We start from the raw sequence: 71036 nt of genomic DNA on the forward strand, positions 1-71036 counted from the left end.
CGAGAAGGTCTGTGGCGGAGGGCGCACCGGCGACGGCGGGTCAGCGCGGCGGAGGCTCGCCGGCGCGAGTGTTCTGGGCGACGCCATGGGCTACGGGCTATGGAAAACGGCACAAAAGGGAGCAGGGGATCAAGGCGTGCTCACCTACGCCCGAGATTGAGCAGCGAAGGCATGCAGAGGCGTCGACGTCGGAGCTCGGCGGCGGCGATGGCGTGGTGGTCGCGGACGGGGTTGACGCGGGGGCGCTCCGGGCTCCTGGGATCCACGGGCAGCTTCGGGGAGTTCCTGCGAGGGTCTCACGGGGGGTCAGGGCGGTCGGGGAACCACTGAAGGCGGGGAATCGCTGCGGTGCAGAGGCTCACCGGCGGCGATGTCAGGTCGAAATTCCGGCGCGGGGGGCGGCGCAACCTCGGAGCTGAGGCTTCCAGGAGCGCCACGGGGTCTTGGCGATGCTGCGGCGCGGCTAGCAGTGGACCTGGGTGTGGCGGGGCGGCGAGGCCACGGCGGAGCAGGGGCTCTGCGCGGCGGAGCAAGGCGAGCAGGCGGAGCTAGGGTTCGTGCGGCGCCAGCGGGATGGGATGGCGGCGCAGGGGTGCGGCGCGGGTTAAGAAGGGCAGGGCCGGGGATTGCGGTGGGATAGGGATCCCGGCGACCTCGCCGGTGATCCCGGGCGGCCGTTGCGGAGCCGGGAAGGAAGGGGAGAGGAGGGCGCTGACGCGCGGGCCCGGCTGTGGCAGAGAGAGTAGGCGCGCGCGGGCCGAGCGGGGGAATGGCGCCGACAAGTGGGGCCGGCTGGTCAGACACGGGGGGGGGGGGACACGGAGGGAGGCTGGGCCTCAGCGCTGGGCGAGCGAGCGCGGGGGAGGCTGGCGTGTGGACCCGGGTGAGTGCGGGGTGAGGGAGGAGCGCGGTATGCTGGTGGGCGCTGGGTGCTGGCAGGCCGAGCGGGCTGGGGGAAAGGAGAGGGAGAGGGCTGGGCCGATCGCGGGGCAGGCCGGGAGGGAGCCGGGTTTGGGCTGCTGTTGGGCTGAAGGCTGATTTCTTCTTTGGGTTTTTCTTTCTAATTTCTATTCTTCTCCTTTCTAAATCTAATTCAAACAAAGTTTGAATTCAAATATGAATTTGAATTCAAACCACACTCAAATAAAAGTATGCACCAGCATGAATGCAACACAAAATTTTAAACTTAGTCAAATTTTAATTACTTTGTGAAACAACAATAAATTAAATGCAAGGCTAAACACATTAAACCTTAGAAATTTAAATAAAGCCAATTAAATTTATTATTAAAAGCTGGAATTTAAACTAGGGTGTTACAGGTGGTGACAGCCCTGTCCGTCCGGCGTAACAGCGGTGTTGCGTTTAGCGTACTCCCCGACGTTCGGATTCGGTGTAGGAGTTCATGCAAAGAGGTAACGGGACTGGATGTACTCCGGTGCGGGACCTTTGTAACACCCTAAATTTAATTTTCCTATTTAATTATAAATTTAATTGGCTTTATTTTAATTTTCTAAGGTTTACTATGTTTAGTCTTGCATTTAATCTAATTTTCGTTCCACAAGTAATTAAAATTTGTCTAAGTTTAAAATTTTGTTGTTGCATTCATGCTGGTGTATTGTTCTTTTTGTTTGAGTGCTAGGGTTGAATCCAAATGTGAATTTGAATTCAAATGGTTTTGGTTTGAGTTTGTTTGAAAATGAAGAAAGGAAAAAAAGAGAGAAACCAAAAAAACCAAACCCAACCCAAGCAGCCCAATCCCTTTCTGAGCCCAGCCCGCGCTCCCTCTCTCCCCTCTCGGCCCATCCCCTCCGCTCGGCCCAGCCTTCTTCCCGCCCGCAGCCTTTCCCACACCACGTCGCGGCCCTTTTCCTCCTCGGCCTGCTCTGCGCCCCGCTTCAGTCCGCCAGTGCGCTCCGCTCCCTGCTCAGCACCCAGGCCCAGCGTCTCCCCGCTCACACCAGCCCGGGCCCGCAAAACCAGCCGCTCCGCATGCTCACGCGCGAGCGCCGGCCTGTCCCGCAACCAACCCCAGCCGCGCTGCGCATCGCTTTCCCCTGCCACTGACAGCCCGGGCCCGCTTGTCAGCGGCCTCCCATCCTCTTCCTTTCTCCCTTCAGCGCCACACCGCGTCCGAGATCGCCGGCTAAACGGCCGGGGATCCCCTCCCTCAGGCCCGCACGCCGAGATCCCCGGCATCCCCTCTTTAAACGCCCGCGGAACCCCTGCGCCCTCCTCTCATCCGCAGCCGCCGCCCCAAACCCTAACACGCCACGCCCCGTCGTGCCGCCGGAGCAGAGCCGCTGCTCCACCGCGGCCACGCCGCCACGCTGCGTCCCAGGCTCTGCACCCCACCACCGCAGCTTCGCCTCGGGCCCAAGAACGACCCCGCGGCCACCATCTCCAACCTCAGTCCACGGCCGTGCTGGAATTTCACCGGGGCGCCATCACAGGTGAGCTCGGCCGCCGCCATGATTTCTCACCGCTGATGAACGTTGGGTGCCCCTAATCCCCGGTCCCCATTCACAGCTTGCCTGCGGACCGCCCTGTGGAGACCAGAAGCCCGGAAGACCCCCGCAGCACCCTCCTCTGCGAGCTCCACCCCATCTCCGCCGCGGAACCTCAAAGACAACCTTCCTGCGCCATTTCCCTACCCGAACCAAGTCTCTGGTGAGCTTTACCATGTTATCCTCTTGCTTCCTATACGTTCGGTGTTAAGGATCGTACTTTGGCACAGCGGGAACGTTGGCTCCGGCGAGCCCGACGTCACTGCACCGCCAAGACCTTGCTCCGGCCGCGGCTAGCCATCGCACACGAATCCGGTGCATTATACGTGTTCCGCTGGTACCGAATCACGCAAAACTTGCTCAGTAGAGCCCTAGGCTGCCGGTTTCGCCAAATCCCGGCGAGCTCGCCGCCGCGAGTCGACGCCGGTGACCCGCGCCATCACGAACCCAGTCAAACCACCCGGCCCCACTGACCAGTCATAGCTCGCCCTCCTACTTGGCCTGGGCCCGCAGACCAACGGCGCAGAGCCCCCTTCCGTAGTGTGTCGGCCCACGCGTCGGCGCCCCAATTTCTGAGTGGGCACGCCCCCGCAGCCCAGCACGCGCACGCTTTTTCCCCCAGCTGCTCGGCCCGTTACCGCTGCTCGGCCCGCGTCGCGCTCCTCGCTCTCGCCCGCGTTCTGAGCCGTCCAATCTACATCCCACGGTTCAGGTCTAGCCAGCCCGAAGTCAAAAGAACCCTAGAAAACGGTCAGTGCCGTCCTTTTTGCAAAAGAGTCCCTGCTGTCTTTCAAAATCAACCCGCGGTCCACCTTTATTCAAAAATAATTCCAGTTTGGCCCAGAATCTTGCACAAACCCCCCCCCCCCAAGCTTTCTAGAAATGGAACCCGCAGTCCAGAGCCGGCGGTTTTGCATGTTAGCCCGTGGATCTAAGGTTTAATTACATTTAGGTCCTCGGTTTTTGCAGAAAACCCCTGGAAACTCAGTTTTTCTTGCAGATAAGCCCCTAGATCTTGTTTTAGCTCTAGTTTTCGCGTTCTAGCTCCGTTTTAGGCGTTCTTTATGTCCACGCGATCGTTGTAACGCATAGAATAGTTTTAGACTAGTTTAGTGTGCTGTTTTTATGTATTGTTGTACTGTTTCTTAGTTTTTTCTCTTGTTTGCATGTATGTGTATATGTGGACTTGTTTTGGCGTTGCGATCGTGAGTAGACGTTGATCCTTCGGAGGAGTACCAGTACCCGGAGCAGACACCATCTTCAGAGCAGTTTGAGCAGCAAGAACAGTTTGAGGAAGGCAAGTATAACATGAACAACACCTATCACTTTAAATACATTTTCATACTGCATTTTAATAATGTATGCCTATAAGGACTTTCCTAGCCACTTTATATCCTTTATATATATCCTTGGGTTACATTTTGGTTAGTTGTGCTAGGTGCCGCGCTATAACACACTTGGTCCTTTTTAATTAATTTGATTAATGGTTTATGCAACTTAATTCTGAGAGTGGCCCGTTTGAGGGGCTCACGTCTCGTTAAAATTTGGTTTTTGTTAGAAACATAGTTTAGGGGGCCAGCACGGTGCTTACTGCCTGGTTGGCCACTCTCCATAAGGACCGGTTCATAGAGCGACAACCTGGGACAACAGCGCTACCACAAGACTGGAATGGGACGGTCTTGGCTTACTAATTAGGTCATTTTGGTTCGGGAGTAACTTACCGACGGGGCAGGAGGGGTGGTGAGCTTCAATGGTGCCCAGGCTACGAGGCTTGGTCTGCGTACCCCTCGAGGTGGGTACCATCGTTGCGGAGCCTGATTCCTTAGCGGTTACACCTTACCAAAGTGTCCTTTGTAACGGCCTCGTAGTGAGTTTGCTAGTCATCTCACCTAAGGAAGTGTGATGAACAACTAGCGTAGCTCACAACTTGTGGGTAAAGATGTGCAACCTCTGCAGAGTGTAAAACTGGTATACTAGCCGTACTCACGGTCATGAGCGGCCCAGATCCTCCTTTTGATTAGTGGGGTTATCTCCTTCCGACGAGGGGGGTGCCTCTCGGGGTTTTGGTATGGTTGTGGTTTGGTTCTCAGTAGTTCATGGTTAATATTGATTAATTACTATGTAACTGGGTTTTTGGTAATTCATCAACTTGTAGTAATTAGCTTTAATAAAATTTTGCCCAGACATAAAAGCTAATGCAGTTGAGTCAGCCAACCTTAGAGCCTCATAGTTTGTGTTATACTTGTTGAGTACAAGTTGTATACTCACTCTTGCCTACTCTACTCTTTTTCCTCTTGGGGATACTCTACTGCTGCTCAGTTCCTGCCGATGCGAGGGAGTTCACCCGGAGCTACCAGGAGTACGAGGACTTCTAGGCGTTTCATCTCCTAGTCGACGTCCCTGTGGCGCCCTGCTTCCGAGAGTTTCTCGTATATGTTCTACGCTTCCGCATACTCTGTATCAGACATTTTGTCATTAATATAATAAATAACATTCGTACTCGTTTTATTATGTCTTTTTATGTGATATGTGCTGTGATATACAGTTCATTCTGTTGTATATACGTGTGACTTGATCCTGGCACGTATATGATTGCTCGGTTTATGTCCTTTTATAAACCGGGTGTTACAACCTTCTCTCCGCTATCCTATTTTCCTGGCACCTACAGTCCTAACCATGATCTAACATGACCCCAGCTTTAGATAGAAGCACTAGGACACCTAACCTAGCCTAAGCTCCAGCTGACTTGACGTAGGATAGAGTAGTTCTTTGTTTTATAGTTTCTCTCCTTTATTCCTTCCTCTTGGAGTGTGGATGTGTGCTGTGTCGCATTACCCTTGCTTATTCTTTATCTGTACTTACCCCTGTTAGAGTATTGCCTATTTCTTGAGGCACAATGTCATGGTTAATGTTGAGTACAATACCTTTGCCACTGCCGTCCTTTGGGACACAAATAAATGATGATACCCTTACTCTCCGGGTGAAATGCTACAACGGTATATCCGTGCGCTTGCGGATCCATCTGTAATCGTATTGATTATACCATGAGAGTGGCACCCCTTGGGTGCATTTGCTAGGATGGTTCGGCGCCCTCATTTTTAGTGATTGCACTAAGGACTGCCAACAGGCATTTCTGGCGCTGTTGCTAAGGATTAACCATTCCTAGTGATTGTGTAAGAAATGTCAACAAGCATTTCTGGCGCTGTTGCCGGGGACGACATGTGAACAAAGATATTGTGTTGATATTAACTTAGACCTTGTACTTAGGATATAGTCTTTACTCTTTCAGGCTAATATCACTTTATGTCTTCTTTTATTTTTTTATTTAAAAAAAGACAGGGGTAGTGTATGACCGGTTTCTCCCTGCCGGAAAACTACACAGACAATCCAGAGAGGCTCGTGAGAAGGGCACGACCTCGCGTCGTTCCTCCTCTCGCTATCCTCCCGGCACAGAAACCCATTTCGGAAGCACCACTCGTTCTTGAGCTATGGCTAAAAAGACTCTCCGCAAGTTCTCCGTCCCCTCCACCGACAATGTGGCCACTGGCCCCAACATCAATGTTGGGGACGTGAACTTCGAGCTAAAATCAAGCCTCATCAATATGATGCAGACTAGCCCATTCTGTGGCAAGCCAAACAAGGACGCAAATGCACATTTACAGAATTTTCTGGAGCTCTGCGACACCATTGTTATACGGGGTGTCGCTGCTGACGTTGTCAAGCTTCGTCTGTTTCCCTTTTCCCTCCTAGGGAAGGCAAAACAGTGGTTTTATAAAGAAAAGGACATCGACACTGGGCCAAATGCTCCAAGGCGTTCCTCGCAAAATTCTTCCCGCTGGGCAAAACAAATGCCCTGCGCGGGAGAATTTCAAGTTTCCAGCAGACAGTGATGGAATCCATCCCAGAAGCTTGGGAGAGGCTGCAGGAATACATCCTGGCCTGTCCTCATCATGGCATGGACGAGTGGTTCGTCCTGCAAAGCTTCTACAATGGGCTCACAGTGACATCTCGAGCCAACATTGATGCTGCTGCTGGAGGAGCCTTCCTCGACCTGACTATAGCCAAAGCAAAAGAATTGGTCGAGAAGATGGTCTCCAATCAGGGATGGAGTGATGAACGACTCCAAATCCACACCAAGGGCACGCATACCATCAAGGAGACGGATATGATTGCCACGAAGCTGGACCTCCTAATCTAGAAGATGGAGGAAGGGAGCAAACAACCGATTCAGGCTCCCGTCTATGCCATGGGTTCGCACTTCACATGCGAAGTCTGTGGCAATGATGGACACTCGGGGAACGACTGCTCCGAGACCCATGAAGATTGCGCCTACCTCAACAACAACAACAACGGGTATCGTCCACCACAAGGAGTCCAGGGGTGGAACCAGCCACGTCCACCATTTCAGGGAGGTAATAATTACAACTCTTCTTTCAATTCAAACCAACCTCCCTTGAGAGAACTTGTTCTTGGCCAAGTTAAAATCAACGAAAATATAAATAAAAAGCTTTTGGCCAATGACAAATCCCTGGAAAGTTTAAATGTTAAGCTTGAAGCTTTGTCTTCTACACTTAAAAACCAGATAAGTTTCAACAAAATGATCGAAACCCAGCTTGCACAAATTGCTGCTTCATTACCTGCTGTTGAGAGCGGGAAGATCCCGGGGCAACCCGAGTCTCCCGTTGAAAATGTCAGCATAGTGTCTACCGGACAGGATAACTCGTCCCGGAGGCCACCACGCAATAACCATGTAGGTAGGTACTATCCCCCAAGGAATGACGTTTAGGATGGCATGGTGGCAGTGGTGCAAGAGGATCCAGGGGTCCATATGATCATACAGCCTATGCGATATGGGGGCAAACGTGAATATAATGCCCAAGGTAATATATGAAGCACTTGAATATCTTGCTCTTTCCCCAACAACTATGCTCGTACAGCTTGCAGATTCAACCATTCGGTATCCCGAAGGGATAGCCGAACACGTTTTCGTATGAGTACGAGATTCCTTCATCCTTGCCAACTTTGTGGTAATGGATATGGAGGGCGACCTCGGAGTCGACCTCGTACTTGGGCAACCTTTTCTAATGTCTGCCAATGCAAGGATCGATGTCTGAAAGGGAGAAATCTGTTTCCATGTCGGAAGGGAGGATATGTTTTTCAGGTTCAAGAAGAAGGAAGTTCAGTGCTTCATGATCCAACAATACAGTGAAGGGCAAGCACTCTGGGGTGCACCAGAACCCTAGCCAGAACAATGACCCTCCACACCTAAAAGAAAGAAGAAGGAAAAGAAGGTGTGGCGGAAGGTCGAGAGTTCGGCCTCGTCCAGTTCTCCAGGACGAGCCGACGGATGATAAGAACGATGGAGAAAAGTCGTGCACGTCAGACTTTAAACGACGCGCCCTTGCCAAAGGTAAATTGGTATTTATCTCATGTTTGTTTCATCTGCTTTTCAATATTTTCTTTGCACCTTATTTGTTTCCCTCCACTGCATGTTTGAAATTTTCAAAATAGTTTTCTGCATGCTGGAATTTTTCTAGCATTTTTCCCTTTTTACAAAAAGATGAAAAATATTTTCTGAGTTTTAAAATCCTTTGGGAAAAATAATTTGGACTTCTTTTCAAGCAAACTTTTGGCCGTGCACCATATTTCCAAAGTTCATAACCGTTGAGGAAGCATCTGGACAAAGGGGGGCACCAGGAGGCCCACCCTGGTGCCGGCCGACCCCACAGGTCGGCCGACCCAGGACCAACGGCTCCTGGGCCCCACCTTCTCCAACGGCTACCTGACCATTGTGCTTGGCTATTCCTCGGGTGCACTCGCCCAAATTCCTTTAAATAGAGGCCGAGAGAGGGGTGATGAACTCTCATGCTCACTCTCTCCACTCTCACTCCCTCTCACACATTCTTGCTCGGGTTTCCTTTGGATTTTGACTCAAGTTTGATTGCAAGAACACTCTCTCTCTCTCTCATTTTTTTTGCTGCAAGATTGATCACATATTTGGAGGAACAATTTTTGGGTAAGAGTTTCATTTTCATTTCACTAATGTAACCCGAATCTAGTTGTTCTCGTTCGTTCTTGTTCGTTCTTTTTGCAAGCAAGAGAGGTGCAGGGCCGAAAATTTCCGGAGCTCTCAAGAGGATGACGAGGTTGGGCTCGTCTCGTTCGCAGGGCGAGTCGAGCTTTCATCATTCCCCCGAACCTGCACCAACACCGACTACAATGGATTATGAGCAAGATGAAAAAGAAGAACAGTTCGAGGAGCAAGCTGCAAAACCGCAAGCCGAGGACATGGAGATAGATGAAGATGATGCACCATACCTCGACTTGCAAGATGACCGCGAGCGTCAAGCCTACGCCATGATCAAGAATCGAAGCTTTGGTCATACCAGAGCCTTCGATCCAGACCTTCTCGAAAAAATAGGTATGGACGTTGACTTCACTCGTGTTTGGCATGCGGTTGTATGGGATGGTTTTGTGCCCGTTGAGGAGAATGGTTCTCGTGTACTCACCATCCAGTTTCTTTGCACTCTTTGGGAGGTGGACGATGGTGTTTCTTTCCGACTTTTTGGAGTTGAACACTATTTTAATTGGAGAAATTTCAGTCACCTCCTTGGTTTTAGCGCGCGCTTGCCAGTTTCCCTTAAAAAAGCTTGCCTCAGTTTTGATCGATATGAGTTTTAGGGTTTGATTTCGGGTCAAGTTGTTCATGGCAAGTTTGCACCTCAGTGCAATGACATTCAAAATCCGACTCTTCGTTTGATGCACATGTGGGTGGCTATCACTCTCTTTCCAAGAGATGATCCATGACCAGTGCGGAATGATGAGTTGATGATATTATATGCCATGGTCAACAAAATCCGAATCTCCCCCACACAAGCAATGGTTAAGCAATGGCTCACAAATTTTCGAATGACGGGTCCTATTGAATGCACTTCTTTGGTTACCCGCATCACATCAAACATGGGAATCTTAGACGGGAACCCCGTTCCCTTCATTTAGGAGCCCCGTGTTATGATCGATGAGGCGTACTTGGTTCAAGGCCACACGCTCAAGAAAGGCCCGGATGACTCCTTGATTTTCTTTTCGCTTGGTTATACAAATGAAATCCCGTTGCCAAATGCGGGGTATCATTTGTATAACTACCATTCGCTAACCATCCCTCTTGTTCCACAAGAGGAGAGCCGCAGGCATAGTGTTTCTGGTCTTCCTAGCAGGGTTACAAGAAGCAGGGCCAGAAGGGAGGAATTCATGCAGCAGTAACCTCAACTCAGCCTCAACCACAGCAATATGAGGCTGGAGGTTCGTCATGGCAGAGTGCCAGCTCCACCAAGTGGGCACGGCAGGCCTCAGGGCACCGGTCCACCAGTTCTAGCTCCAGCGGACCCCCGCGACGTACAGCTTCGTCCAGAGGTTTTGCCACTCTGACTCGGCAGATGGGCGAGCTGAACATGCGCACCACCAACATCAACGAGTCGCTGGGCCAGCACATCGAGTCAACTCAAAACTGGCAGCGATACACAGGAGAGAGGATCCGCAACCTGGAGCAGCAACAGCAGCAATCCCAAGAGGGGTGGAGGGCCTACTGCCATTGGGCTGGGTTTAATCCCAACCAGCAGCAGTGAGCCTGAAGCTAGCTTGGGGGAGGACCCCCATGAGAGGTACCTTGTATCAAACTCTACATTTACCGCTTTCCAAAACCTTACATGAAACCAAACAAAAATTTGCAAAATTCTGAAAATCCATAAATATTTGCAAAACTAAAATCAAATAAAATTAGTAAAACCCATAAAACCTAAAAATATTTACTTGCTTTCCAATATGTGTAGTAAGCATGTGTAGTTTTTCCTTATTGAGATGATGAATAGTTGCTCTGTTAGTTCCTTTCATATGCCTAGTTACAACCTTGTGATCTGCCTAAATTTTGAGTTTGGTGGCTAAATTGTTCAAACCTTAAGCTTGAAACTTGTGGGTAGCGAAAAAGCAGAATTCGAATCTAGGATGTTGTGGGTTATGATATGGCTGAAAAGAGTTGCTATGATCTTCTCCTACGTGATGCTTGATATCCGTAGTATTTCTTTTCAAAAATACAAAAATAAAATATAGTTCCTCGGTGATATGCAATTCCTATCTAGAGCCATATGAGTTACAAATTTGAAAAGCATTTTCTACATATGCAACTTGTCTTCTCGTTGAGCTTTGTCAAATTGTTGTGACCCTTTGTGAGAATCACTTCATACGCCCATGATCAAGATCACGTACACGTCCACTCACATGCTATACTTCTACACCTGGAAGATAGCAAGTACATCCCCCATCCATCCACAAATAAAACTCCAAGATGTGTCATGTTTATCTCTCTCCAAAGTTATCATCATAATGTATGGGCTATACAAAAAGAAATAAAAGATGCATACCCAAAGAAGGTATGCCACATGCCCACAAGGCATGTCAAAAAAAAGAGAGAAAAGATGCATAGCCAAAGAAGGTATGCCACACACCCACAAGGTGTGTCAAAAAAAAGAGAGAAAAAAAATATAGCCCATAACATTACAAGGGAAAGAGAATTCATATAAAGGAGTTCTCATCCATCATCCACCAAAAATATCCACACACTTGCACATCTTGATCAAGGCTTATGACTTGTTTCTCCTTTGGATCCGGTCTTTGACTTCGCAAAATATGAGAAGCAAGGTTGCCATCATATCCTCCATACCTACAAATCCACCAAAAAGAAGCCATTAGAAGTAGGGTGGAAAAAGAAAGGCGCATAAAAAAAGGCCTTGGTAAGGAATGAATCACATTTGAGCGATCCGAGAGATCACCCGAGGAACTTACAAATTTCTTTTCAAAAACTTTATAAAACCTCCGGATTGACGGTTGAACAAAGGAGTGGTAAGTGGTACTCTACAAGTCGTTCTGACCCTCAACCGCCAAAGATGAGGATGATGCTATAAGCCCCACAGGAGTAAAGTAAAAGGTGCGAACAAGGCCAACTTATTCAAAATAAAAGTAAGAACACTCGGTTGTGCCTTTGGCATAAGTCAAGAATGCGACATTGTAGCAACTCCTGATCAACAACCTAAGTATAAAACTTTCCTCAAGACGAGCAAAGGGCTAGCTTGGGGGAGTTGTTGATGGTGCTTAAGTGCCATTTTCACCCGTCAACTATACTCAATAATAAAGGAAAACTGCATGCCTTATTTGCATATTTGTATCACTAACCTTGTTCCATAGTTGTTTTTGAGTTTTGTACATTTCAGATAAGTAGGAGCAGAATAAGACGAAAACACGCAGCAGACACCATACAACTACGCAGAATATCACGTCCGGCGTCACCCACTTACAAGGAGGGCCCATCTGGCAGAGCAAACGGGCGCGCCACGCATAATGCATACAAGGAAAGATATCAGGGCCCACATGTCAGCCTGCCAGAGAAGGATAAGGATGAGAGGCGGCCAGGTGGGGCCGGCCGACCCCCTGGGTCAGCCGAACCTGGCCGGCCTCCCGTCCAGGTGCATTTCGAGGAGGAGTCAGCCCCAAGTCTCCTGATTACCTTCCATACGTGCATTTGGCGGGAGCCGACCTCCACAAGTATAAATAGGGTCCCCTCTCACCCCTCACACACACACACTTCATTCCATTCTCTCCAAGAAGGCTCTCCTCTCTCTTGTTCTCTTAACTAGGTAGTGGACCTAGGCTAGTTCTCTTTAGCGAGCAAGTCGTCCTCGGGGTCGTTGAGCAATCCTCGGCTCCTGGTATGGCTTTGTATCCGACTTGTCAGACTTCTATTCATAATATAGAGTTTTGCCATGGTTGCTTTACTATCTTGATAGTTTATCAATCCATGCTTAGATCGTTCATAAGTTATGCTACGGTCTTGGTTAGGCCAGATGATCCAGGTACGGATAGAGGTTCATTGTGCTTTCGGGCTTGCTCTAGTGTTTTACTCGTCCATCCGAAGGGTGGAAGACCTGGGGGCCCTAGAGTAGTGACTTCATACATGAGCGTGGTGCTCGGGTATGCGGGATCCTTCGGATATGACCGTGCTCCACGGTGTGACTGGGGTAGACGGCAGGTGGTGACAGCCCTGTCCGTCCGGCGTAACAGCGGTGTTGTGTTTAGCGTACTCCCCGATGTTCGGGTTCGGTGTAGGAGTTCATGCAAAGAGGTAACAGGACTGGATGTACTCCGGTGCGGGACCTTCTCCCCGCTATCCCATTTTCTTGGCACCTGCAGTCCTAACCATGATCTAACATGACCCCAGCTTTGGATAGAAGCAGGACGCCTAACCTAGCCTAAGCTCCAGCTAACTTGACGTAGGATAGAGTAGTTCTTTGTTTTATAGTTTCTCTCCTTTATTCCTTCCTCTTGGAGTGTGGAAGTGTGCTGTGTCGCATTACCCTTGCTTATTTTTTATCTGTACTTACCCCTGTTAGAGTATTGCCTATTGCTTGAGGCACAATGTCATGGTTAATGTTGAGTACAATACCTTTGCCGCTGCCGTCCTTTGGGACACAAATAAATGACGATACCCTTACTCTCCGGGTGAAATGCTACAATGGTATATCCGTGCGCTTGCAAATCCATCTGTAATTGTATTGATTATACCACGAGAGTGGTACCCCTTGGGTGCAGTTGCTAGGATGGGTTCGGCGCCCTCATTTCTAGTGATTGCACTAAGGACTGGCAACAGGCATTTCTGGCGCTGTTGCTAAGGATTAACCATTCCTAGTGATTGCGCTAAGAAATGTCAACAACGGGTAAAAGCCCCATCGACATAACCCCACTGGTCACCCGTGTGGCAAGGTATGTCAAAGTGATGGATGGCGCCAAAGTCACCTTCTTGCCCGAGACGGAGGCGTACAGATACGAGGTCGGTCTTGAGCATTTTGTGCAAGGGCAGATGATGCGAGAAGGCCTAGGAAACTCTCTCTTTATGTGTAACCCCGGGTACGATAGGGAGATCGAGCTTCCATGCCCGAGACTCTCTCTCTTCTCGATGAAAAGACTAACATTGCAGATGGAGAAAAGAGAACCCGCACGACGGAGTGTTGCAGGTCCACAAACAAGGAGCAGGACCCGGCGCGAGCAGGCCGGAGCAGGTCCATCACGACGGACACCCCCGGTTCATGCCTCGGCACAACCGGGGCCGTCCACACAGAACATGAGCTTCGAGGAGGCGTACGGGCATTACAACTATGACCCGTATCAGGCTGACTGTAGCGGATTCGCCGGTTGGCAAGGACCGTACTACCCCGCAGGTATGCATCCGTCTTATGGTCCACAGGTGGGCCCCTCATCGTCAGCACGCTTCAACTATGAGGACCCGATTCTCCGGAGCATCACGGATCTTTCGAACCACATCAGCACTCTTGGTACACAGCAGCAGCAGCAGATGCAGGACACGATGGCACACAACACCCAGCTCACTCAGGAGAGCTGGGGGTTGACCTCCGCTTTGCAGTATGACGTCTCGAACATCTTCATTCACCTTGGGCTGGACTATCAGTAGTCCCAGCCATACCAGCTGTACCAGCCACCCGAACAGCAGAACAACGACGACGAGGAGGAGAACAACGATGACGAGGAGGAGAACAACGACAACAACGAGGAAGATAAGAATGATGAGGAGGAGGACCCCGACGAAGGAGAGCAGGACTCCGATGAGGAGGACTGAGCTTCATCAAAGCTTGGGGGGTCACACTGCCAGGTAAGTCATCACACCCGTTCTTCCTATTCAGTAGCCATGCTAAAAAAATAATACTAGTAGTAATAAATAAATAATCTCATAACAAAAATCCCAAAAATATTTCCATGCTTTAAATAAAATTTATATGAGTGCAAATCCGTGTAAGCTCTTACTTTGGAAATGATGAATAGTTGCTCTGTTTAAACTTTATGTGCCTCGTTTACAGCTTTTTACTCTCCTAGTACCTGAACTAGTTGGCACATATTAGTTCCACTGAAAAATCTGGCTGCATGAAGGCAAGAGTTTAAATTGTAAAGTCTAAGTTGTTGCGGGATTCAAGATAGCCCAAACCGGAATTTAAACTGCTTGCTCTAGTAGGGAGAACCCTTGGAATTCTTTTAAAAGTTAAAACTTTGATAAAGGTTTCCAATGGTTAAAATGACCTATCCAGAGCCTTATATTTCATAAACCGTTTGAGCTATCTGAAGTTACTTTGAGCTATGTCGAATGGTGCATCCACTTCGGGAATGGTACTTGCAATCTACAGGTCTTCATCCCTCATAAATTCACCATTTGCTAGACCAAGCATATCTGGCTTGTCAGTCACCCATTCCGGGTACTGACATCCACTTTTGCCAGCTATACTCCCCCGCAATCACAGTCCCAATACCTCCGTTCATTCCACGAGAACTTCCCAATCAAAACTCCCAAAAATTCAAGTTATATCAGCAAAAGAGAGTAGAGCTGTCTTCTTTAAGAGAGAGAGAGAGAGAGAGAGAGAGAGAGAGAGAGAGAGAGAAAGAAAGAGAAGTCCACTCTCCATTCCAAAGAGTTGCAGATTATGGAGTTCAAAATAAATTCAAATAGGAAGCCATCCACTTCATTCCTTCGTACCCTCCAAATATTCCATGTTCCATGAGACCTAAATTTGGCTAAGTACCAACCCCGGCATGGATCACCCTTCGGCTGAGAAATACAAATAACCAAGGTATGCAAACATCTTCCTACCCATAAACTCCACATATCAACTTTAGAGATAGGAAGAACATGGTCGGATATCTCGACCATAGGTGAGGATCATACACTTTGAGTGACTCGAGAGTACCATTGGGAAACCTGAACCTCTTTTGAAAATCTCTTACAAAAATCCGAGCTGGGAACCTAAACAGGTAGCAGGGAACATTCCGGTGAAGGTTGTTCAGTCCAACAACCGCCCAAGACCGAGGGATGAAAAACGAATACGCCCCATCTTCCAGAACCTTAGGTATGAGCCAACTTTTCATAAGTACAGACATGAAGAGTAATATGCTGTGCACAAGGTACCTGCAAGGGCATAAACATTGACGCAACTCCTGATCCACCGAGCCTCAGTTTAAGCTTTGCTCGAGGACGAGCAAAAGTTTAAGCTTGGGGGGGTGTTGACGACCGTAAATTCACATTCTAGCCGTCAACATCTCGGGAATAACATGAGCTTTACACTATGTTCCATTCATATTTTATTTATTTCTAACGAGTTCCACGAGTTTTGGATGAGTTTTGATTTCAGGAGCAGGTGTACCAAAAATGAGCAAATTTGGGCAAAAACCCAGGCCGACCGGCCTCTCCTAGGCCGGCCGGCCTGGCACCCCTGAGGACGCAGTCCCGGCTATGATCCAGTGGCAATGTGGCACAACCATGATGCCCTGAGTCGAGGATTGGGTCTCAGTTTGATTGGATGGATCGGAAGGCTTGCACAAAGAACAAAAGGCCCACAACTCAGTACCAACTAAGGTCCAGGGCAGCGATCCACCACTGAGGCAAATCACCAGAACGTAGAGGGAACATCGGCGCAACGGAGGGCCAAGTTGGGCCAGAGGAAGGCTGGCCGGCCTCCCCTAGGCCGGCCGACCTACAACCTCAAGTGTTCATGCAATGCAACGACTACAGACCTCAGGAAGCAATCCAAGATGTCCGTGCAAAGGCGGTGACCAGATGGCCGCAACCCCAGGCTAGCCGGCCTAGGGGAGGCTGGCCGGCCCCACTTTGCGGTGTCTCGCGCCCCGGCTTCACGTGGAAGACAAGCACACCGACCTTACCTGCTTACAACTGACGCTATGGGGATTAACTACCCAGAACCGACCCTGGAAGGCCATAAATAGAAGCACCATACATCACTTCAACACACACCATTGGAGCTCTTCTCTCTTCACTTGTACTTTCAAGAGTAGGTTAGTAGCTTGGGAGTTAGAGTCGAGTCGAGCTTGCTCGGGATTCCGGAGTCGTCGGAAGTCTGGTATAGCTCTTGTATCTTTCTTTTGACATTATCAATATAAGTTATCTTTTTTATTTATTTGAGTCAGCTTTACTTTACGTTGTCTTTTATTTACTCGAGTCTGAGTGTTCAGCTTGAGCGCGGAAGTTTTCCTTTAGCTTAGACTAAGTTATGTTTCTTAGTGATCGGGATCTTATCTTACAGGTTTTCTCGCCCGAACTAGAGTATCTCAAGTTAGTGCTCTAGGTTGAGGGGGATTTCTCTCGAAGGCCTCGAGAGAAATCCTAACACTGAGTGCAAATGTGGTGTCTGACCTTAGTGTTAGCTAGAAAGTGTATTCCACCCCACGGAACCGTTGTGGTAGTCTGTAGGTGATGACAGCCCTATCCGTCCTTTGTAGTCCACCACGTTCAGGTGTTTTTATAGCAGTAGTGCAGGTTGTTATTGGGCTCTGCTCTCATCCCTTTCTGAAGTCCTTCCTCTTCCAGCCGCCGAAGTAAGCTCTGCTTTCCCGAGAACTAGTTAGGTGTTTAGTCTGATCGAGAGAGGCTAGCTCGATAGTTCAGAAGTGTATCAGGTGTCTTATCTCGCTCGTTGTCCTCCCAGCTGTTACCTCTCTAAGGAGTTGAACCTCCGTGTGTCACTCGGTCATCGTCTGGCCATTTATCTCATTTATCTATCTAGCTTACCCCCGTCTAGTTAGTCGAATGAGTAAGCTAGTACAGTTATCATTTGATTTACGATACTCTTTACCATATTGCTTCCCTGAGGAAAAATATGATACCCTAGAATACTCCAAGGTGATGTGCTACAGTGGTGATTCTGTGCGCTTGCAGAATATCTATTCTATCAGGCATAAGAAACACCAACATTGGGTCCTGACGACCCCAGTACTCGAAGGCCGGGTGGACCCTCTCCTGGATCGGCTGCGTGAGCCGCTTGCAGAAGGAGAGGGCCACCACGGCCCCTGTCAGTCCTCGCGCCGACAAGTCGGCGATCTCCTCGAGGAGATGCTCCACCTGCACCATCTCCTCGGTGGTCGGCGGCTCCTCCCAGCACGCCTTGTACTCCGGCGCGCGGCCGCTGCGCGTCGGGAAGCAGGAAGCCGGGTTCGACACCACGAACCATTCCCGCGCCCACCCTTTGTTGGTGTCGCAGAGCTCGAAGTCGGGGTAGACACACCCCTGGCGCAGCGAGAAGGCGGCACCACCCACAACGTTCCGGCGAACGTTGGACGGGTGCCCCTTGAGGCGGTACAGAGCCCGCCACAATTTGAAGTGGGGAGCGATCCCCAAGTACCCCTCGCAGAGGTGAATGAAGATGGCGATCTGGGCAATTGAGTTGGGCTTGAATTGAGTTACCTCGAGCCCGTAGAAATGAAGAAGCCCGCGGAAGAAGGCCCCCGCGGGAAGCACGAAGCCCTTCTCATAGAAGGACTTGAACACGACCGTCTGGTCCGTGTCCTCCGACGGGAATTCCTCCCCGTAGCAGCACCACCACTCGGAGATCTGCTTCTCTGGGAGGACGCCCCGCTCCACCATGTCCTGGATGTCGCTCTCTTGGAGCATGCACTTCTACCAGGACGATGAGGCCAGCGGAGCCTCCCCGGCGCTCCCCGAGGTCGAAGATGACAATGCGGCGGGTGTGGCGGCCATGGCGATGGTGGCGAGGCTCAAGTGAGGGGAGGAAGTCGTGAGGAAGAAGAAAGCTGAGAGCTCTGGAAACTCGCCGAGTTGGCAAGGCGGCGGAAAAATTCTGGAGTGCTCGGGGAAAGGGTGGCCGCTCCGCGCCGCCTTCCCCTGTTTAAATATCGGAGGCCCACAACAGGCAGATCCAAAATCAACAGCCGGATCGGATCGGGCCAGGAATCTTATGGCGGACGGAGCGGCATAAACGGTAACTTTCTTTTTACCGTTGTCCCTAACAGCCCCGCTCCTCTGTCAGGCGCGTCAGATCCGCGCGGAGAAATAACGGTTGGATTTTTACCATAATTCGAATATGCTCCGAATATTCCGGAAGCCACCCGGTGTGTCTCCGTGACCCAGCCAGGGCCTCAGGGCCCGGACGCCGTGACTACTCAGCGCGTCTCTGTGACTCCGCCAGCGACCCTGCTCGGGGGCCGGGTGCCACCTACGACCCGGCGTGTTTCCGTGACCCAGCCAGAGCCTCAGGGCCCGGATGCCGTGACTACTCGGCACGTCTCCGTGACTCCGCCAGCAACCCTGCTCGGGGGCTGGGCGCCACCTACGACCTGGCATGTCTCCGTGACCCAGCCAGGGCCTCAGGGCCCGGACGCCATGACCACTCGGTGCGTCTCCGTGACTCCGCCAGTGACCCTGCTCGGGGGCTGGGCGCCCCTTACGACCCGGCGTGTCTCCGTGACCCAGCCAGGGCCTCAGGGCCCGGACGCCGTGACTACTCAGCGCATCTCCGTGACTCCGCCAGCGACCCTGCTCGGGGGCTAGGTGCCACTTACGACCCGGCATGTTCCCGTGACCCAGCCAGGGCCTTAGGGCCCAGACGCCGTGACTACTCGGCGCGTCTTCGTGACTCCGCCAGCAACCCTGCTCGGGGGCTGGGCGCCACTTACGACCTGGTGAGTCTCCGTGACCCAGCCAGGGCCTCAGGGCCTGGACGCCGGAACCATTCGGAAAGTCTCAGTGACTCAAACCATGGCTTCAGGGTCAGGGAACCAAGTTGGATTCACATGTTATGGCTATCTCGAGGTAGCTAAGGGCCAGTACTCTCAGGGGATCGGAGTGACAAAAACATTTGCTGAGTGCTCAAGCATTCGGATTGGTAAGAGTTAAAGATTAGTTCTTTGACCCTCGAAATGCTTCTCCGAAACCTTCCGAGGCTCAGGGGCTACACCCAACGGGTGCGCTTGGGGGCGCATCCCGTTCTAGATCTACAACAACGACAGACATTTATAATGAGCACCGAAGGACTTCGTTTGGTACGACAAGTTCAACTCGGCCCTCCGGCGCTCGGGGGTTTGACGGAGGTAGATCTATGTACCTCCCTGCCGAGTGGGGTCCCCGAACCCGGGAGACTACCCTGCTCGGTGACTCGGCTACGACTACTCGGCGTGCAGGACTCGGCTGTGCGCGGAAAGGATCTTCAGTGGATCAGGATGAAAGGCTCCAGCTAGAAGCCCGGATATCTAGGGATCTTAACCGACCTCCTTCCTTGTAAAATAACCCGAGCATGCCTTCCTTGTACCCCTACGACTCCTAGTCTATATAAAGGAGGCGTAGGAAGACCCATAGAGAGTACTTCCTTTTCGCAGCATTCCGCAAACCCTAATACAACTCTAAACACAGGACGTAGGGTATTACACTCATCGCGGCCCGAACCTGTCTAAGTCCCTGCGTCTTCGTGTTACCATCGAGCTCTTGGTCCTGAGATCCACATCCTGAAACTCTACCGCCGGGTACACCCCTGGTGGACTGGCCGGAATAGCAATCCAACAGTAACAAAATGTTACCAACGAGTTATATGTAAAAATTATGTACATAAGTTAGCATATTTTAAAAATAGAAAGTTGCGGGAATAAAAAATTTCCAGAAATGTAAAGTTTGCTGTGGTCGGGAATCGCTCGCTCGCGGGGCTTCTGGCGAGCGACCGCTAATTAGCAGGCCCCTTTTTATCTCAGTTTTACTATATTTAGATAGCCAACTTATTTTAGAGAAGTTTCTGAAGTTGCTCTAGGCACTAGCCAAACAGATGAACTGAACTGGTCGTAGTATTGATGATATGATAACCAGTTGTCATGATCAACCAGTTGTAAATGCTAATAAACTTGAACAATTCGCCAATGTTATGACACCATCCTACCAGTGTCCCCTCTACTTGTGACATGGGGCAGCATTATTACCACCTCGCCAGGCCACCACTGCAAGGTCGCCTTCCACAGCGATCTTCCTCCAACTCCATTGATCTCCAACCAAAACATCACTCTCAATGCAAGATTACAAATCCCTATACCTCCAACCTTTTGGAACCCTCATTAGTGTCGAGGAAGGTTGCCACAACAATGATTCCCTCCAAATCAATGACTTGCTGCACGGATCCGACGATGATACCACAACACCAAATTATTAGCAGCCCACATCAGTCTGTAAAATTCCGACATTTGATGAACAATCAATAGGTAAAAGCTTCTCAACATGCGGTTAGTCGATGATTATTCTTATCTTACGGAGCAATCACCGATTGGTAACATATTTATATTTACTAACTAACAATTATTCAGTGATTTTATTTGCTAAATCGAATCGTCTGTAGATACATAATCGAGTATTTCTTAGTCACTTTATAGTTTCTCTCAAATTTAAGAATAGCAAAACTAAACTGTAATTTAGTATGTTTGTTTATAAACATAATTAATATTAGTTTTGGTGCAATAATATATCTTTTCAAGAATTTGGATGTATTTCACCTATTTATCAGAATTACTTCGTGTTTGAGCTTGAGCCAGTCACAGACTGGAAGCTGAAAATTTGTGTTGGGGGAGCACTGAACCCGAGCGTCGGGCTAGATTTTTCCACAAAACTTTGGAATCTCGGGAGCAAATGTTCAAATGACCACGTGAAAAATTACAGGTATCCATCCTAAAGCTAGCAACTCGCGTGCATCAAGGAATATCCAGCGCGCGCACGCAGTCTGGTCTTATCCTGGATTCCTGGTATCAATACCCGGTCCTAATTTGCCGGCCCCACCTCACAGTATAGCACACTGACTTGACCCAGCACTAGCTAGCAATATTCCACGATAAACGACACTCTAATTCACACAAGCTCCTGATGAATCCTGATCTGCGACAGCATGCAGCGGACCTCCTTGGCGCTGGGCCGCTCCTTGGGGTCGTCGGCGGTGCAGAACACGGCGATGCGCAGCACCAGCACGATCTGCTCCTCGTTCTCGGCGCCGGCGATGGCCGGGTCGATGGCCTCGGCGTGCTTCCCGGCCAGCATCACGCGGCGGAGCCACTTGACCAGCCCGACCACCTCGTCCGTCTGCGTGAAGAACGGGTCCGACGGCTCCTTCCCCGTCGCCAGCACCGCCAGGATCACCCCGAAGCTGTACACGTCGCACCTGGCCGTGAACTTGAACGTCTGGTGGTACTCCGGCGCGATGTACCCCAGCGTGCCGGCGACGTGGGACGCCGTCACGTGCGTCTGCGCGTCGGGCATCGCCTTGGCCAGCCCGAAGTCGGCGATGCGCGGCTCCAGGTCGTCGTCGAGGAGGATGTTGGCCGGCTTCAGGTCGCGGTGGATGATCTGCGGGTGGTGGGAGACGTGCAGGTACTCCAGCCCCGCCGCCACGCCCACCGCCACGCGGAGGCGCGCCGGCCACGACAGCCCCGCGACGCCGCTGCCGGCGCCGCCGCCCTGGAGCGCGTGGTGCAGGCTGCCGTTCTTCATGTACTCGTAAACCAGGTAGTGGCAGTCGGGGCGGGGCACGTGCGCCGCCAGCGGCAGGAGGTTCCGGTGGCGGATGTGGCCGACGGTACGGATCTCCGACTGGATCTGCCGCGACCACTTGTCCAGCTGCCGGCTCTCCTCGTCGCTCAGGTTGTTGGGCGTGTCGGCGCTCTGCTTCTTGATCTTCTTGATGGCGATGTACCGGGGCTCCACGCCCTCACGCTCCGCGGGGAGCTGCGCCTTGTACACCTCGCCGCACCCGCCGCGGCCGATCACCGCCAGTGACGCCAGCCCGTCGTCTTTCTCCAGGAACGCCAGGTGCTCGGCGCGCCTGATCAGCTTCGGGGTGAAGATCGTGACGCCGGACCGCGAACCGTACCGCCCGCGGACGCAGTTGAGGAACAGACGGAACAGCACGGACAGGACTAGCCCCGAGATGACGCCGGCGAGGGAGCCCACCACGAAGCCAATGATCCAGTTGCGGACGCGGTGCCTGTGGCTGCGGTGGCGCTTGCTCGGCTCGGCCGGAGGCGCCGGCTTCGGCGAGGTGGCGTTGTTTGACGCTGCCGGGGAGCTGCGGTTCTTGGCGCTGCCGCCGCCGGTCGCGTTTCTCATCTCCGCGAGGACGTACCGGTGCGGCGGCGTCGCGGTGTGGCGGTGGCGCACGTGCCGCGTGCCCATCCCAATGCGGGAGCGGCGCGCCACGGCCGAGCGCGCTGCGGCAGCACGGCGGCCGTCGTAGCACTCCACGGCGGAGACGAGGACGAGGACCACCGTGACGACGGAGACGAGGACGAGGAGAGACCTGCCCGGCGTTGACGCCATGTCCGTCAACTCTCAGCTCAGGCCTCAGGGGCGGCTCGATTTCAGGCCACGGACATACGGTGGTGGGAGCGGAGAGGTTTAATAATGGCGGGGGATGGTAGAACGCCGCGTGGAACGCATCGACGGCTCCGGTGCATTTGATGACCGGATGGACGGGGACAGATTCGTGAGCGGGACAGGCGTGGGGTAGCCTGCTCGCTGCTGGCTGCCCTGGTCCATCCGGCGGGAGACGACTTGACTGGACGGCCGGCAAGTCAAGAGCCGGCGTGTACGGCGAGTGTGGAAAAATGGAGGGGACGGCGATGCCTTGGAGACTCTGCCCCGACGACTTGCTTCCACACAATTTTCCCCAGCAAAATCAGTGTGATCACGCTATAAAATACAAGTTAATACTCAATCAAATCTCAAATTATAGGTTGTTTGAGCGTTTGTAGGTACATAATTTTGTTATCCATCTTTGAATACATAGTAAAACTTATATATCTACAAAACCAAAGCAACCTACAATTTGGAAAAGAAGAAGTACACAACATTAGAGATTCTTACATTCTTGTATAGCTAGACGTTGGTTATAGTAGGAACTAGGAAGTGCCGTCGGCCACTGGCATCCGCCAGTACTCTGGGCAATGTAAAAATGTGCAAATAAAGGAAATGGAAGATATGAACTTTTCCATACTAGCTACAACTTGACATAATGAGAAGAAAATAATATGCTTATAAGGCCCCGTAAACGCTTCCAAAAAAATTCACACAGTATTCGTCGTATCAAATCTTCAGACACATGTATGAAACATTAAATGCAGTTGAAAAAATAACTAATTATACAGTCTAACTAATTATCACGAGATGAATCTTTCAAGCCTAATTAGTCCATGATTTGACATTATTTGTCAAATAACAACAAAATATGCTATAGTGCCAAAACCCAAACTTTTTCATCAACTAAACACACCTAAGGGGTCATAACATTTGCTCTAAATGAAACGACCCATCGCGTGAGGTTCCTTGCGACTGGTGACTCCCGACGACTCCGTGTGTCGCGCTATGTCGTCTCTTCCCTATGATGCAATTATACATTGATTAGCAGCCGCATCAGAGATTACACAATCTACATCCATATGCCCTACTAGAGGCTCCACACCTCTAGTGCTCCATGCAAGAACGATGCCGCCAACGACGCCACAACTTCACGACGGTGCTGTGCCTGGCCTGTGAGTGACTCCCTCTAGCACCTGCACGCTAAAGAGCTCCCTATCTCTCTTTTCCATCTTTATTTTTTTAGAAAAAAAAGGAAAAAACCCTCTCCAATAGTGTCCTATTCTAACTTCCCATCTTCTAACAATTGTCATATTAATCATCTTTGTGCGTAAAAATATGCACGCCTCCGGACTCCCGATTTCTCTCTGGCGGCGGATTTTTCTTCCGCGCCCTGCTCTGCACTGCTCCTGGCGCATGCATCTGCCGCCATGCCTGGCCGCCCTGTTCTCCTCTGCTCCTGCCGCCATGCGCCTAGCGCCCTACTACCTCTCTGTCTCAAAATATAAGCATTTGTTGACTTCTGCTGATCATATTTGATCATTCGTTTTATTCAAAAAAATTGTGAAAATATTATTTATTTTGTTATGACATGTTTTATCATCGTGTATATTTGAAGTATATCTTAATTGTTTTTATTTTTTAATTTTTTGAATAAAATAAATTGTCAAATATGATCAGCAAAAATTAATAAATACTTATATTTTGAGACGGAGATAGTACATGCTCTGGCCTACTCCTACCTCCATGCGCCTAGCGCCCTGCATGCATCTGCCGTGCCTGTGTGCCTCCATGCGCCTAGCGCCCCTGCATGCATCTGCCTGCGCCTAGGGTCCTGCCATGGTAGGCCTGCTGGGGAGCAGAACTTCCTTTGATAATTTTTGAAAATTTATTCCTCAATATACTGTAAAGAAAAACATTGTATTAGTGATGAGAATTTTATTTTATCAATACAACAGAATTATTGGAGTAAAAATAGGAAATTATTGGAGTAAAAATAGGAAACTATTGGAGATGAACTTTTTTTATCTCCTCATACCTATTTAGGGTGTTGGCAAACAACAAGTTTGGGGAATAAAATATAAGAAACTCTTGAAGATAATGTCTCATGAATGCTTTGGTAGCCAGCATCATAACGACTCTTGAATACAGGAAGCCAGGCAACTCTCGAACACTCTCGCATGTACTAGCTTTCAAGTTTCAATTGCTATTTGTTTTTGAATTTTCAAGCTTCAAAAAAATATGGATAATATTGATTTATACCTTTGTTAATGACTTTGCATATAGAATTGCCTGAGCATATTTTTACAATAAATATCATATAATACTAAAATCTACAAAAAAATTTACATAAATCTGTTTTGGATGTATCTAATTTATTGGCAAAATGTATACATATAATTATTATCGCTATATTATAGCTATTCTTTGGAATGTCCAACTCTAATCCTCTCGTCCTGAGCCCCCAAATTCTTAAGGACCGGCCCTGCCTATACCGCCGCGACTCGGCAGCCTGGCAAGCCTTCAGGTGCTCGCGCTCGCCGGCAACCAGCTCACGGGCGCGATACCGCCAGAGCTAAGGGGGCTCACGGGGCTCCTGAAGCTGAACCTGAAACTGGGTAACAATTCGCTGGTGGGCGTCCATGCGGAACGGGACGAGCTTGTCTGCGGGAAGATGAAGTGGGACGACTTCGAGGAGCCCAATATCTTGCAGAAGGTGCGGCCTCTTTCTTCCCCTAATCGAATTGCTCGCAATAGTGCTATCACAACTCAGAATCAAAAATTGCTGCCGACTGAAATTGCTTCTCACTAGCAAATTAACCCAAAATCGCACGCGGTGAGCAGCCGCGACGCGCCACCGCCCAACGCCCATGGCATCCGGTGCTCCGGGTCCGTCTGACCGTCTCCTGCAAGGGGAGGGCTGCGTGTCGTGCTTGATGGGCACACGGACCGCCGAAGTGGGCCGCTCGTCGCCTGCCATTATTAATTCTAAAGATAAAAATTCGAAGAGCCCAAATAGTGTAGGTACACTTCTTTTTGTATATTTTGCCCACCCATGCCCAACCTCTTAGAAATTTGCCCGAGGTATTTTACAACAGCAGCGGTTCCCCTTGTCCCCTATTGCCATTTATCAGCAACCATTTCATAAAAATCTCCTGTTATCAACCAGCCCCTTATTCTGATTAGAAATACTACAGCATGCCAGCATGGGAAAATATTAGCAGCGCAAAAGTTATGGACTAATGGCACGAGCATATTTTGACTGCTGACAGTTCATATCCAATTAGAATCTAGATCCAACTAACAAGAAGAACTAGTTTTAGCATATCTAGTTTCCAAAACTTGATCCATACACATTGAGGCATTGAGCTGCCGAACCGCTTCATGGGATGATTCAGCTGCCATGCTGATATTTGCAGTCATGGTTTTATTGGCAGCCCCTTAAAATAGGAATTAGGTGTCATTATTTGTATTTGTAACAGTGTTATAGGTAGAAATTACTGTTCACACCGTGAACAGTAATAGAGTCTGAGGTATTAGGGAAGATTAGATTAGATTGGTTTGTTATTTCCTTAAATTTCGAGATTGGTTTCTTAAGAGTCAAGTCAGCCCATCTATATAAGGATGAGATTGTATCTCTTTTAACAAAGCAATGAAGAAAGAATAAATAATCCAAATTCCCCAAATATTCGAGTCTCCCCCCACGCCGACTTTGCCCGGCCATCTTCCTGACAATGGTTATCCTCCCTATCCCCCAAATGAACTAAGGTCCATAGCATTTGGTATCAGTTAGCTTCGGTTTCGATCTGATTCCTTGGCTTCTGCTGCCGGTAATCCATCAACATCGTTGGCAGATTTGTGTGCCAACATACTGGAAGATTGCGCACAGATCCAAACCATACTGGAAGATTTCGCACAGATAGATTGATCACTAGGCTATAATACAAAAACAAGATCCACCAGTATTTTCCGCAAGGACAACCTACTACTCCATTATGAAACCAACAGAATTTCATTTCATCTTATTTACAGTGCCACCTAGTTCCTCTAGGTTGCTCAGGTATTTATTTATTAGAGCCTAGCTCAGCTTGTGGGATGTGTGGATGTAAACCCGTGACACCTAGATTTGTGTCCCCTAGGACTCAAATTTGAGTGCCTGTTTCTTCCTATCTTCCTATTTACATAGCACTTAGTTGCTCAAATGTTCGACTCCTCTCTGTTTCAAACTTGAGTGCACATTTCTTTTTATTTACAATGCCACTTAGTTCATTTAGGTTAATTGAGTTTCTATGAGAGCACAGGTTACTTTGAAACAATAGTCAGCATTTGTACCATTGACAATGCAATATTCAAATTTACTGAAAACTGATAGAAAAAAACAGCAAACCTCAGGTCATCTCAGTTGATGATTACACAAACTTGTAGGCCTCTCGTTCTCAACATGATAACTTGAGAGTTTATAGGTGCACTGCTGTGTTGTTGCCTTGTTGGCACATCATCCATGAAAGCCAGGTCAGGATTATGAACTGTCAACTTAATCATCAGGAAGGGATTCCGTTGCTACAGCTGCTACGTTGGATCCTTCAATGCCTCCCAAATCATTGTGTCCTTGGTTCTTTGACACTAGCAATAAAGGATGGTTTGGGTGTGCATCTACTTCCACTCTAAGCAAATCAAAGTTTGCCACATCACCATCATCTTGAACTGCAATGGTCTTAAGCCTTGGAAGACGATTGGTACCAAAAATCCCTGATTTCAACCTGCAACCATAGATGTCAATACTTCTCATCTGGGGTGCAACGCCCTCCTCAACTCATCTCTCTCAACTGCTTCAGGAAGTAAATATCAATTTCCTTGAGATTTGGGAATGCCTCCCTTCTGAATATCAATTTCTCCCCGACATAAGCATTCCGATAAAGACGAAGGAGCATGAGATTGGGCAATGCCCCAAGAATCTCCATCGTGTTACCTTCCTTCAGCCTACTCCTCGATAAGTGCATCTTCACCAGCTGTGTGAGGTTACCAAACCAATTAGGCAGATCCCAAAGAGATCCATTCAACTTTAGACTCCTTAAGATCGGTGGAGGAGAGCAAACGGAGTCCAGCCACTCCAGTGTTCCAACATCTGAGGATCCCTCAGCATCCACAGAGAGAGATTGGAGTGCAGGAAGCTTTTCAATAGCCGCACAAAATACCTTGTATTTGTTCTCAGTGGCACCTTTTGATGTCACACTTAATTTTCTTAGCTGACTGAGTTCTCCAAGCTCCTCAATCACTTTCTTACTAGTTCCTTTGATGTCTACAACCTCTAATATCTGTAAGTTTTTGAGGTAGTTGATCCCTGTTGGCACCTTTAGTCCTTTACACCTTTTGTATCAGACCAACAGGTAGAACAATTCATCCGTACCTCGGCAATTAAGTTGGCCCGGTCACTGAAATTAACTAGAGTTCTGAATATCATGGGAAAGCACATCATGATAGTCAGGCATCCTTTTGGATTGTCTATTAAATTAAAGCAACCATAATCCAACCTTTTGCTGCAACGGAGACTTCGGAGATTTCTAAGTTCAGTAATCGCAGTTGTTAGTGCGGCAATATTTGCTTCCCTCATGTCCAAGGTTTGTAGGCATCGCAGTTTCCCTATGGATCTCAGAAGTGCAAAATTATAGGAACCTCCTGCAATGTTCAGATACTTCATGTGGTGCAATAACCCTATGTTCTTCACATCTTTTTGTGTTAGTCTAAATTTTACATCTTCCAGATTCAAGACCCTCAACATTCTCAACTGTGGTGAACAAAATGAAAATGCTGGCTCCATGGGCCTGTCGCCAAATACAGATATTGAACGGACACTGCTCCAGTCCAAGCATATTTCTGAGAACTTGTTCCCATGGAATGCAATATGACGGATGTGCTCCTCTTCTACAGTAGCAATGTTATCCTTAATCAAGAGTACAAAATTTTGCTCTCTAGAAACTCAAACCATGATATCACGCATGATATCGTGGATTCTACATTTTTTAACCAATCCTTCTACATTAACCCCTGATGGTTGAATCATACCTCGGTTGACAAGATCATTGAAGTAACTATTTCCAACATCCTCAACGTTTACCACATCCCTGGCTTTAACAAACCCCTCTCCCTCTGCTATCCACCGATGTACCAGGCGCCTCCTTTGAATTTCAAAATCCTCAGGGAAGATGCTTAGGTATAGAAAGCATGGCTTAAGATGAGATGGCAAGTGGTTGTAGCTTAGGGTAACTATCCTCCTCATTGCTTCAAGGCTTGGATTGCTTTCAAGTTCTGAAGGAAGTTCTTCATAAAACTTCCCCCACTCTGCTATCTTTTTAGTCGCAAGAATGCCTCCTACAGTGAGTATAGCAAGTGGTAAACAACCACACCCTTTTACTAGTTTTGTAACTATGTTATTCATGTTCTCACTGGTTTCCTTCACTTGTCCTTTGCTTGTCTTTCTCAGTAGCAAATGTACAGCATCATCTATTTGAAGGGGTTGAAGGTGGTAAATAAGTGATTCAGAAGTACACCTCTTAGCTAAGCCAGCATCTCGCGTTGTTACTAATATGCGACTACCTCTGTTGTTACTCTTTGGAAAAGCAATATCATTAATCCAATTCCATGCATCTATGCTCCATAGGTCATCAAGTACAACAAAGTACCTTTTATACTTTAAACCATGTACCAAGCAATCAGCAAGATGCTGCACTTGAACCAGCAGTTTCCCCTGGAGCTCTTTTAAGAGTTTGTCCAATGAATCAGCACCCAAAAGTTGCCTGTTCATATCTTTTAGAATCTCCTTCCTGTCAAATGACTGGGATACTGTGACCCAAGCATAGCAAGAGAAGTGGCTTGGGATATCTTCCTTGCTTTCGTAGGTCTTCCTTGCCAGAGTAGTCTTACCTAAACCACCCATACCAACAACACAGATTACCTTAGTAGGACCAACATCAGAGACGACATCTATCAGCCTAAGCAACTCCTTTTTAGGAGTAGCAAAGCCCACGAGCTCTGACTCATCTATGTTGTTAGCTGATTGGTTCCGAATGTCTTCCATGTAGGAATCCCTCTCATCTGTACTGCTAGAGGAAATGGTCTTTATTAGGCTGTACCGTGTGTTCCTGTTGCTCACTTCTTTAACTCTTGATTTGAGGCTGCGAATCCGGACAGTGATTCGATGGCGATCACCAAGCTTCAACAGTTGGCCAGACAGGCTTTGGCTCTTCACATGAACTTTTAACTCGTCTAGACAATCTTCAATGTCATATGACATATCTTGTACTTGCTCTGCCCATACCTTCAATAACTCATCTTTCTTCTTCTCTACTTCGGCAGCTCTTAGGAATGCCTGAATTGTTTTTAACTCGTCCTTGATGTACCTACCATACATTGTTTCATAGAAAATTAGAGCGGCCTTTTAACGCATGTCTAAAATCTATTCAGAAGTGCCTTTGAGAAACCCACAATCAGTGGCACAAGAATTAGATTTCAATGCCATAAAGAATAAAGTAAATGAGTACATTTTATAACCAAAAAAGTTTTATAATAGCATTCATTTTATCTATTTATACAGATATATTATAACGGTACTTAATTTTACACTGGTGTCAAATCAAAATACAACTCTTTTGTGTAGGCTCACCATTACATATTTTCAGGAACTAGTGCCAATGGTTCACGCTTCACAATATTGTAATGGGGCAGCCAAGCTCATCTAACAAGAAGCATCAGTAGCGGGCACAGATCCTCTGCCCTTGCTATAGTTATGACATCAGTGTGTCTTAGTGAACTTCAAGTGCTACTTTTCATGAATGAACATAATTAATTTGGACAATACCACTTAACTCTTCTCCTTCCTAAGTCTGCGTAAACATACTTTCTTTCCGTATTTACTGCCTACAGATGCAGGAATATGAAATACACTATTATTAGTTGATTTGTCCAAAGGATTGGTGCTTGGTCTCAGAACGGCCCTCGCCCTTTAACTCAAAAAATTACTCGTAATTAATATCATAGCTATGTAGGAACCCGAGTTAATCTCTCAGAAACTGAACCAGTAAATGAACATTATGTGTCCTCGAGTTCATTGGTAAACTGTGCCAAGCATACGAGGTTGTCAGTTGTGGTCTCTTAACAACAATAACTGTGAAACAGTTGTGCTAGCTGTGCATCACACTGAGATAGCATGATCACCTTGGCCATGATAATCAAACAAAGCAATGATAATTTTTAGGTGCCAAAGATCATGATCTATGAGATTGTGGAATTGCTAAGCAGGAGCTAAATCCCTGGCAATTTTGTTATATTCAAGTGGAAGAGTCACGGACCAGAAGAATCTTTGGAATGCTGAGGTCTCAGCTAAATTATTAGTTCCATTCATTCAAAACAAGCGGTTTAATGGCAGTACAGCACTAAGGCATGCTGGTATTGTTACTACTAAAATGGCAGAGGAATAAAATTCCATCAGCAACCTACTAGTTATGTGAAAATAATGTCAGCACATGTATGCTACAAATCTTTTTTTTAGGAAACAGGAGGGGTGTGATCCACTAGTTATATATTAAATAAAAAGAAAATTATTTACAAAGCAAACTAAACAAAAATTATAAAAACATAATATTAGTAAATGTAATATGATCGGTACCTGGGTGTGTGTTGCGTCTCTGTATGACTCTCTTTTCTACTATTAATACAATGGTACGTAGCTCTCCTGCGTGTTTGAGAAAAAAAAATTGGTACATGTAACTAGAATAAGCACAAATTTTGGTCAGAGCAGTAAGGCAATTAAGAACGAGAAAAGAGTAAGGATTTGGTGCGGCCACAAATCGTGTTAACACAGAAGTGTTGAAATTTAACTTGCACTCTTTGCAGTGAAGTAAACACTGTGAGCACTGTGAACACAACCATGGAAAAGTAGGGGTTTTGATATTTCATACTGAATATGACTTTTGAGTCATGAACAATGCATACAGAGTTAGTAGAAATTTTGCGATGGGACAGATCCCAAGCTATTTAAAGGTATTAGAGCATCTCCAGCAAGATTCCTAAATAGAGACCCTATTCACATTTTAGGAAGGGTTTTTTGTCTACTGGACACTCCAAAAATGCTGTTTTGTGCACTGCACACTTTACTTGTTGAAATAGTCTGCAGACCACCGTGAGTTGTAAATTTTGTGCGCTGCACATTGGTCCTATTAAACTACTCATTTGCAATCTGGAAGGTGAGAGAAGATGCTCTAAAAAAGACTAAAATGCCACTGGCTGTCTAAAAGAGCATTCCGACTTGTTGAAATAGTCTTGCCCGAGGCACTCGCACCCACCACAGGATCGGAGACCAGCCAACTTTTATGATTCGTTGCTGACGTAGCACGCGCACGTCACACACTGAGACTAGCATGATCCAAGACGCACGGGAAGGAGACGTGCGAACACGAAGCTCCTTTTTGCAGCTTCGCGGCACGCACCCACCGGCGGCGAGGAAGCAACCAGGCTGGGAAGTGGAAACTTTGGCAGAGAAAGGAAAGGCAATTACAGAGAGGCTAGACTCTTCGGAGGACATTTCGCTTGAGGAAACGTACATTCGATCACGGACGCAAGCACGCTGCCTGCTATTTACACGCGCGCCAGCCGGAAGAAGCGGAGGAAGGAAGCTGACAACATTCGAACAACCAAGGTGGGGTGGGATCGCCCGATTGCGAAGGGGAAGACGTCACTCCGCAACGACCGCCGCCGACGACCTCACGCGGAGGCTTGGGCTCCGCGGCTGCCGCAGCATCTCGATCAGCGATTCCGTCTGATGAAATTGGAAAACGGATTAGTTTGGCCATCTCGATCACGAGGACAGGGATGCCGCCCTCCTCGACGGCGGCGACGCAGCCCTCGCTGGAGCCCACGAGGGAGTGGAGCACGTACGCGGCCTTGTCCACCATGCCGGACTCCGGGTTGGCCATGAGGTCGAGCAGCGGCCGCACGGCGCCGGCCTCGACGGCGCGCCCCGCCGCAGAGTGCGTAGAGCGCGGTGGCGGCGTCCTTCCTCCCGTGCGCGCCGCCGGCCTCGAGGAGCAGGCGCAGGTGGGCGCAGGCGGACGACAGTGCAGTCGCGGCCTCCTTGTGGTACTGTCGCGGACTGGCGGGTGGAGGGGTCGCGGACTCACGGGAGTAGGGCCGGAGGCTCCGCGCGACGGCGGCGAGCTCGCGGCCTCCTCACGGATGGACGAGCGGGCGGCCGTGGGCGGTGCAGTCGCAGCCTCCTCGCGGGCGAACGGACGGCCGTGGGCGACGCGGTCGCGGGCGGACGGCGGCGCGGTCGCGGGCGGCGCCGTCGCGTACGCGCGCGGCGCCGTCGCGGACGCGCGCGAGCTCCGCGCGAAGGCCGGCGCCGTGGCAGACGCGCGCGGAGGCTGGCCGCCGGCGCCGTGGGGCGGCGCAGTCGCCAGCGAACGCGCGCATGCTGGCCCCCAGGTCAAGGGCGGCGGCGGCCGTTCCTACGAAAGGATAAGGCCTCCAAGGAGTCCCAGCGGAGGAGCTAACTGAGTCATTGAAGCCAGGGCATTTTAGTCTTTTTAGGTCTCATTCTCTCACCTCCAATACTGCAAATGAGTTGTTTAATGGATCCAATGTGTAGCGTACAAAATTTATAACCCAAGGTGTCCTACAGACTATATCAAGGAATAGAGTGTGCAGCGCACAAATCAACGTTTTGATAGTGTCATGTACACAAAAAAAACCCTTTTAGGAACCAAAGCTAAAAAACCAGGTCCAGCAGGGGTTCTATCCTGGCTCCTAAATCTTAGCCTCCCCAGCTCCCATTGTGAGGGGCCATAGCCCACAGCCCCTATCCCCATTAATCCCCTCCCGCCCTTATCTTTCCTGCGCGCGCTCCTTCCCGCTCTTCTGTCCGGCGCCCTCCTCCGTGACGCCTCTCCTTCACGGCGCCGCCACGCCTTATCCACGGCGGTACCCCTCCGCCTCTCCTCCACCGCCGTCTCCCCGGTCGCCGGGCCCGCCTCCCCGGTCGCCGGCCCCGCCTCCCAAGCCGCCGCCGCTACCTAACCTCCTCCTCCACAGCGGAGCCCGCCTCCCAGGCCCTCCTCCGCGACGCCTCTGCTCCACGTCAGCGCCCCTTCACCTTTCCTCCGCCACCGCCGCCTCTCTGATCGCCAGACCCGACGCCAGCCCTGCCTCCCAAGCCGCCACCGCCTACCCTCCTCCTCCCCGGCAGAACCCGCCTGCAAGGTCCTCCCCTGCGACGCCTCCATCGGACCCGACGTCTCGGGTGCCGTCCCAGGCGCCATCCCGGCCTCCTAGACCGCCTTCGCCTGCCCTCCTCCATGGCCAGACACCGCCTCCCACCTCTCCTCCTCTACCGGCCAAAGGTACTTTTTTTTCCTTTTCTCTTTTGCATTTCTCAATGAATATATGTGGAATTTGACAATAGCAGTAGAACTCATGGTACCATGTCAATTAAACAATTGCAGTTATGCAAATTGTAGTTTGATAATACAAATTTATTATGTTTCCTTTATGAATTGTAGTTTCAAATGGCAAATGAAGGTGAATCTTTTTTGAACATGATGTCAAAGGATAATGATGTAGAAGCTTTTTCATTATCAATGCCAGTTGAAAACCGTAGTATTCCAACTGCTGCTCCAAAAGGAGGTTCAGGCCGAAAAAAAAATCATATTCCCACCAAGAGGACATTCAACTTTGTATGTCATGGGACAACATTAGCTATTTAAAGGTATGCGTGTGCATGGCAGTCAAGAACTGTGACTAAACCTGCATCAGGCCTTATTTGAATTGGGGGGGGGGGGGGGGGTTAGGCAATCCCTTCCAATCCATACGTACGTATTGAGGGATGGATCGAAGGTGGAAACCAATTCAGTTTGCACTCCAATTCGTATGTTCTGGGAAGGAACGGTGCTATGCAAACAAGCCAGGCCAAGTTCGGGTGAAGCCAGTAACGAAGACTCGGCGGCGAGTCAAATCGCAATTGTTCTCTTGATTTGTTCATCGCAATTTCTCTAAATTGTTTCCAGGCGTGGGCTCTGCGCACCGGTCGTATTCCACTAGATCGTATGCTCCAATCCACAGTGGGGGTGGCGACTGGGGAGTCACGCTGTGCGGGAGGAACAAGATGGCGGGGCGCACGTACCAGATCTCCTTCTGGACGCCGAGCAGCTGGCTCGCCTCGTCGGCGGCGGAGGCCGCCTTGCTGACGGCGCTGGCCACCAGCGTCCGCGCCATGCTAACCACCGTCAACGCCATCGGTCGGTCGATGCCCGGCCGCGGTCGCGACCCGAGCTGTCGACCTCGGAAAATCGGAAGCACGCGCCAGAAGAGTGCACTGCACCAAGCAAATATCTTGCTTCGTGTGAGCGCGTGACACAGTCAAAGAGTGGGAGAAGAACCCGGAACGGCGGAAGGAAAAAGTTTATTTTAATTCAATTTGCTCCTTATTAAACTACTATTGTTTAGTTCAACTTATTCTTTCGTATAATTTTTTTTCATACATAATTTTAATTTTTTTTCTATAATTTGCTCTGTCGTAAGTCGCTCTTTTCTTGTACAATGAATTTGGATCACAATATAACACTGCTCAATCGTATACTTAGTTTAACATAATTTTTCATAATTTTGATCACATAACCTATTCTCGTGTTCTAGATATTTGAATTCAACCTAAAAACCTAGCCGGCATGCCAGCTTGACTCTCCTCTTGTTCATCGAGAGATTTTATATATGAGTAAAGTCCATCACCGGTCCCTAAACTTGTGTCGTTGTGTCATCCCGGTTTCTAAACTCACAAATCGACCGTTCGGATCGTCAAACTTGTCCATCTGTGTCATCTCGGTCCATAAACTTGTTTCACTATATCATTCCGGTCCCTAAACTAGAAAATCAAACATTTATGTCCTCAAATTTGTTCAATCATGTCATTCCGGCTCCTAAACTTGATTTTGAGTCTCATGGGTCATAACAAGGCGATCTAAAATCTATATATCATGAAGTAATTCATAATTTTTTCATATAAACTTGAATGAAGATAAACTTTATATCAAAATGGTAGCCCTCGACGTAATCTACAATTTTATAGTTGAAATATTTTTGAATTAAAAATGTTTAGGGTCTCAAGATATTGTTGTAAGTTTATAGATTTTGAGATTTAAAAGCTAAAATTAAATTTTGGGACTCCAAACAATTTTAATTCAAAAATTTTTCAACTGCAAAGTTGTAGATCACGACGAGAGATACAATTTTGATATAAAGTTTATCTTAATTCGATTTCATATGAAAAAGTTATAAATTACTTTTTGATATAGAGATTTTAGATCGTCCGGTTTGGACTTAGATGAGACTCAAAACCAAATTTAAGGACTGGAATGATACGATTGGCCAAGTTTAGAGATGTAAACGATCGATTTACGAGTTTAGGGACCGGGATGACACAGTCGAACAAGTTTAGGAACCGGTGACGCACTTTACTCTTTATATATTAAGAGATTATTTAAATATATTATCATGCTTTCAGTTATTTACCCTTTGTACTAAATTGGTTGGCAAATTTTTTTTATTATATTGTTCACTGTATCTTACCAAATATTGAAGTACTGATCCGGCGTACCTAAACCAAAATTCTAATCCGCCACTGTGGGGTGGCTGCCGGTGAAGAATGGAACTTGCTTGAAGGCAAGCTCACGCATTACACGGATGAAGTCGCCGGCGTACATGGGTGGAACTTGCTTGAAGACAAACGTGGGTGGAGCCAAGCTGCCACCGGTCAGTGCCTCACATTGGTCCGTTCCCTTCGTTAGTGCAATATAAAGATTGGATTATTCTATATAGTACCTTTTATTCAACATAATCCAATCTTATTACATCCAGAATAAATAGATGTCCATATCCAGCTAGATCCAAATCCAATAGAGTTAAAATACCAAAGTTCAATTGGATTTGGATTATACCTAATCAATTCCCAGAGTACGATATCTGGAGTTTTTCCGTGACGGAACGAAAATTTTAGACTTCACTTGAGCAAAGCAAGGCCCACGAATGCTGATGGCCCAGAAGAACGTACCAGCGCGGCCGATCACGAGATGCTCTTGTTTGGCAATTTCTCGGGGATAGCATATCTGACTTCTAGAGAGTTTATAATCAATTTAGATCAATTTGCAACTGCAGGGGCGCACCACTGCACAGCACTTACTCTTTTTTTTTTCTGAACCGCAATGACTGGCTTTCTTTGATGCCCTTGCCTGTCATAGATATGAGAGATTAGTTAATCACTACGCGCCCCCAGAGTGAAATGTAAAAATAACTCCCAAACAGGATTGGATGAATGCGTCTAATAGTAGAACCAACGCTCCCGACTGCCTACTGCCTTGCTACCGTCATATCCTAGGGCAAAGTCAGCAGCCATAGCAGTAGAAGAGCACCATCCATCACTCAGGCAGTCAGCCTCAGGCAGCGAGACCAACAAATATAAGACAGACGGTGACTACAATTACAATCAGAACTCAGAAGTCCACTTTTCAAATTTGTGCCGACAACCCTCACACACACATACATACACGCACTCCAGAGTTTTACGAGGTACCCATCCTGGAGCCCGGAGAGCGCTGGGCACCTCTACACTGTCTTATGGATAGTATGTATGGAAAAATTAAAGGGGCAGTATTCCCGCGAGCGGGTGAGATCGTCTTCCTCAGGATTGTGTGGGGCTGGCTGTCACACAGCAAAACCATTTCTTCTGCAAATGCAAAGAATACCATTAATGACAACTGTAAAGATCATGAGCGTGCAAGCGTTGTCATCAGGTGGAGTTCAAACAAGACCACTGATCCAAGTCATGAAGAAACATACCGAGTTCGGCTTGGCAGCGTAAGATTCCACCCTCTCGGTCCTGGTGTCCTTGGAAGGAGAATCAGTCTCCTGTCCATTGCCACCCTTCTTCTCATCTCTGGCTTTGTTGAATATCACTGTGAATCCATCAGCGGAAGCTGGGTCGTTCACGTCCCATTCACCGAACTTAGGCAAGGGGCGACCTGATTCCTCCTGGAAACAACACCATTACCCATGGTAAAAGGGTGAATCAACTCGTAATTTTGTACTGAGACGAGAATAAGGGTGAAAAACTGCAATATGTTGCTGGTGCCCAAGCACAAGCAACAGCTGTTATCAAAAATCAAAAATGCAAAGCTCGCAGCAGCACGCAAAATATATATACTGAGTGTGACTGTGCGACTGTGTTATCTACTAATAATAAAGTAAATACAGGCTTTAGCAAGCAGCAGCTTGCCGTCATGGTAGATGGTACAAAGGAGACCATTGAGGAAAAAACAGAAACATAAATCAAATGTATCATAAAAGACTTTGGTAGTTGGGTTCCACTAATTATGCTGGTATCCTATTGCAGGGCAGATGCATCTAATAATGGCTGTGCTACATCATATCCAGGCATCTTGATGATGGGAATGATGATGCAAACAAAACAAAATATTCAGGAACAGGCAGAGAATAGTCTTGCAGCAATCATGAGTTATATATGTATTCTGATTACAAACATAACATGCCACCATCACCATGGGAGAATATTAGCGGCTCAAAGCAGTGTTACATGGACACGGGTGCGGGTGTCAGTGTCCGACTCGGGTGCGGGTGTCCGATTCGTTAGAATTTTTGGGGACACGGCAAATAACACTTGGAATCCGACACGGGTGTCGGAATCCGACACGGGTGCGGGGTATCCGACTCGGCAAAAAAATTAAGACACGGGTGTCCGGGTAACACAGGCTCAAAGTTCATTAGCACCAAAGACATTGTCTACAAAGTTATGGACTTATTATGGCGCAAGCATATCTTGAAAGTTGACGGTTCATATCCATCAGAAAGAGAGATCCAACTGACAACAATAAAGACTTGGCCAAATTTGATCTGGTAAGATTGAGATGTTGAACAGCTTCATGGGAAGATTCAAGATTCAGCTGTCGTGCTGAAATTTACAGGCATGATTCTTTCGGCAGCCTTTTAAAATAGGAATTAGGTTCATCCTTTATATGAAGGACAGGCTGCAGAGTCACTATTTGTATTTGCAACAGATTAATTGATCACTGAGTTATACTACAAAAACAAGATCCACCAGTATCTTCCTTAAGGACAACCAACTACTCCATTATGAAACCAATAATCAAGTGCAGCGTCACTATTTGCATTTGCAACAGATAAATTGATCATTGAGCTAATATAATATACAAACGAGATCCATCAGGACCTTCCTTTGGGACAGACTATTGTTCCATTATGGAACCAATAATCCAGTTTCATAATGCTGCAAACCACACTTGCCAAGCATGCTATTCAGAAGAATAAGGAGCATCAATGTAATTTTACTTACTAAACTACTACCTCCATTTCAAATTATATGTCATTTTGGCTTTTCTAGGTAAATAGAGTTTGCTATGCACCTAGATATAGACTAGTCTAAATACATAGTAAAAAATTATGTATCTAGAAAAGCCAAAACCACCTATGATTTCAAACGGAGGGAGTAGCTTTTATTTGAACTAGTAAGGCATCAGGCCTCTTGAACGATAATTACCCCTAATTCTGCAAGGTTCAGCATGTGGGAATAAAAGGTCTATCTCTGCACACATTCAGTGAACAGAAGCTCCTTCCAAAATCATGCACCCATCTCCGTCAATTCCAATTTACATCTCAGCATCTGCATTTTCAATGCAAACCTCAAATAATTTTAACATGTTGATCTAATCTTCGATCAATAAAACTCCCAGCCCAAGGTACTAACCACAACTGTAGCAAACAAAGAATTCAAACCTCTCATGCTGAATTTCTAATTCTGCGTATACGCGCCAGCAGGTAAATTTTAATCCTGGACCACGAAATGTTTTTTTTTTCAGTTACAGCAAAACCTTGCACTATTCCGTATGAAGCGCTCTCATCCCAAGCAAAAAAAAAAGGAAGAACGCCCACCAATCCGGCGGAACGGGACGCCTCCCTACACAGGTCCCCCCAAGACTTCGAAGGAGTAATGGATCATCTGAACCCCAGCACAACTACACAAGAAAAAAGATATCATCCCACCAGCAAATCCTATTGCATCCTGCGCAAGAGCGTTCCCCCATCCCCTACTCCATCACTCGAGCTGCATATACCAACAAACAGAAGAAACAAATCTCTGCTCCAAACTATCTGCACCGAAATTCATCGCAAGGAGCGCCTCACCTCGATCCAGAGAACAAACACGAACTTCACAAGGTAGCATCACCGGGAGCGGTGATAAAAAAAAAAGAAAAGAAAAGACACCCACACCGGCAAAGCCAGTCGAGAGCAGCAGCACTTACCGCCATGGATGGACCGCGCCGAGCAGAGGTCCCGATCCGCCGGGAAAGTGGCGCGCTCGCGGGTGGGAGGCGACGACGGCGGCGGCGGAGACGAAGAGGAAAGGCAGGGGCGCCGCGGGGGATAAGAGCGGAGACGAATCGAGGTGGAAAGGAAGGGAGAGAACTTGTACTACCCCCGAGTGGAGGGAGTATTTCTCTCCTCCCCGTAAAAAAGGGGGAAATAAAATAAATTACTAAAAAGAAAAGGAAAAGGGCGCCGGAAAAATGGGCTTCTACCCGGCTGTTCTCGGGGCCCGGGCGGCGCGCGCTCTCCTATATGTGAGCCACGCGGCCGGCTGGGCCCGCGCGTCGGCGGGAGAGGCCCGGGGCGGTGGGTCCGGCAGGCAGTGAGCGCGGGTGGGGTTTGACGGGGTGTCTATTCATTGCTCGATTTTCTCAGATCCAATTGCAGAAGGATTGTTTGTCTTCTCCATCCCGCTCCGCGTCCTCCGCCCCCGCCCCTTCGTCCGCCCCGGCCACCAACCACTCACCGCCGGTGCATCCTCGCCCTCCCCTAACCTCTCCGGCGCCACACCCCCGCCCGGGACCTGGCCTGGCCGCCGGCACCCACCACCCCGGCCGGTGGCGGTCCGCCGTGCCGCCTCGCCACCCGCCCACGCACCACCGCCGGTCGATTCCTTCCCCCCCACCTTCTCTTCTAGGTCTGGTGGCCTTGGACTCCTCCGTCGCCGCCGCCACCACCTCCAGCAACCCCGAACCATAAGGTCCACCGCCGCCCTCCACCACTCCGGCCACCGGCGACCTCGCCGGCAGCCGCTCCCCCCACCAACCACCCCTCGCCGCCCACCCCCTCTCCCTCATGTAGCTCGCAACCGCCGCCGCCCAAGCCCCTACCCCGAAGTCCGGCCGCCGCGCTCGCCGGGGAAGAAGCACAGTAGCAGTGGCGCTTTCTGCGACAACACGCATCGCACCTGCGTGCGATAAATAGACGCCCCGAGTTTGACCGGTCGGAGTGGGGGAGCGGCCGGCGACAAGGACAGGGTGGAAACGCGAGGGCGGGGGCGCACGCAGGGTTTACCTAACCGGTGGGAACCGGTCCGGCCCAAATTCAAAATTTAAATTTAAATTCAAAAAAATGAAAAAATTCCTAAAAATACTTCAAGGTGCGACGAATTTAATGGTGTCAAATTTTCTCAAAAATTCGTTCATTTAGTATAGTTTGCGGGGATTTGAAGTTAAACAAAAAAACGTGCATACAAAAGCATACAAATATAATGTAAAAGTAGTACAAAAGAGACTTGGAGGGTTCATTTAGACTAAAATATATTATACAAACATTTATTTAGTATACTTTGCGGGCATTTGAATTTAAACAAAAAAAGAAAAAAAATTGAATTTGACCGGTTACCAATCAAACCGACCGGTTACCAGTCAAACCGGTCGGTATACCGGTTAGAACTGTTTCAACGGGGGAATTTGAATTCAAATTTGCGTTTGTCCAGTTCCGATCGGTAACCGGACTAACCGGTCCGGTTACCCGGAACCGAACTAACCGGTCCGGTTAGCCGGAACCAAACCCCGGCGGTTTTGGGCGACCGGTCGGAAAATTTAACTCTGGGCGCACGTCGGTGGTGGTGGTGGCTACTACAAGCGCGCCTCGCTGGCGCTCGGAATCTGTAGGCTGTGTAGGGAGGTTGTTTACTCCTACTTGGGGAGGGACACGCAAAAAAGGAAAAAAAAATCAGCTTGGTTATTTTTCTCCTTCAGGTTTGGTTGTGCGTTCGTGTTCGTGCCGAGGCTCTGAGTTTGCTACTACGTTCGTGCTAGTAATGTTTTCCCCCATTTGATTCCGTTTTTTTTCCCTCTCGCTAAAAAAAATGATTCCATTGCCGCGGGTGCCCAGCTAGCCAGGTCGGCGTGGCGTGCGGCCATTCTCGGCGGTTGTGACCGTGTGCCCCTCTGGACCGTCGGATCCGAGCTGGCTGACCCCCTCTCTCTATCTGGGGCTCCTGCTGCCCCATGCGCTGATCCGTGGAATGTCAACCGTGTGCCGTGTTTCTCCGAGGATATGACAGCTCCAAATAAAAGTTAGAACCGGACAAAGCTCCGCCGTGATTAATTAATAAGAAAAAAAAACTCCCCGCTACTCGAGGACTCAACGGGGCCGAAGAAAGAGCACGTCCGTCCACCGTCGTGCGTCCACACTGTCCCGTTCACACCCGTTGCTGTCAATCAATCACTTGCCAACTTGCCTCGATCCACGCCTTTTTTTTTACTTATATTTTTTGATACTCTCGCGCGGCTCCATCAGTTGCCAACTTGGCCCCCGTCGAGGCGTGGTGTGCATGGAGTAAAGCGGACGGCACGTCGCGCGGGGTGCGCTTTGTGTGGTGTTGATCACCCGAGTGTTAGCTGAGGCCTGACCGGCCTGAGGGAGGTGACCGTAACAAAAGCTCTCTCTCTCGAGCGCATCGCGTGTGTCCGCGGCTAGCTAGCTTTGACGGTTGACTGACTTGTTCCCTCTGGGTTGGCGTGCAGGGCTCGGCAGCGCCCACGAGTACACGACCAAGTCGTCGTCTCGTCCCGTCGTCCGTCGATCGATCCGGGCAGACGGTCCAGGAGTAGCTGGACACAGCTGGCGCTGCCTGCCTTCTAGGATGGCAACGGGTATATACCCGTCGGGTAGTGGCCACCCATACCCGTACCCGTTAAGATTAAATTTACCTGTCGGGTTACCTGTACTCGCATACGGGTAAGAAAATGATTCCATACCCGTACCCGTCGGGTAATTTTTATCCGTCGGGTAACCCACACCCGAAATCATACCCGAGTATTACATATAAATATTAGACATTCACATGAAAAATAAATCATTACAAGCTTCATTTCAACAAGTTAATGGCTCATATGGGTTAACATGAGTCAGAGAGGGTTCAACAATATATATACTAGGAGGGTTTAATTGGATTTGAGCTAAATTCATAGGTCATATGGGCTAAAATGAGTTAGATACTTAGGCTTATTTGTTTTTCCTGCGGGTATTTCTTACCCACGGGTAGGCGGGTATGGGTAGTATAAACCCACACCCGTACCCGCCATACCCAATGGGTATAGGATTTTGTCCAATAATATAACCACGGGTAGAAAAATCATTCCATACCCGCCTTCTTATCGGGTAAAACCCGTCGGGTACTCGGATTTCGGGTATCCATTGCCATCCCTACTGCCTTCCCCTCCTGCCGTTGTGCTCAGCTCAGCAGCCGCAGCAGCAGCGACCCGATCCAGCTTGGCGTTCCGTTCCAGCTGCCACGTGCGCGCGATCCTCGCTCACGCCAGCAGCATGGACGCGAGAACGGTAACGATCCACCGAACCAACGAACAAATTGCAGTCATCGTTCGGTTCGGCCCGGTCGGTCGGCATGTCAAGCTTTCTCTGGGCTCTCGCTCGCCTCGTCAGTTGGGTCAGGCTGCAGATGGTTCGTGATTGTACTGTCCGTCTCTTCAACTTTCTGGTGACTGGCTTCGTGAAATCGTGAGAGTGAGGTGACGAGCTAGCAGTAGGCAATGGATGAAGAGTCGGGGGGTTAGTTGCTGAAAAAGTTTGGATTCGGCTACTGTAACACATTTCGTTGTTATTTGATAATTAATATTTAATTATAAATTAATTAATATCATTAGATTCATCTCGTAGAAATCAGTTAGACTATGTAATTAATTATTTTTTCAACTGCATTTCATGATCTATGTATGTGTCCAAAAATTTAATGTGATAGATACTGCGCAAACTTTTTTGAGAACTAAATGCAACCTCCGGATGACAAGCGCCGTCCCGAGCATGCCTTCAAGGTTGGTGACGACTGATGACTCCGATCACTTATGTGCAGGCTTGTCTCAGTGCCAAGGTTGCACATTGTTTCGTGTCAACTTGTCAAGGCACCGTTTAGCTCCTAAAATTTTTTTTACAGTACTCGTCACATCAAATTTTCGAACACATATATGGAGCATTAAATGTAGTCGAAAAAAATAACTAATTATATAGTCTAACTAATTCCTACGAGATGAATCTAATAATATTAATTAATCCATAATTAGACATTAATTATCAAATAACAACGAAACGTGCTACAGTACCCAAATTCAAACTTTTTCACCAACTAAACTGTAGCACAACCGCCTAAATTAAACCGGCTTAAGTGCGCTAACTGTCATCTTAAGTGTTAATCAAGTCACCGCGCACTTAAAACGGTGTAATCCGGCAGACTGTAGGGTTAAGGATTGAAAAACACTAGAAGTTTCGCACAAAGACGAGCACAGATGATTATAAGCAGACAAAAGTTCTCAAAGTTAATTTACAATGCGGAGTTTTACAAACAAGTTTTCGTAAAATATCAGAGTTCAAAATGCAGCGGAAATTAAATAGAAGTTTAGTTTAGAAAAACAACAATAACTATGGTGACGTGAGGACGTCACATCGAGCCCAACGATGTGAATTCTGATTAGCTCCAGCCAGCAGTAGTTACTTGAAAACAGTGTGACAACAAACCCTGAGTATACTAATACTCAGCAAGACTTACCCGACATGGGTATACTTAGCCCACTTCTAGACATGCGAGCTTTTTGGCTCTGGAGTTTATTTTGCGGAAAAGCTACTAATAGTGGATCCTTACTTTCAATGTTTTAGCTCAAATTTAATTTCACAAGTACCAACTAGATTTGCCTGAATATCTAAAGCAAGCATGGTTGATCACATTATATTTTCTAAGAGTATCATAAACATATCTCATCACATTGCCATTCTCGTTCCACTTGTTTACTATGATGTGACAGAGAGATCAATGCTCTCATAACCGCGAGTCACGGCGAATCGATCCGATTTAACCTTGCAAGGTGGACCTAACTCACACGACACATGCAAACCACACCGGGCCACACGCGTCAGCTGTTCCCATCATTACCACGACATCTGAACTACGACTGCTAAAACCCAGGTGAAGGGCCCCTCATGGTGAACTCCCGGACAACCCGGAGGCGGCATCCAATCTGACACCCGCCATCATCCCATGCCCAGTGTAGCAGGACGGAATTCAAAGTATCGTCGTAGAGCGGTACACAGTTTACCGGTTTCGACTACCTCCTACTTCCGGTATGTGGTCAGTACTGTTCAATCCTTGATCAATAGTGCCAACAACGGTACGGTCCTCAATTGACACAGGCGGAGGCTTACTTTCCATCCATTTCATATCCAGAACCAATTCATCTCCGCCCGGTCTTCATTTCTCTTTCCTCCTTGATTCATTCTCAAACCACATTGCCACAAGTAACAAGATCTTAAATCTCGTGAGTGACAGGAATCACTCGACTTCTATCGAGATCCTACTTAGCAGAGCATTTCTATCGACACCTGCATACTAGTATAGACCCTCAGGTACATAGGGGGAGAACATACATACTAGGTTTCCATACAACTCCTAGAACGTAAATGCACAAATACTTAGATAAACATTAATATACTGAAATTAGGGGTTATACTCCGGGACTTGCCTAGGATTTGACACAAAGTCAGTTAGTTAGCTTTCACCGGCTGGACATCATCTCTAGTCCGAGCATGCACTTCCGACAGTCCTTCCATCTTCTGGATGCGTTCACCATTCACCATCTTGGGGTTCGATTCCGCCATCACGTGCTTCATGCCCACACGTTGTCCATCTAGCGTATCTAAATGAGATGCATCGATGCAGATGTATGAATGCAAAGTTCCGAGTTGCTCAGCAACTTAGGTGTTATTATTTTTCCTACAACAACTAGGAACCAAAGTAAAGGTACTGCAAAAATTTCAACTCATGAAACACAGTATAACAACTTGGAGAAATAAAACCATTTAACTTAGGCATTAATCAAGATCTATTTCAAAACCTAAGTTAGGAGTGAGGACTGACCATCAAATTTTTATACAAGACTACTCTACTAGCATATAGATTACTGGCCAAAAATCAGAACCAGCACATGCATACAACTTGAGATACAATAAAAGATACCTATTCCTTGTATTTTAAATAGAGCAAAAACTGTTAAGAAAAAGAAAAAGTGCATGTAACAAAAGTGGTAGATCTAGTTACAAGGAATCCAAAACATTGGAATTTGCATTTTTCTGATTTTTTTATGAATTGTTGTGAATTTTCAGAGTTCGTAGCAAAAATTTAGAAAAAACCTAACTAAACCTCACAACGGGATCCCTGGTTTCTTGCATAAATGCCCCGGAATCTTTTAATTCCTTGCATCCAGGCCCTTGGCCGGACTGGGAAACAGGGGAGGGCGACAGGGGGGGGGGCGCCGTTTCCCGGCGAGGGAGCTCGCCGGCGAGGGCCCGGGGCGGAGAAGCTAGGATGACTGGAGGCGGCAGCTCCACGAGCTCCGGTGGCCGGCGGCGGGCCTGTGCCGCGGCGGCGGCTCTCCGGTGGCTCCGGGTAGGGGTTTTGGGCCGATGAGGTTCAACGTGAGGTGGGAAAGCTCATGGACTACTCGATTTGGCTCGGGGAAGGCTGGAAGAGGGGCCTCCACGGGAGCAGGGGCGGCGGCGGCAATGGGGTGCGGCGGCGGTGGCAGGCCGATGGCCCTGGTGGCGGCATCGGGGCTCAGGAGCTTCGCTGGAAGACGGGGATCCGTTCCCGAGGTCGGTTGGGGCAGATGGAGGCCGGAGGGTGGCACTCCGTGGTGAGGTAAGGGCGGCGGCGGTCATGGAGGCCGGCGGCGCCTCTGGGCGCGCGAGCAGGGGGCCGGGGAGCTCGGCTCGGGGTGAGGGCGAGAGGGAAGAGGCGAAAACAAACTTGGCGACCGCCACGACAACGACGGGGTTAAGCGGCGGTGGTGGTCGTCGGTGCGCGATGCGTGTTTGGGCACCGACGACGAGACGGCGATGGCGTTGGCGCCGTGTCGAGCAGAGCACTCGCGGGGGCGCGTGGCGAGCGCGGGAGAAGCCAGGGCGAGCGGTTTTGGGCGATACCGGGGGCGCGCGAGGTGGATTTGGCCGGGGCGCAGCGTGTGGCCGACCAATGGCCGGTGCCGGTGGTGAACGGCGTCGTCACAGCGAGAAACAGAGAGGGAGGAGAGAGGGAGATGGTGGTGAGGGTAGTTCTGTAAATAATTCGAAGTTCAAAATTCAATTTGTAAAATCAATTTTTCTCCTTCTTGGCTTCAAATGAAAAACTTTTGAATACCAAACTTGCTTAAAATTTCGAGATCTACAACTTTCGTTTTAGGCACAAGTTCATTTGAGCAACGATTTAATTTTTTTTTTAAAACCTGTTTGTTTCAATTCGAAAGATATTTTAAACATTTAAAAACTTTGATTCGAAGAACTCGTCATTTCATGTGTTAAAGGGTTAGCAAAATTTAATCAAATAATTTTTATGCATGCACGATTAATGCTAATGATGATGTTAAACACATGATTACTCCTAATTACTAGTAATTAACACCTGGGGTGTTACATAAACACCCCCACAAGTCTGTAGTCCGTACAGTGAACAAGTTTGCCAATGGCACAGTTCAATCTGCAGAATTCCCCCTTGTTTAGATGTAAAATTCAAAATTCCAAAACTATCATATCGAATAGGAATCTTATATGTATGGAGTATTAAATCTAGACGAAATAAAAAAATATTTGCATAGTTTTCTTGTAAATTACGAGACGAATCTAATGAGCCTAATTAGACAATGATTAGACATTAAATTATTACAGTAATTACTACAATAAACATATGCTAATGATGGATTAATTAGGCTCATTAGATTCGTCTCGCGATTTACGGACGAAATATGCAATTAATTTTGTAATTAGTCTATATTTAATACTTTAAATTTGAAAATATTCCCTTTCGAAAAACTTACGAGCTGCATCTAAACTTACTGTACTAGCACAATTTGTTTTTTTTCACTTGCCCCTTGTTTAGATGCATAAAGTTTTGAATGTAAAATACTGCAGCATTTTCGTTTGTATTTAGTAATTATTGTCCCACCATGGGTTAACTAAGCTTAAAAAATTTGTCTCGCAAATTACAGACAAACTGTGTAATTAGTTATTTTATTTAGCTATATTTAATACTATATGCATGTATTCAAAGATTCGATGTGACGGAGAATTTTGTAAAGCTTTAGAATTTTGAAGGTAACTAAACAAAAACTTGGCATCAAACTTGTCCTACGTCCCTGTTCATGGACAGGGACGCAGACATGACCTCCTGCTTTGCTCCTGTGTTCCTCATCCCCTCGATGAGGTGTAGCACTAGGGGTCGACCCAAGCGCCCCCAATGAACAAGTCAGCTTCGGCGGCCGTCATGGAATTGGCAAGAGGAACGGCTCGTGCTGGCCTCGTACGCGGCCGTCATGGACAGGTTGCCGCTTTGACGCGTGAAGTAGAAGCTCCAGCCAGGGTAGTAAAGTTCACTGGTTCAGGGTCAACGATGATTGTTTCGTTCCTGCGACAACAAGAGGAATCGTGTTTCTGTTGATGCAATTCACGGCCAACACACTGAAGTACTCGAAGGTACAGCGAGCATAGGCGCACGGTGCAACGCCGTCGCACAGACCGGTCAGACCAGTCTCAAGGATCAGTCAGACCGGTCGCCGCCAGCAAGAACAGTGACGAAATCTTCGAATGCTAGCCCGGAAAGACCGGTCGGGGCAGGCGCACGCAGGGGTGTTCTAGGGTCGGCAGGCCACCTAGAACGTCTTCAATTGCCGTAGAGACGAAGGAAGAACAACAAGTAATAGATTGGAAAAGTTAGGGCAAGAGAAAATAAAAAGATAAAAGTTGTATTGATTGATCGATTGGATACCCTCAATCGGCCGTAACCCTTTATATTTATAGGGTGGGGTAGACATATCCCACAAGAAATCCTATTATAGATCTAAATCTACAAAGAGTCATAGTTGTACCCGAATTCCAAGTAGACCGGTCGGTGTTGCCAGACCGGCTACACGGTCTAGACCGGTCAGATCTCTCGCAGGCACCGGTCAGACCGGTCTGTTCGATCTGTGCCAATTTTGATCGTAAACATGTGCCCCCTGTTTTTTGGTGATGATAGCATGCCAAAAAACAAGTCTATGAACCAAAAATGTCTAAGGACAATGATAAACATGCATCGGTCATATTTTGTTCTAAGGGCGATAAATTCTATCGGCCGTATCTTGTTTCTTCTTCAAGCTGATGACGAAACAACTTACTTAGGCCTCCATACCTGCTTTATGGTCACCAACCTTGTTGGTACAACCTCCGCTTGTTGTTCCATGGACTCCTTCTTGCGCATTCGCTGCAGCCTTCTCTTTTGGGTGTGAGACAAGCCTGAGGGACACCACCTCGGCTGTAAATATTGGTTATCTTGCTTCACATCCTTCTCTCCATCTTGACTACATTTAGGTCTTCTTTTGACCAGATTATTGCTAGCAACAATCGGTCTTTGAGAAGCACCATAACTTGGATATATAGAAGAATATTGAATAAAGTAGGGATGCATATGCATTCTACTATAATCCATAGGCATGTAATAGTAAGGATACGACCAGAACCATGGAGCAACCGGCTCACCAAATAAGTATGGTGCAAAAGTGTTATTACCTTGTTGCAAAGGAGAAGTCGATTGCTCACGAGGCTCCGATGATGAATTTGTATCTTTAGCTTGATCTGGTCGCTTCTTCTGTTTCTGAGTAGCTCATTTCTCCTCATACTTGACCAAGAGTTGCTTGAAACTCGGCCTTTTCTTTTTGTTGTTTCTGGAATTTTTTCCAGAGCTCTCAGAATGACTGTGCAGACCCGTCCTTTTTCGCTGCTCGTGCCCCCTCCCGAGCACTGAACCTCCAGAGGGATCGGTTAGACCAGTCACCATACCGATCTATATAGACCTAGCGCCCTTCTTCTGATCTTGCCCCCCCCCCCTGAGTGTTGAACTTTTTATGAAGTTTCGAGGAATTTCTTCTTCTGTTCAGATCTTGGTTCGCCAGTGACCACATTCTTCTCCTTTGTATTAAAATCTTAGGATTCTGTATTTCAACAGCATGCACAGGGAAATGATTGTTATCAATTTGCATTTGTGGAACAACCAATCGTCCTTCATTAACGGCCGATTGAATTTGCCTTCTAAACACATTGCAATCATTGGTTGCATGAGAAAATGAATTGTGCCACTTGCAATAAGCACGCCGCTTTAATTCCTCAAGTGGCGGAATAACATGAGACAATTTGATGTGTCCTAATTTATTTAACTCATCAAATATGCGATCATATTTGGATACATCAAAAGTAAACTTAATATTATCTTGCCGATTTTTCTGAATCGGCTTGAGAGAACCGCAAGTGCAAGATTTATTATTAGAAGGCCAAGCAAATTCAGCAGCATAAATATTATTGTCTTCATCGTCTGAACAATTTGATTCACAACCAAGATAATAAACAGGACGATTAGACTTTCCATTGGATTTTTGCAAAGCTTTTTTAGCTCGGCTTTCATTAGTCAGAGCCTTTTGCAGAACTTGACTAATATCTAGAAATTCTTGTCCATCTAGCTTTTCTTTATGAAAATCGAGTAAACCAGCAAAAACTAGATCAGCCAAGTCTCTATCAGAAATTGTCAAACTATAGCATCGGTTTCTAATGTCTCTAAATCTTCTAATATATTCAGCGACACCTTCCTATATCTTTTGCTTGACCGATGTAAGATGTGACAATTTTAATCCAGTTTCACCATTAAAGAAATAATTATGAAATTTCTGCTCTAAATCGGCACATGTGTGAACTGAATTGGGTGGCAATGAAATAAACCAGGTAAATGCAGCACCCGATAGAGATAAAGGAATTAACCTCAATTTATAAATATCACTAGTGCTAGCTTCACCACATTGTATAATAAATTGACCAATATGCTCTAATGTAGTTCTACTATCATCACCAGTGAATTTAACAAATTCAGGAATTTTAAAACCATGTGGAAATGCAACATGCTCATATTCTTCAGGGTATGGTCTTTTATAGGATCGGCATCTCCCTTTTGGATCTATATCAAAAGTTTGTCTAAAGATTTTAATTACTTCATCTTTAATACTGCCAGATCCAAAATCATCGGCCTTATGCCGATTTGGTATACCATGATATTGAGCAAAGTTCGGCGGCGTAGAATGCTGCAACGAATTTGCTGCCCCATGTGGTACATTTACATGAGGTGCTGAATTATAATTAATTCAGTTACGCTAGTTAGCCGAATTAATTACTAAAGCATTAGTTGGAGTTTTACAATTAGCCGAATGATTCATTGCCTTATCGGTATTAGATGTAGATGCATTATTATCACTATTGATAGGCTTCATACCAAGATGTGATTCTATTCGGTTAAAGCGATCATTAAATATATTATGAATATTTTGATCAATACATTCCAACTTATTATTAACATGAGAAGAAACATCATCATCTATAGCATTAGCTATTTCTGAAGTAAGAGCAGGTTGTTCGTTCTCATCGAATTGTACCTCAAACTGTGAAGCATCGAAGGCGGCATCCGGTGTGACCTTCCCTTGACGGTCGATGGAGAAGTGCGAGATGTACTGCTTCATAGCTTCTTCCTCCAGCTTCTGGATCTCCTTCTCCATCTCCTCTCTGATCTTCTTCTGGATGTCGTCAAGAGCCTTCTGATGTTCGGCCGAAAGTTGTTGAACAGTCGGCCTTTTGATGTTGGCGGCATCAACATCACTAGGTTTAGGAATTTTACCGGCCATGGCAGCCGATTGATTCTTTCCCAGCGCAGTTGCCAAAATGTGTGTTGATGCAAATCACGGCCAACACTCTGAAGCACTCGAACGTGCAGCGAGCAGAGACGTGCGGTGCAGCGCCACCGCACAGACCGGTCAGATCGGTCTCAAGGAGCGGTCAGACCGGTCGCCGCCAACAGAAACAGTGACGAAACCTTCGAATGCTAGCCCGGGAAGACCCGTCGGGGCAGGCGCACGCAGGGGTGTTCTAAGGTCGGCAGGCCACCTAGAACGCCTTCAATCGCCGTAGAGACGAAGGAAGAGCAGCAAGTAATAGATTGGAAAAGCTAGCGTAAGAGAAAATAAAAAGATAAAAGTTGTATTGATTGATCGATTGGATAACCTCAATCGGTCGTAACCCTTTATATTTATAGGGTGGGGTGGACTTATCCCGCAAGAAATCCTATTACAAATCTAAATCTATAAAAGTCCTAGTTGTACCCGGATTCCTGGTAGACCGGTCAGACCCACCAGTCACCGGCTACACGGCCCAGACCGGTCAGATCGCTCGCAGGCACAGGTCAGATCGGTCTGTTCGATCTGTGCCAATTTTGATCGTCAACAGTTTTATTACAGATGATTCCACCATGTCATGTTGTAATGCCACACTGAAGCTACTGAAGAAACCACTGCAACTCTGCAGGACTTGGGTTCACTGCATTTCAGTGGAGAGCCAGATGCTCCAGAGGCTTGGGAGTCGTCTGCGGGAGGAGGCGGCCGCCGGCCGGCCAACGTACTTGCCGAAGGCGACCACTGCCGTTTCGCAGGCCTTTGCCGCCCATCCTTGGTGCATTTTACATTTCTACTCATGTGTGCAATCCACCATCTTGTATCCTTTCTATGTTGATGTCTGATTAAGCTGCATTTACCTCTGTTGTTGGCTGCATGTATTTTCAGGGCGCTCCCCCACAGCACAAACAGGTGTTACTGAAACAACAAGGCAACAGTGATGAGAGCAGACTGAGAAACTTCCCAGTACAATGAGAGACCATGGTGTCAGTCAAGACTATTATTATTCAAAGAAAAAAAAGGTCATTACACTGAAAATGATACCTAGGCACACCCGTAGCCACATCTGCTTGGGGTGATAGGCTTATAGCTCTCTTTCACTCTCACAACACCATTTGCCAAAGAAGCGCGCATTGCTTCGCACGAGCTCGAAAGGTCACTTCTAGCAATCTGGAGATGTCTCCAGGAAGAAGTAACAGGACCAGCTGAATCGTGAGCACCTGATCAGAAGAGAAATCTTGAATGCTCAGAGTTTAAATTTTTATTTATTTTTCTCTATACTAATGTAGATGTACGTGCCACATGCATATATTTAATTTTTCTTCCATCAAACAAGTATTTTCCTTCTAAAAATAATACATGTCTTTCTTTTTCTTCCATAAAACAATGATATCAATTATTATCCTTCCAAAATAAATAATGACGCGAATTATGGATGAATGCAAGTGCAAAGAAAAGAAAAGTGTGTGCCAAAGAAAAGTAATACGCGGGTACAAGGGGTGTGTATAGGAAATTACTGGTGTAAAAAATATTAGCATTTTGGTGGAATCATTTTTCTTCTATCAGAAAATGGGTCACCACCACCTTTCGTCAAACCTCTGAATCTGACAAGTGGGATCTTTACGAGGGATACAGTGGGCCTAGACTTAATGAGAAAGGATTTCAATTATTTCAACTTTTATAATAAATTAGCATAGTGCTCATGCGTTGCTATGGGTAATATAATAAATCTATGTAATATTATCAATAAAATAATATCATCAACTTTGTGCTCGTTCTCCGTGTACGAGCCACGTTGTGATCATGCGAGACATTAATTGTTAGGAATCTGATTGGAATACCAATTGATTTATCTGGGATCCGATTATGATTCTGATTGATTTGTCCAGATACCAATTAGGATTTCGATTGATGAAAGGCTAGTCTGTTGGTGTTTACTGCCAAGCTTGCTCAGGGATACCCTTAGCAGTAAGGTTTGTAGTTAGGAATCGACTGCTCTGGAACTCGATGGTGCAAGGAACACAAAGATTTAGACATATTCGGGCCGTGAGTTGTGTAATACCCTACGTCATGTGTGGTGGTTTGTATTGCCTTAGGTGTTGATGTGTTTTGAGGGGGTCCCTGCTCGCTCTTATATATCGGGGGGCCAGGGTTACATGGAAAGTCTTAACCGAGTACAGTTGGAGTCCTACTACAACACAATCGGGTAGTTTCCTTTGTACTGCAGCTAGTTCTACGCCTATTCGGGTAGTTACAAGAGAGGTAAGGTACATCCATGAGCTATCCCTTACTCTAGAAGATTCTATGCCTATAAGCAGTCCCGCTGCCCCAGGTCTGACAAGCTCCCGAGCTCTTCGTAGCCGAGTTCTGCAGGCGTCGAGTACTTGGCTAGGCGTCGTCGAGTACTTCAAGTATTCAGAATGTCCTTCTGGTTGCTTCTGAGTCTTCCTTCAGATACGTCGAGTAGTCCTCCAAGTACTTTCGGTTGCTTCGAGGCTGTGAGGTGCTCAAGCACCGAAATTTTGATCATATATGGTGCGCGAAGTACTCGCGCTCCATATGGAGTAGCCTCCGAGTCTTAGGTTGAATCGCAGAATCAGGCTGAGGGTCACATCAGTCTTTTCTCCTTCATTATTTTTTTAAAAAATTAAAAAATTAATCTTTGATGCACATATCCCGCAGCCCCCGAGTCTTGAATTTAAATGTCTCAATTTAGATTTAAGAATCAAAAACTCGTGACAAAATTTGTGACGAAACTTTCCCGTGAAGGAAACAATCCGTTGATCTTCCAGGTATTCACAAAATTGCCATCAGAGACCTTATAAACCCGTTCGGTAACTCCTAGGGTTTTTATCATCTTCCCAACTGTAGGATACCTGGCCGCCGTCAAATTCTGATTTACACTTCCCAACTGCCTGTGACATCCATTATCCCCTCTCGTAGCCCCCGAGCCGAAACTCGTGACATTGAAATGGCTCCCAAGAAAAACAAGTCCAAAGTTGAAGATGAAGCAGTTGCAAATCTTTCAACAGGCTGGCGTAAGAGCAAAATGTCTCAAGCAGCAGTGCAAGAACTAGAAAATATGGGTCTTCTCCAAAGTCAAGCTGTGATCCAATGGCGCGCAGGCGAAGGAGAAGAATATCCCTTCGAAGGTACCCTTGAAACCGTTATATTCCATGATTTCGTGGAACGTGGCCTTGCCGTTTCTGTTTCTGAATTCTTCCATGCTCTTCTGCAATTTTGGGGAATCCAGTTGGATCATCTAAATCCACAATCCATCTTGCACCTTTCAATTTTTACTCATTTTTGTGAAGCATTCCTTGGTATCCTTCCCCACTTCTATTTGTTCCAACATTTCTTCACCCTTGTATCCGTTCCGAATGCCGCCAAACCCGCTGTCGTCGGCGGATGTGAACTAGTGCTTCGTCCTGAGACCCGAGACGAGTACTTGACTTATGATCCAGCGGGTAAAGGAGCCGAGTGGAAAAGTTTCTGGTTTCATATCGGGAACTTTGAATCTCCACTTCCAGAAAGAGGTGCTGGTGCCCCCAAGTCCAAGCAAACTAGTTAAGTGTGGGACCTGGTGGCAAACAAGTCGAGTGCATTCTTCGTGCTATTGCCAATTTCAAGAACAAAGGAGTCACTGGTGATCATATGGTCTTCTCCTTTGTGACTCGTCGGATCCAACCTCTTCAACATCGAAAATATCCTGCCTTCAGATATGAAGGTACAAAGGATCCCACCAGGCTCTCGCCAGAAGCAATGGCTTATTCCGAAGCAATCAAGAAATGTTGTAAATTACTCGAAAACTTTGACAAGTCTCCAGAACTACCAATACTCTTTTCAGCAGTTAATCCTTCCGAGAATACCTAGGTAAGTTTTGAGTCACACTATCGAGTTCTTGTAGACAAGGGTTTGATCTTCTGACAAATCCTTGCTTTTGCAGAAAAATTATAAGACATGGCACTGCATGCCTCCAACCTCAGAAGATGCTGCTCCTTCTGATGATTGCAGGAAACAGAAGGCAGCTCCTGGAGCTTTGTTACAGAGGAAAATTCACCGTCCCGACAGTGGTTAGTAAGAATCTGACATTCTTTGATTAGATCCTATTTACCTCAGCTTTCTTATTTCGAATCTTGCTTGGCTAGGATCCAACATCTCCCAGCGCATGAAAAGGATCAGATCCAGGATTTCCGTAACTGGGTGCAGAGTGGTTTAGAAACAACTACTCGATCAACCCCCTAGTCACCAGTAATTGGGTTGATCGAGAACTCAACTGTCAACTTGCCAAGTACAGACACACCGGGAAAATCGAATGAGCCAAATCCTGAAGCACCCAAGATTACTCCTGCGGTGACTGAAGGTACCTCAAGTGCTGCTGGAACTAACAGTGGTAGAGCTGAAGGATCAAGAGATCCTGCTGTTTGAGTAGTACCTGTGACATCTTCGAGTTTTAAAATGCTAAGCAAGAAATATTAAATGTGGTTTCATGCTTAATAAACAAGAGAAAGTCAAATTATGCATTTCTTTTTGGAAAATAACATATGTGTATATATGTGTATGTGTGTATGTGTATGTGTGGATTTAAATTTTGTTCCTTTAATATTTGTAAACTTTCACGCTCAACTTGTCATGACAATTGTAGCATAACTCACACTTATAGTTTTGTGCTATACAAGTTTACGTAAAAGACCACTTTCAAATTCAAAAATTTAATTAACTAAGCGTTCAAATTCTAGTGGTGAGAAATTTCAAATAACTTTCACACCAATGCAAATAGGCATATGAAAATGAATAGACATGTTCACCCTGAAAAGATTAGTAAATGTCTAGTTGAACTCTAGGGGTACAAGTGACAAAAATCACATGAAATGATAAGTTATTTGAATTATAGTTTTCGGAAATTTAAAATAACTTTTAAACCATTGCTCGAATAAATTTTTTCCTGAAATAAAAGTTGTAGGTTTTTAAATTCTCTACAACTTTCTTATTCAAAGTTTACCTTGTTTCAAAAGAAATTTTTGAGAAAAATTCGAATTTGAACCAGTCAAATCTCTCTCTACTCTCTCTCTCTCTTCTTTCTCTCCCTCCCCTGTTCTGCGCTGGCCGGCCGAGCCGCCGGCCACGCGCCGCCTCCCCGGCCAGGACCGCCTCCCCATCACCGGGTTCACCCAAACCGGTCCCCACTCCGCTCGGCCTCGCCACGCATCGTCGTCCCCTGCGCGCACGCCGAGGATGGCCGCCGAAGCTCCACGGCGACGCCGTGACGACCCGGCCGACCGCGCCTCGCCTCACCTCTTCTTGCGTCTTTGACCGCCCATACCCTTCCCGTGAGCTCCGAGACGTCCCCATCCTTCTCTCTTTCCTTCCTGAGCTCGAGCGCCAAGCTCCGCGTGCCCCCTCTGCCGGAAACGGCCGCCGCCGCCCACCATGGCCGCCGCCACCTCCTAGGCCGCCACGGAGCTCACCCCTCCGGCCTTCCCCCGCCCCGAACGACACCCCAGCTAGCTCCCCCACGCTCCGCTGGTGCTCCCCGACCCGCTCGACGTCGCCCAGGCCCGCCGGACCGCCGCCGCCAACCGCCGCCGCCGGAGCCCCTGCTCCGCGGAGGAGCCGCCTCCGGCCGTCCCGCGCTCAACCAAGGCCACCCCGAGGTTGCTCTCGCCGCCCTCTTGCTCCTCCCCCTATTCCCCCTCGCCGCCGGCCGCCACAGGTGTCGAATTACGGCCGCCCGCCACCTCCCCTGTTTCCAAGTCCGGCCAGGGGCTTATCTGCGATGAAATTTCTTCTTCCAGGGGCCCCTGCGCAAAAAGAGATCTTTTTTCCTTTTTAGTTTCCAAAGCAGTGAACTTGTAAAATCGATATAAATTTGTAGAAAAATCGGAAAAATCCAAATTCAATTGATCTGAGTTCCTTGTTACTAGATCTACAACTTTCATTACATGCACATATTTAATTTCTATCTATATTTTAATCTAGGAAAAAGATTAGATTACCTAGGCTATAATTATTCTAGGAGTTCTACTCAGCATCTGTGGGAGATTTTTGGCTGGTAAGTACTACATGGCATGTTTAGCTTTGTGTAAAAATCTGAGAACTAGTTAAAATGTATAACTAGATGAAACCCTAGTCTTGGCTAGATCTAGTAGAATAACTTACTTTTTATTTCTGGAGGTTCTGTTATATATGTGCATGAAACTTTTTCTGTGTACTTAAAATACTAGATTAACACCACTGTCCAAGTTTCATTATTTTTAGATTTGTGTAGCTAGCTTTGTGGTTTAATCTTTAAAAATGGTGCTAAATTGTTATAAATAGTTGTTGCATCTGGAAAAATCTGAAAATTTTACCATGGCTTAGTCTTCAGAAGATAAGCTAGCACACAAACTTTGAGAGCCAAAAACACTTTGTAACTCTCTTTACTAATTAGTCTTGTTAAATGTGAGTTAAATTTGTCAATTTTATTACTCCTGTTTTATGTCTAGAAAAATTCTGATAAATTTAAAGTGTGTTTAGAATCATTTGTAGACTCCTCTGTAAAAATTTGAGATTCAAAAGTATTGTGGTTTAATCTGTGTAAATTCATCTTGATCCTAGCATGAGTTGTTTTTGAGTATGCTTCATGCATCCATGCTTTACTGGTTTTGCCTGAAATTTTTACTGCAAGTTTCTGATCTGATGTACTACCTTGTGTAAAGGTTGTAGTTGCTGAAAGTATTTCTAACTTATGAAGTGTTGAAATTCAACCATAGATTCTTTTATAAACTAAAACATACTAGAGGTTACTCTATAAACGATTGCCCAGTAAACTATGAGTGAAAGTGTTTCACTCTTTAACTTCGGGTTTTGTTTGAATTACAACTTTATGGTGAAGCAAATAATAAATTATTATCGTCACACAACTCATACATGTGGATTTCATATAGATTCGACTACTCTTGCTGACGGAACATACGAGCTGGTGCCCGAGTCCGAGAGTGAGCAGCGTGAAGCTCAAGTGAATCTAACTGAAGCTACTGAAGACCTAAACCCGATTTCGGAAGAGCCCAGATCTAGCTACGCCCAGGAAGGCAAGCCCCGGAGCATGTTCTTCTATTTTAAATTTATGCAACTTATTATCGTTCCTATTTATTTGTGCATTTAAGTTTACAGGAGTTGACTGGAACCTTAGTGGCATAATCCTAGGTACCGATGCTTGAACACTAGTGGGTGTAGGTCGCTAGTTGGCTATGCTAATGGTTCGGTAGAAGTCGAGTGATTTCCTGTCACTCGCGAGAAATAATAGGAGATGGGTGTTTATTACTTGCTACAACTATAAGGTCTACGGGCGGGGTGGTGATACTTTGGATGCCCCGTCTGTTTAGTGAAAAGTGATAAGGCCGTAGTGTGTGGTAGTGGTGGTTAAGCATTTGAACGTACTAGACACATGCCGAGAATATGGTATTCGGTAAGCTTAAGCACTAGATTGAACCGAGGCCGGAACATACCTTCCCACTGTCTTGACATCGGTCTCATCTAGCTAATGACGGGTGCAGAGCTGGGCTCTGTAGTCGAGGGCGGTGGGCCTGTTCCGTGAAGCGGGAATTGAAGGGAAAAGTTGCACGTGTGACTCTGGGAGTAACCACATGACGTGTGTTTAGGTCTGCCTGGCCAGGTTAACAAAATCGATTCGAATCGGCCGTTTCTCACCGGTTATTGAGACTGCTTGATCATTTTACCACATAGAGTAATAAGTGGAATATGTATGATGATGAATATTGTTGGATGATGAAAGATAATTGTTTTCCACCATGTATGCTATTGGATAGATGCTAATGTAGAATGGTTATTTGAACTAGAACTTGCAAGCAAAAATATGAAAATAAGGACTTACTCCTTGTGGATTTTCAGCAAAAACAAACCCTCACAAGCCAAAAGCCTTGTATGTCTAGTTAGAGGACTAAGTATATCCTAGTCGGATAAGCCTTGCTGAGTATTAGTATACTCAGCCTTGCTTGTGGCTCAATTTGTTTCAGGAGATACTTTTGAAGACATGTTTGCCAGTCTGACCTGGCCTTGCACTCTCCCGCCTGGTTGGTCCATGGAGTGGGATACGTCCCCGGCCAACGATGACAAGAACGAGTGATGTCATGAATCGGGCTTCATCGTGACACCCATATCGTCGTTAGTTCTCGTGTTTACTTTCCGCTAAAATAAAGGACTCTGGTGAACTTCTTTTATGTTGGCTTTACAAAGCACTTTGTTAAGTGTGGAATTTAGTTTGTAATCCTACAGTTATGTTAAACTCTCTGTGTTGTAATATATGGTGTAGTGTTGTAATCTCTGGACTCACCTTCGCGTGAGTTATGCTGCTTTGTTCGATCTAGGTTTAAGTGGTTTCATCGGGATTTTATCCGACGGGCTGCCGATGTGCTCCGTCTGAGGTGCGAGTTAAACCTAATTGTCTTTGAAATGATGGTTAGCTCACTTAAGCCGGTTTATGTCGGGCGTTTTTGCCACAGTACCCTTCCAGTCCATGCCACAATCTGCCCAGGAGGAATTGGGTAAAGAGCTCTTTGATGATCCGTTGTTGTCTATAGACAACGTGAAGAAACTCGCAGACTATATGCAGTGGAGTTTTAAATATACCAAGATAAACCTTCTGCTGCTACTTGCTTATGTCGAGTAGTTGATGGCGTCTGACCAATCTTGCTTTGTATTTTGTAGGAAGTTGCCAATCGGTCCTAAGTCACATGCTTTGTATAAGACTGTTGACAATCGGAAGATCTTGGAGCAGCAGAATGCTCTAATTGCCAAACGCCTTGATGAGTCTCTTGCTGCACGGAATAAGCTTTACGAAGCAAACCGAAAGCATCATCTGGAGCTTTGTGATATGAGGCAGCAGATCAAGAGCCTTCAAGAAGAGAGAGCCAAACTCCAAGAACAACTACAGACTGCTCAAGCCTGTAAGTATTTTGACCCTTGTCTTGACATTGTTTCACTGATGATTTGAATAATTACTAGAATATGCTTTCATCAGGCACTCCAAGCGATCATAATCGACTAGTAGCAGCAGCTCAGGTTATTGTAGATATGGTAGATTATGAAGAGGGGTCGTCGAGTAGTAAGTCTTTAGTAGAGCGTCTAGAAGAGGCTCCCAAGAAATTCTTCGACGTCATGACGGCCACCTCAAAGAATTATCTGACCCATATGATTGGAATTGTTAAGTCTTACTGGCCTCAGCATAATTTAGCTCCCATAGCTAAAGGAATAGCTCCTGACTATTCTGATGAGAAATTCCAGAGCTATTGTAAAGAGTCAGAGGTAATTGCTGAGGAGATTTTGAAGAACTTGGCAGAGTGACCTGCTTGTAATAGCTTTTGTCAACTTCTGTAAGATCTTGTTGATGTATGTATTGTTTTTATCCCGATTGTATGTCTTCAGAAATATGATCTGATACCGTAGAATAAATACAAACTACTCAAGTAGTCGAGTAGAATGTTCGCATGGAGTAATCTGTATAGTTGATCAATTAGGATGAATCCCATCGGACTACCCAGATAGAAAAAATTGTAAAGATATCCATAAACTACTCAGCCAAACGAGTAGGTTGTCTTGACCACGGACTAGAGTAATTTTTAAGATTGATCTGTTAGGATTAACCCCGTTGAGTTATCCAAGACGAAACCATCTTAGAAATATCCAATACCTATTCGAGCTAGCGAATAAGGTGTCTAACTTGTAGACTGGAGTAACTTACCAAGATTGACCGGTTAGGATGAACCCTGTCGGGTTACCCCAGAAGGACAAAATTTAGTAGTATCCATAACATACTCGAGCAAGTGAGTAGTTTTGCCTTTAAAGTAAGGCTGGAGTTCTTTATAGTTGACCTGTTAGGATAAACTCCGTCGAGTTACCCAAGATGGACAAACTAGTAAAGGTATCCATATTCCTTCTCGAGCTACCGAGTAGGTTGTATCCTTATATCGAAGACAAGGATGTGGCTTGTATAGTTATCCTGTTGGAGAACTGTGTAAGCTATCCTGAACAGGTTATCCAGTCAGTATGAATCTGTAGAGATTATCCTGGTTGGAAAAAACGTTTTTGAGAGTAGTCAGAGATGATGGTGTCACATTGAAAACTGCCTTTAATGTAGTCGGAAAGCTGATGAAAACCCTTACTTTATTAAAGAGATCAACTAACATCACCATGGTACTTGGATCAAGGATAAAATCTGCGCAAGTGCTCGATGTTCCAGGAATTGGGTACCTCATTACCATCTGCATCAGTAATTCTGTATGATCCAGGTCTTGTGACCTTAGATACGATGAAAGGTCCCTCCCATCTGGAATTTAACTTGTGCAGTCCTGTCTCATCTTGAATCCTTCGTAGAACTAGATCTCCAACATTGAAAGATCTTTGCTGGACATTGCGATCATTGTAGCGTCTGACTCCTTGAAGATATCTAGCTGATTGGGTCAAAGCATTGATCCTGATCTCTTCGACTGAATCTAGCTCAAGTTGTCGAGTTTCATCTGCCTCTCCTTCTTGATAGGCTTCTACTCTTGGAGATTTCCACATGATATCTGCGGGTAGTATAGGCTCTGACCCATAAGTAAGGAAGAAGGGGGATTGTCCCGTTGCTTTCCTAGGCTGCGTTCGTAGCCCCCAGACCACATTGGGTAGTTCTTGAATCCACTTGCCACCTTTCTTAGAATTGGCGTCGTAGAGTCTTTTCTTCAAGCCGTCGAGTACCAAGCCATTGATATGCTCTACTTGACCATTTGCTTGAGGGTGAGCCACTGAAGCATACTTGACCTCAATGCAGGAATTATCACAGAAATCCCAGAAAGACTGCGATGTGAAGTTAGAGCCAAGATCTGTGATGATAGTGTGAGGAAATCCAAATCGGTGTATGATGTCGGAGATGAAATCAACTGCTCTATCTGAAGAGATCTTGACAATGGGCTTGTACTCGATCCACTTGGTAAATTTGTCGATTGCTACCGGCACATGATTAAATCCTCCTGGAGCTACGATTAGAGGTCTGATCATGTCCAGACTCCAACAGGCGAATGACCATGATGGAGGGATTGTTATCAGATTATGTGCTAGAACATGAGTCTTTTTGCCGAAGAATTGGCAGCCAAGGCATCGTCTGACAAGGTCTTCTACGTCTGAAACAGCTGTTGGCCAGAAAAACCCTGACATGTAAGCCTTGCCGACTAGTGTCCTTGATGCGGCGTGGTTGCGGCAAACTCCTTCGTGTATCTCCCTGAGGATGTCTTTGCCTTCTTCAAGGGTAACGCACTTCATGAGGATGCCGGAGGCAGAGCGTTTGTAGAGGTTGTCACCGACAAGAACGAAAGCCTTGCTTCGCCTGATGATGCGAGCAGCTTCAGCACTCTTGGCATCAATGTGTGGTGGGAGTTCGAACTACTTGATGAAGTCGATGAACTGAATCCGCCAGTCTTCTTCGATCATCAGTACTTCTCTGACTGTGGCGAGGGCCTCCGAGTCAGTAGCTTGTTGGCTTTGTACCTTGACTGATGGATGATGAAGTTCATGAACAAAGACTCCAGGTGGAACGTCTGCTCGAGTAGATCCTAGTTTGGAAAGGACATCAGCTCCCACGTTATTGTCACGGTCCACGTGGTGGATTTTCAAACCTACAAACTTGTTCTCGAGTTTTCTGATTTCTTTGATGTATGCGTCTGTCGGTACCTCTGGACTAGGGTACCCCCTGTTGCTATGTCAAGACTCGCGTAGTTATCTGTAACTCTAGAGCAATAGAACTCTCAGTGGACGTAGGGTATTACGCTCCGGCGGCCCGAACCACTCTAAATCCTCGTGTGTTCTTGTGTTCTTGCTTCATGAGTAGATCTGAGGAATAGCTTGCACTTTCCCGAGTAACCACCCTCCGGGATTAGGCGGGTGCACTATGCCACCCGGCTGTGGCCCTCCTCCTTGAGCCACGACATCTGGCGCCGTCCGTGGGGATCGCGCAAGCATTGGCCAGATCTTCGCTCACCTCCTGGTTTCTCAGGTTGAGCACATCCTCTACAACGACGACAAGAAGATGAAGAGTGGCACGGTGTCACCTACGCCGCATGCCCTGACACCGAGGTAGCAGTGTCCTCGGTGCGGGAGCGCACGGCAGCGATGCCTGCTGTGCGTCGCCACTACGACACCTTAGAGCCGGCAAAGTGGCGCGCAGGGGCGACGCCTGCTGCGCGTCACCCTGCGACGACCCGGTGTCGGCTCATGGTTTTCTCTCAAGCAACTACCAGGGGGCCCCTACGGCGACATGGCGTCGGCTCAAGGTTTCCTCTCAAGATGGGGCCAGGGGCCGACGGCTGTGGCTCGGGAAGGATGTCTGTCGCCTTCTCCCTCGCCTGGCTCATGCCTCCCTTGGAGCTGCTGCAGACAGGCGTCAACCTCCGCCATAAGGCGTGGGGGCCCTGTGCCAGCACCAAGGTGGAGCCGGCGAACGACCGCCGTTCTCCACGCTCCGTGCTCGTCCAAACGAGCACCCGTCCTTCCACAGCACCAGGGTGTCAAGCTGGCTTCGACTCACTATGAGCGGCCATCGGGCTGGCTTCCATCGGCAGCTGGCAACGGCAGGGCCACTCCCATTCAAAGCCAAAGAATTTGTCCCCATGCTATCTGAGCGTGGGACAATTCTTGTGCTGGGAAGAGCCCGGCGAGCTCCCGAGGTGATGCTGGATGATGCTGTACAAGCACACCCAGGACGCCTTCGCCTCCGACGATCATGAAGAACCCCCAAGGTGGCCATTCCACTTCGGCCGGGAAGTGCATGCCTTACGAATGGCAGTTGTAGGTTACTCCTAGATAGGGTTGAGAGAGTTTCTCCTTTGTAATGATGTGGTGCCTACGTGTGGTCCAGAGCGGTAGAGGTCCGCCCTTGTAAACCCAACCTCTGGCTTCATCGCACAAACAGGCGACACCAGCAAGTGGTCTAGAGCGGTAGAGGTCCGCCCTCGTAATCCCGACCTCTGATGTACACCACGAATCAAGTAATGAAGGAGATTTGCTTTCTCAGCCTTATCTTTACTTTCACTTAACTGCGCTCGTCCGTTCAGCTTGTATTTTTCCTTCTCCCGTGTGAAATCCTTTTTTTGCTAACAATCCAAATTGAGTTGCTGGCTTATGGTCAGGTTGGGATACCCCTTCTAGCTGGAAAGCGGTCCAAGCTCCTAGGGACCTGCTCCAGAGAAGTGGTGCTTGTATCCTGGGGTGGAGAAGTTCTGCGTAGCTGCTTAGCCTGGTAATGTACCCTAAGCCTACGCACTTCACTGCCATGTTACGAGTACCCTAGTATCTGCAGCTGCCGTACCTAGGGGTCCGGACTCTTTTCTAGTATAAGGCGAGGTTTCCTGTTCCTTACCACGAGGTCCGGTGGTGTATCTCGTCGGATTGATGGCGACAGCCCAAGTCCACTCCAGTGGCCCGCTCCGGCGGAGACCGCTCGCCACGGTCGCCCAAGTCCACTCCGGTGGCCCGCTCCGGTGGAGACCGCTCGTCACGGTCGCCCAAGTCCACTCCGGTGGCCCGCTCCGGCGGAGACCGCTCGCCACGGTCGCCCAAGTCCACTCCGGTGGCCCGCTCCGATGGAGACCGCTCATCACGGTCGCCCAAGTCCACTCCGGTGGCCCGCTCCGGTGGAGACTGCTCGCCACGATCGCCCAAGTCCACTCCGGTGGCCCGCTCCGGCGGCGACCGCTCGCCACAATCGCCTGGAGCTGGGTCCGAGGAAGTGGTGCTCGCTCCCTGGGCGGATCGAGGTCCGTGCAGCCGCATAGCTTGGTTCCGTACCCTAAGCTTGCACCTTCGCCGCCCTGCGGAGAGTGCTCTAGTACCTGAAACTGGCAACAAGTGCTACGGCCTTGAAGGGGTCCGGAGCACCTGCTCTCAAAATGAGCATGACAACGCAATCAGGATTGCGTCACGATAATGGCCCCACCTGCGGGTTCGTACCTCCCCAAGGTGGGCCCGGGGGCCACTGTCGGTACCTCTGGACTAGGGTACCCCCTCTTGCTATGTCAAGACTTCGTAGTTATCTGTAACTACGCCCTAAGGAGCTAAACAACCGGACTCCTGGGTTCCGCCTCCACCACACCGGACCAACTGTCCCGGACCCGCTTCCCGCTCGGGGACGGGTCCGGTGTCACCACGTGTCCCAGAGAGAGGAGCGCTGAGCCAAAACAGCCGGGGGCCCCGGACCTCCCACAGGGTCCCGGACCCCCATATACTATCCGGACCCCTCAGTGGGGAGGGAACAGACACCCCGCCTAAGGGGGTCCGGAGCCGCACATGTCCGCAGGAGCAGGCACGCGCGCCTCCTAGCTTCCTCGGGAAGACTCGCCCACCTACCGCATTCAATGCGGGAGATGTTAAGTGCGCTCTGCCACAGCAGAGCCCGAGGAGACTTTTGCCAGGCTCTACTGCTGACCGCGCGTTACCAAGGCGCACAGTACAGGCGCTGGCGCCACCCACGCCACGCGCGTCAGTCTGCTACGCCAGTTAGACATGACAGCTCGGCAACGAAGTATCATAACGCCTACGCGGTAGACCCAACAGTCTACACCGCAACCTACACTGCCTCAACGGGCGCCTCGCCGATGGGATAAGTGAAGACTCCCTTCGATCAGAGAGTCTACAGGGCAATGAAGCGTATCCGGGAAGAGATTCTCAACACTATAGCACCATTTGTGTCTTTTTGATAGTAAAATATACATCCTTGTTGGGCCCACCTGTCGGGGTCCAACGCCAGTGTACGCGTCCTCCTTGCGCTATAAAAGGGGGACGCCCGCTAGAGAATGACTCAAGTCTCAAAGGGGGCTTAGAGGCAGAGGATAGACTCATCCACAAACTCTAGAGCAATAGAACTCTCAGTGGACATAGGGTATTATGCTCCGGTGGCCCCAACCACTCTAAATCCTCGTGTGTTCTTGTGTTCTTGCTTCATGAGTAGATCTGAGGAATAGCTTGCACTTTCCCGAGTAACCACCCTCCGGGATTAGGCGGGTGCACTACGCCACCCGGCTGTGGCCCTCCTCCTTGAGCCACGACAGCGTCCATTGTATCCTTGTTGATGTCCCATTATTCATTTACTTGCTGGACGACGAGTAGGGAATCGCCGTAGACAAGTAGTCGCTTGATGCCGAGAGAAACTGCTAGGCGAAGCCCGTGTAGCAGTGCCACATATTCTGCTTCATTGTTGGAGACTTTGAACAAGATTTGGAACACATACTTTAGATGTTCTCCCTTGGGGGAGATGAACAGAACTCCCGCGCCACCTCCGTCGAGCTTGAGTGAGCCATCAAAGTACATTACCCAATGCTCAGGGACGTTGTGAGGTGCTGGGATTTGATTTTCTCGCCATTCAGCTAAGAAGTCGACCAGTGCTTGTGACTTGATTGCTGTTTTTGGCTTGAATTTGATTTCCAAGGCTCCCAGTTCAATTGCCCACTTTGAGATTTGACCAATAGTATCCCGATTGTGGAGTATATCCGCCAATGGGAAGTCAGTTATTACTGAGATCTTGTACTCGTCGAAGTAATGTCGAAGCTTCCTAGAGGTGATTAGAATTCCATATAGAACTTTCTGGATTGATGGGTATCCGACCTTTGATTCAGAGAGTACTTCACTGATGAAGTACACTGGTCTCTGAACGCCGTAAGCATGGCCTTCCTCCAGACGTTCGACTACTATCACTATACTGACCACGTGAGTAGTCAGAGCGATATAGAGGAGTAATTCCTCGCCTGGTAGTAGAGCTGTAAGAATTGGCGGGCGACTGGAGATGATGCTTGAGGTTCTCGAGTGCTTCTGCAGCTTCTGTAGTCCACTAAGGTTTGTCTTGTCGCTTGAGGAGCTTGAAGAAGGGCAGGCCCCGTTCGCCATGTCTGGACAAGAACCGATTTAAAACTGTCATGCAGCCTGTAAGCTTCTGGACGTCTTTGATAGTAGCTGGGGGCATCCATGGCCATGATGGCATTGATTTTCTCTAGGTTGGACTCGATTCCTCAGTTGCTGACGATGAATCAGAGTAGTTTTCCAGATGGTACGCCGAAGACACACTTGGTTGGGTTGAGTTTCCAACAGAATTTTTGGAGACTGTTGAAGATTTCTTCCAGGTCAGTAATAAATTGATCCTGGGTCTTGGTCTTTATGACAACATCGTCGACATAGGCTTCAACATTGCGATGTAACTGATCAGCGAAGCACAGCTGTATCGCGCACTAGTAAGTGGCACCGGCGTTCTTCAACCCAAAGGACATGGTTTTGTAGGCGTATGCCCTGTAAGGGGTGATGAATGCCGTCTTGATTTGGTCTTCTTCTTTCAGGGCGATCTGATGATAGCCTGAATAGCAGTCGAGGAAAGATAGTAGGACACACCCTGCCGTGGAGTTGATTACTTGATCAATGCGGGGTAGCCCGAAAGGATCCTTTGGGCAGTGCTTGTTTAGATCGGTGTAGTCGACGCACATCCTCCACTCGTTGTTGTTCTTCTTCTGAACAAGTACAGGGTTGGCCAACCATTCAGGATGGTAGACTTCTTTGATGAACCCTGCTGCGAGTAGTTTCGCCAGCTCTTTGTTGATGGCTTCTCGCTTGTCCGGGGAGAAACGCCGTAGACGCTGCTTCTTTGGTGTGGCTGTGGGGTCGACTTTTAGGTCATGCTCGATCAACTCTTTGGGCACCCCTGGCATATCCGCTGGTTTCCATGCGAATACGTCTGGTTGGCCCTAAGGAAGTTGACGAGCTCGAGTTCCTATTTGTCGCCCAAACCAGCTCCGATGATGGCAGTTTTGGAGTCATCTCCTTCTTGTAGACTTGGTGTCCACGTCCCCAGTTGGCTTAACCGATGACTGGTTTGGCTTCTTGGAGGGCATTGATTCCTTGAGGGAGAGTTTCTTAGCAGCAGCAAGTATTTCACCGATAGAGCTAGGAACTCGGATTGTGGCAGCATGATCTATCGCTTCCTTATCGTACTCGAATGACTTGAGGAGGTCTCCACGGAGGGAAAGTACTCTTGTATTGCCCGGCATCTTGAGGTGCAGGTATACATAATGTGGCACTGCCATAAACTTGGCGAGCGCAGGTCTTCCCAGAATTGCATGGTAGGAAGATTCGAAGTCTGCTACTTCGAACTTGATGTACTCCGTCCGGAAGTTTTGTTCTGTACCGAATGTGACTGGAAGGGTTATCGAGCCAATCGGTGTAGAAGAATTTCCGGGAACAATGCTGTAGAATGGGGCCTTGCTTGGAGTGAGTAGGCTCATGTAGTTGAGACCCATTTTAGCCAACGTACTTGCAAAGATCAAGTTGAGCCCGCTTCCGCCATCAATGAGTACTCGAGTGAGTTTGGACCCTTGGACGACTAGGTCGAGTACTAGCGGGAACTTTTCGGGTTCAGAGAAGCTGGTCCATTGATCCTCTCTGGAGAATGTGATGGGGACCTCGCTGTATTTTAATGGTCTGAATTGCTGGCTTAACTAAAAGAATTTCTCTGAGTAGAAGCTTCTGGGCTCGCTTGGAGGAGCTGGGATCTCCGCTGAATATGACATTGACGACGTTTTGAGGCTGTTGGAACCCGTCGGGGTCTTTCTTATCGTCTTCGTCATCCTTGTTCTTCTTTTTCTTAGGAGCATCTGGAGGTGCCGACTGGAAGGATTTGCGCAGGATCGTGCACTCCCACATCGAGTGGTTGCTCTTGGGGTGGATTGTGCACCTTTTGTTGTGAAGGATCTTGTCGAACTGATCTTGCGGCTTATCATTCTTCTTACCACACGGGGTGCGATCCATAGTACCGATAGTATCGTCAGGTTTGCGCTTACGCGCGGGATCCTGCTGGTTGCTGGGGCCTCCACGGTCTTTGTGGCGTTTCCTATTGTTGTCGTTGTTACGGCATGGGAAGCAGCTTCGTTCTTGCTCCTCTTCGTCTGCCCAATGCTGCATCATGTCGCGTAACTCCACTACTGTTTTGGGGCGGTTGCGCCCGAAATCACGGTGTAGAGATTGGACAGTAATGCCACTCTGGAAGTAGTCGATGATGTTGTCGGCGATGTTGGGGATGGTGGCTCTTGTGTCGAAGAAGCGCTTTGACGTAGGATCTGATCGATTCGCCTTGCTCCTGCTCGCACATCGACAAGGCATGTCGAGTAGCTACTCGATGTAGCGACCCTTGGAAGTTGTCGATGAAGGCCTTCTTGAGATCATCCCATGAGTGTATGGATTCACGTGCCAAACTCTCGAGCCACGTGAGGGGCGCGGGCTCCAGGGCCATCAAGAAGTAGAGGACCTTGGTGTTGGTGTCTCCTCCTACAACACTAACAGCGGTCGAGTATAAACGTAACCATTAAGCAGGATCTTGCTTACCGTCGTACTTCTGGATGTTCGTTGGCTTGAAATCCTTCGTGTACTCGACGTTGTCGAAGACTCTGCTGAGTGCTTGGAAGCGATCAGAATTATCTACATGCTGCGATCTGCGTCTTGCGTTAATGATGTCCCGTGCGTCCATTATGAAATCGTCTACTTCTTCCCTGTTGTGCCCGCGGTTGTTGTTGTGACTTGGTTGAGGCCCAGGGGCTTGGTTTACCGGTGGCTGGCCACCCCTGGGGTGATGAAAGCTTGTGACTTCCTGGTCCTCCTAGTTCCTTTGATTTTGCTGATCTGGCTGTTGTTGATGATGATGGCCTCCAGGAGTACGGCTTGCTTGAGGTATGACTGTTGCGGTGGCCCTCGACCGAGTGCCGTGAAGCGAGGACACCGGGTTTTGTCGCTCGAGTTGTTCAACAGCGTTTTTGGCAAGGTGTATGACACGTTCCATCTCCGAGTTTTGAGGCATCTGCATGAGCCGCATGGTTGCTTCTGTCATCGTGGCGATTAGGGTTCTGAAGACTGGATCCGCGATGTTGTTGAATTTGTTGTTGGGATTGCGCGGGGGAAGGCGAGCTCGCTCAGCAGCTCGAACCCTGCGTTCTCCTTTGCATTGATTTCTTGCCCTGCGAGCTGTTCGAGTAGCTTCGTCCTCATCTTGTGGAGCGTCTTGGGTCAGATTGTCTTTTGAAATCTGATCCAAAGCTTCGTTGGGGTCATGCTGACTTGGAGCACCTC

The 71036-nt window shown here is 47.8% G+C and overlaps 4 protein-coding genes, 1 non-coding gene and 1 pseudogene across 6 annotated transcripts; 1 reads left to right on the plus strand and 5 right to left on the minus strand.

Annotated features, from left to right (window-relative positions):
* Positions 1-6352: 6352 nt before the first annotated feature.
* Positions 6353-6461, minus strand: LOC120671777. The gene has a single exon (XR_005673866.1). It is a non-coding gene; the product is annotated as a small nucleolar RNA R71 (small nucleolar RNA).
* Positions 6462-20888: 14427 nt separating this feature from the next.
* Positions 20889-22763, minus strand: LOC120671077 (leucine-rich repeat receptor-like serine/threonine/tyrosine-protein kinase SOBIR1). The gene has a single exon (XM_039951312.1). The coding sequence runs from the start codon at positions 22693-22695 to the stop codon at positions 21235-21237; it is 1461 nt and encodes a 486-aa protein (XP_039807246.1). The 5' UTR covers positions 22696-22763; the 3' UTR covers positions 20889-21234.
* A 2408-nt stretch (positions 22764-25171) lies between these two features.
* Positions 25172-35383, plus strand: LOC120669634. Its single transcript, XM_039949436.1, has 2 exons — positions 25172-25447; positions 30408-35383. Exon 2 carries the CDS (start codon positions 32596-32598, stop codon positions 33280-33282), a length of 687 nt encoding a protein of 228 aa, XP_039805370.1. The 5' UTR covers positions 25172-25447; positions 30408-32595; the 3' UTR covers positions 33283-35383.
* LOC120669633 lies at positions 26959-35052 on the minus strand (annotated as a pseudogene).
* A 1811-nt stretch (positions 35384-37194) lies between the features above and the next one.
* On the minus strand, positions 37195-40311 carry LOC120670034 (protein NOI4-like). 2 transcript variants are annotated; one of them, XM_039950003.1, is made up of 4 exons: positions 40110-40311; positions 39347-39469; positions 37612-37803; positions 37195-37498 (listed from the first exon to the last, which is right to left on the minus strand). In XM_039950003.1, exons 2-4 carry the CDS (start codon positions 39368-39370, stop codon positions 37454-37456), a joined length of 261 nt encoding a protein of 86 aa, XP_039805937.1. In that variant the 5' UTR covers positions 39371-39469; positions 40110-40311; the 3' UTR covers positions 37195-37453. The 2 variants fall into 2 exon arrangements, with proteins under 2 accessions (XP_039805937.1, XP_039805938.1); XM_039950004.1 differs by lacking the exon at positions 39347-39469 and having other exon boundaries at positions 40110-40302.
* A 28423-nt stretch (positions 40312-68734) lies between these two features.
* LOC120669219 lies at positions 68735-69217 on the minus strand. Its single transcript, XM_039949007.1, has one exon. It carries the CDS (start codon positions 69215-69217, stop codon positions 68735-68737), a length of 483 nt encoding a protein of 160 aa, XP_039804941.1.
* Between the last annotated feature and the right edge of the window lie 1819 nt (positions 69218-71036).

Source organism: Panicum virgatum, chromosome 4N, assembly GCF_016808335.1.
Source record: "Panicum virgatum strain AP13 chromosome 4N, P.virgatum_v5, whole genome shotgun sequence".
NCBI classification, from domain to species: domain Eukaryota; kingdom Viridiplantae; phylum Streptophyta; class Magnoliopsida; order Poales; family Poaceae; genus Panicum; species Panicum virgatum.

Excerpts from the sequence above, each read along its gene's own strand:
- LOC120671077 (XM_039951312.1), bottom strand. The coding sequence starts at position 22,695 with ATGGCGTCAACGCCGGGCAGGTCTCTCCTCGTCCTCGTCTCCGTCGTC.
- LOC120669634 (XM_039949436.1), top strand. The coding sequence starts at position 32,596 with ATGCCGCCCTCCTCGACGGCGGCGACGCAGCCCTCGCTGGAGCCCACG.
- LOC120670034 (XM_039950003.1), bottom strand. The coding sequence starts at position 39,370 with ATGCTGAACCTTGCAGAATTAGGG. Across the intron at positions 37,804-39,346 it reads TGAACCTTGCAGAATTAGGG|GAGGAATCAGGTCGCCCCTT; the intron begins GTAATTATCGTT and ends TGTTGTTTCCAG. Across the intron at positions 37,499-37,611 it reads ACGCTGCCAAGCCGAACTCG|AAGAAATGGTTTTGCTGTGT; the intron begins GTATGTTTCTTC and ends TTGCATTTGCAG.
- LOC120669219 (XM_039949007.1), bottom strand. The coding sequence starts at position 69,217 with ATGGGTCTCAACTACATGAGCCTACTCACTCCAAGCAAGGCCCCATTC.